Source organism: Manis pentadactyla, chromosome 8, assembly GCF_030020395.1.
Source record: "Manis pentadactyla isolate mManPen7 chromosome 8, mManPen7.hap1, whole genome shotgun sequence".
NCBI classification, from domain to species: Eukaryota; Metazoa; Chordata; class Mammalia; order Pholidota; family Manidae; genus Manis; species Manis pentadactyla.
This window is the reverse complement of record NC_080026.1, coordinates 134448698-134520786: the sequence shown is the minus strand read 5'-3', so window position 1 is coordinate 134520786 and position 72089 is coordinate 134448698. Positions and strand designations below refer to the sequence as shown.

The following is a 72089-nucleotide window of genomic DNA, read 5'->3' as shown; positions in this document are numbered from 1 at the left end:
CTCTTCCTCTGCCTCGTCTCCACCTCCATCTATCCAGTCACCAAAGCCACAGCCTGGGAGTCCACCTGGATTGCTCCCTCCCATTCCCTGCATCCTGCCTTCCCGCTGCAATGTCTCTTTAATAATCTTCTTCCCATTCCCACTGCCCCAGACGGCCCTCACTTCAGCTTCCTGCTACCTTTTGACACACCCTCCTGCTCTTCCTCAGATTCCGTGCTCAGAGTGATTCTCCTCAAACACACCCACCATGGTGCCCCTGCTGAAGAACCAGCGAAGGCTTCCGTCAGTGGGTCAAGTTCAACTCCCCACCATGGCCCTGACCCACTCAGAGCCAACTTCCATGTGCTGTCTCCAACCACCCACTTCCTGTGTCACCAGCCAGCGCACTGGGTACTTGTCATTCCCCACGCAGATGGCTCTGGTTCGTGCCGTTTTCTCTGCTTAGAATGGTCTCCTGCGCACCCCAGCAGAAGAGGTTTGGAAAAATCCCATCCATCTGCTGTTTAAGGCCCAGGTCCAATGCCACGTTCACACGCCCCACCCCTGCCCCTGGGTCATCTCCTTTCTGACGTCAGTGCAGCCAGTTGGCAACCGGGAGTGAGATCTCTGTCCTACATCCTTTGGCCAAGAGAGCTTCTGGCTACACAGCAGTCCCCTGAAATAGCTTGTGGATGGTGATCACAATACCAGTGTTTGGTTTTCTTGAATGCTAGGCTATTTTTAAAAAAACAAAAATACTCATAGTTTTAGAAATTAAATCTGAATTAAGACTTGAGATGCACTCAAATAATTATAGGCAGCAGTAAATTTTCAGATTAAATGAGGTTGCCCTCATTGAAAACACATTCTGACCACACCTTTCCTGCCTAAAAAATTCTTTTCAGGGTATCTGATTGTTGCGTCAGTGTCTGTTTCTAGGGTTACTAGTTGAAATTGAGGTGTTTTTTTTTTTAATGTTTATTATTCATATTTTTCCCAGAGGTCCTTGATGGAATCGTCTTAAAATGCAGGTGGGGGTGGGGCAGGGAAGCGGGTCTGGGAGGGAGACTTCCCAGAGGAGGAGTGGAGAGGGGACCCCCCACTCCCAGCCTTCCCGGAGCCTGACCACCTCCCGCCCACCTGTGCAGAGTCCCTCCTCTGCCTTCCCCTTTTCTGCCAGAGCTAAATCCTGGAAGACTCTGCCTCTTCCCTGGCATGATTTACTCTCATCGGGACGGCTCCCCTGATTCTAGGGTTACTAGTTGCTATCCCCCAGCTATCCCGACCTGCCCATCATTTCATTCTCCTGGAGACACTCAAAGAGGAAGGATGAGGGAATTCCAATCCTAAACACTGGCCCCCTGCTGGAGGGAGAGTAAGTTAGGACTGGGAACAGACGGTCATGGCAGTCAGTCTCCCTCAAAAAAACCAGTACAGGTCCATTACTGAAACGTGTGCAGTCAGTCTTCCAGACGCCCCGAGGATCCAGGCCCCATGGGTTCATGTGGGTGTAGAGCGCCCTCCCGCACCGATCAGGGCTGGCCTCTGACCAGCAGGATATGGCGGAGGTGGTCACATGCATCTTCTGAGGCTGGATCATAAAAGCAGATAGAGCGTCCTCTGCCTGGCATACTCTCTCTCAGGGCACCCACCCTAGGGACACCGCCACCATGCTCTGAAGAAGCCCAAACTTGGTCCTCATGAAGAGCCATGTGCAGAAGAAACAGGGGCCCCAGCTTACAGCCGGCCTCCACCCCCAGCTCGGAATGAACAAGCCTCCAGGTGTTTCCAGCGCCCAGGCTTTAAGTCTTCCTCATGAGCCCCCGTCTGAATTCCTGACTCCCAGAAACGTTGTTTTGCACCATTACATTTTGGCCTAATTTCTTAGGCAGCTCTTAGTAGCTGGAGCAAGATAAATAGTGAAATGCCAGTAATAGGATTTTGCCCCAATATTGCTATCACCAAATGTGAGCACTCCTTGAGGGCTTTAATGCCTAGGAAAGGAGGTGTCTAATAAAAGCTTGTTGAAAACAGTCAGAACTTATTCAGCGTCAGGGCTGTGTGGTTAGGTGTACAGACAGCCACTTGGGATATTGGTTGGCAAACTCCAAATCTAAGTCTTAAAAATGCATGGTAGGCGACCATGCAGATGAATGCCACAAGAGGGCAGGTGTACACACTGAAATAGGGCTTTGCGGTCTCAACCTTTCCTCTTGCTTAATTGACTTTTTTTCCCTTCATTTCACTGATGATTTTGTTTGATTTTGATCACTACCCACAGATCGGCTTCATTTGAAGAAGTGAATCTACATTTCAAAACCCAGCCATCTAGGAAAGACTTCAGTTGGAGAGGGTCCCTAACAGTTAATTTAACAATGCCATATTTGTATTTGTTGCAAAATATATTTTTGTAATGAAAACACCTACAATTTCATTACTAAGAAAAATGGAGCTGCTATTTTTAAATGTCAGTGGGATAAACATTTCCTGACTTTATATCACTGCATGAATGCAGATGTGCTACTTACTCAATCTCATTTATTTCATAATGGGATTAAATAATGCTTCATTATTTCATAATGAACAAAGTAATATTGTGATTTCGAAAAAAGAAGCAATTACACTTATTTTTCTTTCACCTCAGAACCCTCCCCCACTCAGTGCATTCTGACATTAAAATGAACTAATTTGTGGGGTAATTTAAAGTCGTCTCAATTTCGCCAAGAAAGATGAGGGAACAGGCTTTTCAGACCCTGGGGTTTTTCTGATTACAGACTATTTTCTCAAAATGTTTCTTATGAAGTCCAGGCAGCAACCTGCGTACACACCTCACACTCCGCCCTCCCGGTGTCTGGGCAGGGCTATCTCCTCGGTGCTGAGACATCCAAGACCCATCCATCCATCGCTCACCGGCAGTTCGCCCAGCAGCTATCCCGACCTGCCCATCAGCGGTTGCGAATGTCCATGTGCTGATCGTGTGACCGCAGTTCAGTAGCCGGTCTGAACCTCAGCTTTCTCATCTGTAAGATGGAGCCCCACTGCTGTTTTTTCTCAAGAGGATGTTGTGAGGGTTGAATGAGATAATGAGTGTAAAGCAGTTAATGCTGCACCTGGCACACATTGAGCCTTCAGCAACTGTTCCATTCCCACCATCACAAACAGCTACGACTCACCTGCGATCATTCACCCAGGGAATGTCTACTGGAATGCCTAGGCCCCAGCAGACATTTGGCAGACAGTTAGCTATAATGACCTCTTACCATTCTGCTTTTTGTTCTATAACGATCTCTAAAACCAGTTTTTCAAACAAAAGTGCTGCTAGGAAAGTGTGGCCAATTACCAGCTGTGCACAAGTGCATGCCCTCTCCAGATTAGTGAAAATATCTCACTGTATTTTTTTTTATTATTAACTTGTTCTCTCAAGGTTCTTCCCTTACAGGAGATACAAGATTCAACAAATCCTGTTGACTCTGGAAAGTAGCAAAGAAGGATTTAAGTTAATCCAGGGCTTGAAGAGGGACCCTGGGGCAGCTTGCCCGGAGATTCTTCTTTTGTTTGGAGGCCTCCCACCCACCGCCCAGCGCCCACTGCCCACCGCCCACGCCTGGAACTCCACCTCTCCCTGCCGTCGCCTCCCCGCTCTCCTCCCAGTTCTACTGCCTTGGCCGCAGCCAGCAGGGCCCAGGGTGCAGAGGAGACCCCTGGGAGGTTGCCCCAGGTTCTCCAACTCCCTGCTGTCCTGGGCGAAGCCCCCTGGAGCCTCAGGGTGGCCGAGCCTGTGTGTAGGGTCCATGGCTGGTGGGGCCTGTCTGTGACTCTGTCTTGGATTCGGCGCCCTGACCCGCCCCGCTCTGTGCCGCTCGTCCCAGCTCAGTGGGCAGCTCGGCGTGGCGGCCTCACCTCTCTGGTCACCCTGCGTCTCTCCACTTTGTGGCTTGGCCTGTTGTGGACTTTAGCACCTGGCGAATTCTCTGTTTTGACATCAGTCTTTTGCATTAGACTTGAGCTCTTGGAGGAAGGGAAAGTCCTTGTTCTTCATTATATCTTCACTCCTGGCGTGAGCGGGCGCTTCACTGATTACCTGGCTGCATGAGTGAATGAATGAGCAGAAACCTAATGAGATAGTGAGCACGGACAAGCTTTGTAAACAGCAAAGAATGTTAATGACTATTATCTTTATATTCTCCTGCGCCAGGGGCCTAGCCCAGGACAGAGTAGGCACCCAGCACTGCCTTCGGAATGAAGGCCGAAGGGCTGAAGGGAGCCCACAGTTGCTGACTGGGTCCCCAGGAAGCCAAGAGCCAGCTGGAGCTCATCGACCAGGATGGTCATGGGGAAGCCCGAGGGCTGCACCTGTGGAGGGCAAGGGGCGGAAGGGGACTGGGCCGGAGGAGAAGGGCTGTGGTGCTGGCGGCCTGACGACAGCCTCGGCTGTTCCCACAGGACGCCCGGAGCTAGGATGGCCCTCAGAGTCGTCCTGCCTTGGGCCACGATGGATTGGCCTTTATCCCTTGCACTGATCAGACATGGGATGTGGGTCACCTCAGGGAGGGGTGTGGCCTTGGGTGAAGGTGTGTGCCAGGGACTTCGGCGCTGCATACCACCACCGTGTCTGCCACAGAACCCATGACCCCAGAGAGCAAGCCAGGGCCGAGGAAGCTGGGCGTGGCACATCCTTTGTCCATAGTGGAGGCAGCCTTCAGGTGGGAAACAGCCTGGCGTGCACGGGGGGATCTTTGCTGTCCAAGGAGCTCTGTACTAGGCCAGGTGCCAGGACCCCTGCAAGTCCAGGGCAGAGCCTCTGGGATGCTGGGAACCTTCTGTCTCTCGTTCTGGGTGTGGGTTTACATTGAGCTGTGCTTTTATGACATAGTGACTTCTCTGTATACATATAAATTACATCTCAATAACACTATTCAAATTATTTTAAAACTTCATAGCAAATGTGTCTTGTTTAACCTTCCAGTCAGCCTCCTATTTCCCTTTTTAGAACAGAAAACATAACTGGGGTTTTACTACATGCAATTCTGCCAAGCCCAGATGGAAACAAATATTTAAAAATGAAACTATGCACTGGGCCAGAACATCAAAGTTATCTCTGGGTCAAACCTGAATTTCACTTTAAATCTGGACACCTCTCCATTCTCTACCTAAACCCATTAATAGCCTCTCATCTCATTTGAAAGAAAATTTAAAAACTTTTCTTTGGATGGGGGTGGAGGGAGATCTAAACTGTTTTCAGTTCCTTTCACCAAACTTTCCTTGAGCGTTGGCTCCATGCCAGGCCCTACATCTGGCTCTGGGCTTAGACACAGGGATGAGGGAGGCATGGTCCCTGGGCATGGCGGGCACACGGGCTGGTAGAGACCCTGTGCCCACGTGGTGGCTGTGCCAGGTGGCCGGGGGAGAGACACGGAATCAGCACAGGATTCTGGAAGAGGGCTCCCCTGCAGACGTGGAGAGACGGCCATCTGGATGGTCCGCCATGTCTCCTGGAAGCCTTGTCTTGCTTGTTTCCTCTCCTCCAAACGCTGGTCGCCTCGGCCTTCTCGCAGCTATGGCCCCTTTGTTTGCCCTCCTTATCTTTCTGTGCACAAGGTGGCTTGCTCTTAGATCTCTGTGCCCGCTGCTGGGGCAGTGGCTTTCCCTGGCATCCTCTCTGCCTGAGCCCCTCTCCTAAAACCCCACTGCCCCAAGTTCCCTGTACTCTGCTCCATTAACATCATTCAGTGTCAAATACAATTTTCTTGCCTTTTTTTTTTTTAACTGTGGAATTGCATATCGCGTGAGTACTTGGTCATCTGTGGGGAGTTATGCCTTTCACTCCTCCAAAACTTCCAGTTAGGATTAGCCCACAATACCAAGGTGGCAGGGAGCCAGGGGCCCTCAGGGCCTGAACGGTACAGTCTGGCTACCAACAAGCCTGACCAGTACTGACGCATCCCATCTCTTCCCCTTCCTCAGGACAACCAAATTCTTTGGTTCACATCAGACCCCAAACCACCTCAGGACTGCAAGATACGGGGCCACCTGCTTTCAGGGTCTCCCCTTGCTGTCTGGGCCCTGCCCACTCCTGACACTTGCCCAGCACTGCCCCCAGCTCCAGGGGAAGGACAATGCAGCCAGTATTCACGTGAGCACCCGGCACTATCCCAAAAGCCTTCACTGTCTTAGGGAAGTTTGGGAAGTTCTTAGGGTCGACTGGGCAGGAGGGAGGTCTTTCTGGGAGATGAGGAGATTCAACAGCCAGCTTCCATGAACACTGGAATAATTTGCCTTTCTTAGGCCTGCAAGAATTTGCATCTGGGAGAAGGGATCCAGAAACAAAGTTTCTCCAGGTTAGAATAAACAAATTACTGCAGATAGTTCTGAAAGCTGAGACTCAAGAATTGGTGATAACAAGGGGAAAAAAATCAACGCTCTAGAAAACCCTCCAGCCTGTCCGCTCACACGTGTTCGCCCAGCCCATCTTGCACAGGTGTCCACTTTGAGGCAGGCTAAGATGATCCCCATTAATCGGGCACCAGGCCCTGTCTCCAGAGCCAAAGCAAAGAGGCAACTGATTATTTGTAAATTCAAACAGCATAGACAGTCATTCAAAATAATTGACCTCCAATCTTTTCTTTAATGTGTTATTAAATCCCTGGGTACATATTTGCTGATAAATCATTCACCGTGAGGCTGTGAAGAGCTGGGATGAACTTAAAATACTTCTCTCACATTCAGAGTCAGTGCAGACCCACCTATCAGGGCCCCTCAAGCCTGGTGTTCCAGGAGCTGCTGACGATTTGGTTGATTATGGACCGACACCAGCTTTTTCTCTCACTCAGAAATTGGCCAATTATAGGGGTGATTTTGAGTTAGCTTCATATTACAGATATTATTAGAAAAATGAGCTATTGCAGAAAGATGCTGTGAGCCACACCATGCAATGTCAAAAGCTGTCCAATGTGAAGATACACACATGGCCCACAAGCACATGAAAAGATAGTCTCCATCACTAATCATCAGGGAAATGCAAATCAAAACCACAATGAGACATCACCTCATGCCCATCAGGAAGGCTACTATCAAAAAACCAGAAAATAACAAGTGTCAGCGAGGATGTGGAGAAATTGCAACCCTTCTTTGCTGTTAATGGGAATCCAAATGGTGCAGCTGCTATGCAAACAGTGTGGTGAGTCCTCAAAAGACTAAAAACAGAACTACCATGTGATCCAGCAACCCCATTTCTGAGCATATATCCTGAAGAAATTAAAATAATTCAGTCATAAAAAAGAAAGAAATCCTACCATTTGCGACAGCATGGATGGACCTAGAGGGTATTATGCTAATAATACAGGCAGAGAAAGACAGATACCATATGATTTCACTCACTTGTGGAATCTAAAAACAAAACAAAACAAAAATAAACGAAATAGACACTGAGAACTGATTGGTAGTTGCCATGGGAGAGGGGTTGGGGTGGGTAGGTGAAGAGCTGAGGGGGATAAAGGGGCACAAAAGTTCTCAGTCATAATATAAGTTGGTCGTGGGGATGGTGGTACAGGATGGAGAATATAGCCAGTGATTCTGTAGCACCTTCTATGTAGACAGATAGTAACTGCGCTAGTGGGGGTGAGGATTTATCAATGTGGGTAGCTGGTGAGCCACTATTTTGCATACTTCTTGAAACCAATATAAGATTGTGTATCAACAAGACTTCAGTTAAAAAAAAGAATTGAAAATAGAGTCTCAAATATTTGCACACTTGTTCATAACAGCATTCGTCACAATAGTCAAAAAGGCGGAAGCAACGCAAGTATTCATCAGTGGATGATGGATGAAGAAAATGTGGCCTAGCCATACAGTGGAATATTCAGCCTTAAAAAGGAAGGACATTCCTGCCATATGCTAGTATGGATGAACCTGGAGGACGTTACACTAAGAGAAATAAACCAGTCACAGAAGGATACATATGGTTCCACTTACTTGAAGTCCCTAGAGTAGTCAAATTCTTACAGCGAGAAAGTAGAATGATGGGTGCCAGGGGTGATGGTGCGGGGTGTGGTTGGGTTGTTGAAGAGCTGTTGTTTAATGGGTATAGAGTTTCAGTTTTGCAAGATGGAAAGGTCTGGAGATTGGTTGCACAACAATGTGAATACACTTAACATTACTGAGTTGTACATCTAAACATGGTTAAGATAAGAAATGTGTATTTTACCACCACTAAAATTTTGTCACGTGGTCACCTTCCACAGCAATTGCCATCAGCTGTCTGATAGTTCTCTGCTGGAGTGAGTCACCCCACGTATGTCATATGTCACCCTTGCCTGTATCTTCCTGACCCATGTCCACCATGGTCCCCGGACAGGGTCTGGCAAGTGGCTGCTCAGCACAGTCCTGCTCCGTGTCCGAGGAAGACAGGGAGAGAGGCAGGGAGGAAGGGGAGAAGGAATGAATAGAAAATCCACAAAAGATAAATTACAAATGGACAGTAACCAAATGAGAAAATTTTCAGCTTCACTAGTAATCAAAGAAAAGCCCATTAAAGCAACAATGAGTTTCCATTTCTCACTATGAAATGAGCAAAGATTTTTATTATTATAATTTAAATACCTAATGCTGGCAAGGATTTGTTGCGATGGATAACTTCAGACAGAACTGGTACATTTCTGTAAGGAAATATAGTAGTACGTACGAACAGCCCCATAAAAATTTGTATATTTTGACCCAATAATCCCCCATCTAAGAACGTATTCTAAGAATCAAGAAGATTCTTAGACAAAGATTTGGGGGCAAAGATGCTTATTACAGAGCTGTTTATAACAGCTCAAACATTGGAGCTAAATATTTGGCAAATAGAGAATGCTTATGCACAAGATGCAAGATTACATAGCCACTAAAAATTATATTCTAGAAAAATATTTGATGAAGTAAGAAATGTTTACAATATATGCATATAGGTCATGCATAGAGTTAGATGGGTTTTGTATCAAAAAAATAAAAAAACAGGAGATCTGTGATTTCTGGATGAGGTAACAATAATTGATCTGCCTCTACCTTTCTTAACATTTCATATTTTTGTAATCCAAAAAAAAGAAAAGTGATTTGAAAAAAGTAAAAATTAAGTCACCATTTGAGCATCTAAAAAGTGCTCTCGGGGAAGGCAAAAATAACCAGGCGCCTGCTGGTGGGGGCCTCCATCTTTCCTTCTCTCCTTCCTCCCTGCCTCTCTCCCTGTCTTCCTCGGACACGGAGCAGGACTGTGCTGAGCAGCTACTTGCCAGACCCTGTCCGGGGACCATGGTGGACGTGGGTCAGGAAGATACAGGCAAGGATGGATCTTGATGCTGGAGGAGGGGTGGGGCTGGGGGCGGGGAGAGGAGACAGGGACCGGGTGGCCGAAAGCTCCCTGAGGGGTGGTACTCGCCCATCAGTGAAGGATCTGAGCCCTTGTTTCTGCCTCCACTGGGCCTGTTAGTCCTGTTGCTGCTGACTTCGTCCCCCAGAATCCCTCGTCTAGAGCACTGGGCTCCTGTGATGGGCTGACAGTGCTTTAGGCTTTATTCTCTCCATGATCAAGTAGGCTCAACTCAGCCAATATAAGATATTCTCCCAGGTTTATCTCCTTAATATCCTTGCTGCAGCGGGATTTCAAGTCAATGTTTATTTAAATCCTCACTTGGTTTGCATCTGCTCTGGCAAGGATTGCCTTCCTCAGGGATCAAGGTCTGTGCGGGTGGTGGGGGTAGAGGGGGTGGAGCGGGTGGCGGGACCCACGTGGGCTGAAGGGCTGTTCCAGCGGAAGCCTGGAATCTCAGGCTGCAGCGCTGGGAGGCAGGTACCTTTATTGGGAAGAAGGAACAGTGGCTTGTGCAGGACAGGGTGCCAACCCAGGGCCAAAGCTGGCCCTGGGTCCTAGCTTTCCTGACACCCAGGTGGTGTGCCTGTACCCGGCACCCTCCTGCGGGAGGGGGCGTGGCCCTCACTTGCTGCAGCGCTGGACTCACTGCCGCCTTGAATGGGGACCAGCGAGCTGCTGCGGGGGCAGGGGGGGGGTGCGGCTGCTGGCTGCTTTTAGCGCTGATATGAGAATGATGAAAATTATCTTTGTGTGCACATCAGGAGACCATCTGGATATCTTTTGGAATTTATAATTGAAAAAAAAATTACAACCTAAATACAATGTAGCCATTTTCTTCTATTTTGGTTTTACATAGGGTTTTTTCTTTCCTGTTTAGAAAAGGACTATATAGTCTGGAAGTTTTAGCCAATGCACTAAACAAATCAAAGATGGGACTTTAGGACTTGTAGAAATAAGATAAACGAAATTATTTTGGGGTATTAAGTTTGCCTGCTTACAAAGCCCAGGGGGATTATCAGGGAAGAAGAGAATGACACGGTCCAATGAGCCAAGGCAGCCCCTCCTCTGGCTGTAGACTCAGAAAAAGGCTGGACAGGATGCAGCTGTGTAACTATAGGACTGTATGCATGTGTGTGTGTGTGTGTGTGTGAAAGAGAGAGAGAGAGAGTTTATATATGTGCATATATATGTGCCTATTAGCTGAACTACATACATATAGGTAAGGGCTGATAGAAACAGAAATCCTCAGGAGCCCTAAATAAAGCCAGAGGGGTAGCACATGTGTGACACAGGATGCAGACGCGTGGCTGTGGATAAAATGAGAGTTCCTGTGGCCAGGATTCTCACCTGGCCCTGTTTGACTGGCTCACTGCACACCTGCGGGCAATGCATGGCCGTTGACTCTATAAAAAGAGCTCCGCCCAGTGCTCAGGGCACGACACGGTGGCAGGGCTGCAAGGCTGCAGGAGAGCAGAGCAGAGGCTGGAGTGGTGGCAGCGCCGAGGATCGAGTCCCAGAGGACGGCTGTGTGGGATGGCTCTGCGGAGAGGCCTGGAGGACAGCTGTGCGGACAGAGGGGCCCAGAGGCAGAGACCGGCTTGCTGCGTGCAGACTCGCTCTGAGTGAATGGGATTCTAGTGACTGACCTGCCACCTGGAAATAAAGTTGGGTATAACCCTTTCACCCTGAGAACGTTTTGCTGTCATTTTCTTTGGTCACATTGAATACATAGTGAGCTTGCCCGGGGCTGAAACCCACTGGCAAGACACTGGCATTTTGACAGGTGCCATGGACACAAAGGTGAAAAAAACCAGAGCTCCTACCTTCATGGGGCTTGCTGCTATAATGACATTACCATCATGGAAAGTACTACAAGGGAAGGAAGGTACCTGGTGAACAGTGAGCACGTAATAGGAGGGCGTTACCTGGCTGGAGAGGTCAGGAAAGACGCAGTTGCCACCTGAGGGCTGAGTAACTAACAAGGGAATTTCACAGTAAAATGTGAAAAACAAAATATTGAAGAACAAAAAACACAGAGGAAAAATTGGGGGCTATGACTTATTTTTTTTCCTTTAGTATAATATTAAAAGAAAAACATGGCTAGATTTGACCATGTCATATTGAAAAAAATACCACAAGCAAAAGTAAAAAGTAAAATGCAAATTGCAAAAATATTTGCAAAACCCAAAGAAGAGTTGTTAGTTTTCATATATAAAGAGCCGTCTCCTTCAATAAAAGGATGCACTCCCACACATACATGGGCTTAGAACAATAGTCTCTCACATAACATTAAACGAAGAAAATACAAAAGGCCAATAAGCATATAAAAAATGTTGGTCTTTGTATGAAATCTTCCCACTTATATGAAATATCTAGAACTTGCAAATTCATGGAGACTGAAGTAGAGAGGTAGATTAGAGGCTGCCAGAGATGGAGGTGGGGTGGGTGGAGAATTGGGGGTCATTGCTTAATGGTCAACAGTTTTTGTTTGGGGTGATGAACATGTTTCAGAAATAGTGGTGAGGTTTACCAACACTGCGGACATCCTTAATGCCAATAAACTGTGTACTGAAAAATGAAAAAAAAGTGTTGGTTTTCAGTTGTCATCAAAGGCACATGAATGACAGCAATAGTATATCTATTTATTTTGCCTATGATACTGGCAGTTTTTAAATGCTGAGGTTTAAAATGTTGAGGAAGGTGGAAAGAAACAGGTCTGAATATAAATTGGCACAATTTTTCTGGAGGGCGATTTGGCAAAATCTATCAAATGCTTTCAAAATATGTCTACTTGGTTATTTCATTCCTTAAGAATTTATCTTAAATCAGCATCAGATGTGCAAAGACTGTGTGGTGGGTATTCACCCCAGTGTTATTTACAACAGAGTGAAATGGAAAATAGCATAAGTATCTAGCAGAATGAGGGACGGCAGAACACCAGGCAGCCATTAAGATGCACATTATGAAAGAACCTCATGATGCAGATGAAATGTTCGAATATATATGGTTCGGTGTAAAAAAAAAAAAAGGCAGATGACACCACAGCAATATTTGAATAGGGAGACCAGAGACAGGAGCCACAGGAGATGGAAACCTATGACCAGGGCGGTGTTACGAGTCTGCCGGGAATGGCTGGATTAATTCAAGGCATGGCGCTGGGATAATTGTTACCCACATGAAAACATAAAATGGGAGCATTATGGAATGCCACAGACAAACAGAAAGTCCAGGGAGAAGAACAATCTGTGAAAAGAACAACTAAAGCTTATAGAAGAAAGTATAGCATGCTATCTCTACGGCCTCAGGGAGAGGAGAATTTTTTTGAAAGACAAAGGACAAACCAACCATAAAATAAAACTTTGGTAAATATCACAACATAACAACTTTTTAAAAATCCGTGCACGAGAAGATAGAGCCCAAAGATGGAAAGATAGCTGCAGACTGGAAGAAAATGAACCCGATGCACATCAGAGATGAAGGATTATTGCAGAATGTGTGAAGCAGAGTTTCTCAGACTTTGATATGCCCAGAATCGCTGGGAGAGCTCTTGAAAATTCAGATTCTGAGTGAGCAGGTCTGGGTGGGGCCCGAGATTCTGCAGGTGAAACTTCTGCTGCTGGTCCACAGACTGACTACACTTTGAAAAGCAAGGATATAAAGGACTCCTACAGGTAAACAGAAAAGAATAAATAACCCCATACTAAGCTTGGCAAGGGTTTGAGCAGATGATCCTCAGAACAGAGAAACCAAATGAGCAATAAGCATATTAGGATGGCCTTGCTGCTGTGCATACAGACCCCCCAGTAGAACTTTATTTCTTGCTCATATAAACAGGACAAACGTTCTAGGCTGGTAAGGGGAGGTGTAAGGTTCTGGTCCTCACAGCCTTGCAGGGTCCTAGGCTGCTGGAGGCTTTGCCATCTTCAGAAGGGGTCTTTCAAAGTTTCCCTAGGAACTGGGCAGCTGGAAGAAGAAGAGAGGTTTTTATCACCGACTTGGAAATGGTGGAGATGCTGCAGCTGACACTCTATTGGTTGGAGGCTACAGCTAAATGCCTGGGAGGCTGGGAAATGCAGTGAGGCTGTACCCCCAAAAAAGAGGCTGCATGCAGACTGGAGACTAGCTAGCAGTCTGCCACACATGTGAGGAGATGCTCAGCCCCCCAGGAACCAGGCAAATGTAACTGAAACTGCAACAAAACACCATCTACGCCATAACGTTGGCAAAGACAAAATACCAGGAGCATTAACTGCACAACTCAGCAGGCGCTATTCACACAGAATAGCCCCTCCTGCCCTGCCCCGCCCCCCTTACCTTGCTTAAAGTTTTTATTCCTCTAACGTACCCTGTTACCTCTAACAGACTATTAAGTTGCTTATTTATAATATTGTCTTTCTTGCATCTCTGGACTGTCAGCTCCAATGGGCAAGGATACTTGTCTATTATGATAACTGCTGTATACCACGTGTCCACAGCAGAGCCTGGCATACAGTAAGCACTCAATGAGAGTCACGGAGAGGCAGGGATGGAGGTGGTCCGAGAGGTGTTGTAGTCTTCCAGTCTCCAGCCCAGAGCCCAGGACATAGTCTCCCAGAGATCTGGGCCTCTAGCGTTTAGGCACATCCAGTCTGTGGGTCCTTGTAGCCAAGGCCCCTGGCTTTGTGGAGGAGGGACAAGCTTTGTCCAGCCCGGATTCTCATCCCACAATATTGGTGAGGAAAATCCGTGGTTGCTGTTTTCAGCCTCTGAAATTTAGTTTTTGCTATTTTTTGGGGTTTTTTTTAGTTTTTAAAGTCAACTTCTTAAGAAGAACTTAGAATAAGTAAAATCACTTTTTTTTTGGTGTATAGTTTGCTGAGTTTTGACAGATGTATGGTCATGAGCCACCATTACAACCGAGATGCAGAATCTTCCCATCATCCCACAAAGTCCCCTACTAAGGCACCAAGCTTTGGAGTAGTTTGTCGCACAGAAATACTAACCAGGACCACATTCTGTGCTCTCCTGTGGGCTCATTCAGTGTCTGTTCCCCTGGCTCTGCGAAGGTCCTCTCTTGGGAGCTCTTGCTAAGCATTTATTTTCCCTTAGACTAGAAGCTCTGTGAGGGCTGGATCTGTGAGACTTGCTCATGGTTGCTGCTCCTGTGCTCGGCATGTTCCTGGCACATAGCAGGTGCTCATTAAATCTCTGTTCAATGAATGGAGGAATGTGATAGAGGCCTGGTGGGTCTGGAGACTCTGACTTTAAGCACACCTGATTTTTTTTTAAGTCACATAATTTCTCAGCTTCAGAGGGGTGCAATATGAGATACTCTAGCATCCCATCTGAAGGCTAAAGGCGTGGAGTTGGTCCAGATAATTCCCTATTCACACCTCAATGTTCAATAACTTTACGGAGCATCTACTGTGTGCTAGGCACTATTCTAGGCACTGACAATGTGAAGGTGAACACCAGCAGACACAGTCCGTGGACTTCACCATCTAGTGTGGGAGTCACATGAAAACGCAGTGAGTGCACAAAATCATGTGCTCTGGTAAACCATTGGACATGCCGTAGAAGCCCCTCCAACTCCCCACCCCGCACACCAGTCCTGAGCTCAGTGGTTCTATAATGTTCTCTGGCACATGAATGGCCCCGTTCCCTTGGAATCATTGCTCAGGAGGGAGAGTCTCCTATCACAGTCATTTGCTGTCAACATTAGAGATGGTCTGAGAATCACCTCGTTTATAGAATAGTGGACCCTCCTGAAATAAACATGCGGAAGGCAGACAGGCGCAAAACCACCAGGGGGTCTGTTCCCTCCAATAATCTCTGATTTTAAAATGACAAAATAGACCTTTCAGATAAACCAACTAGCCTCATGAATGCTGTCCAGAGAACTCAACCCAGGGACACTTGCTTGAGAACACTGGCAATTTCAAATCTGATCCTTCGGTGACTTTATGGCTGGGAAAGCAGCACACTGCCTTATAAATATTTCCTATTATGGACCTTTTTGGTAAGCTCCTGAAGTAATTTTAGATCTCAGCTAGGTTTGTTCTCCCTGCTGCCCAATACAATATCTTCCAGGGCTGCTGTGCTGACGTGATCTTGAGAAAAGAGAAATTAAGACAATTTCCCAGCATTCTGTAAGCATTTGCATGTGAATGCAGGCTGTCCTGCTGTTTGATCGATCCGATATGTAAGAAAGCCATGAGAATCAAAGTTCACATCCAATTGGGCGCTTTACATGTACGTTGAGAAGGTTGTTACAAAAATGTGATAATATCCTTCCAAGTATACGACTAATGAGAATACGCATAGCACATCTGAGATAGCTCAAATGTGTAATTATTGTGAGGATTTCACAGACACATAAATATAATGATCTTCAGCTAAGTAAATTGCTAGCTACCAATGAAATAAATAGGGTCCCTTCAGAATTTGAAATAATTTGGAATGGTAGGTGGTGGGAAATGATTCACCTTGGCTGTTATCTCTGGAACAGTAATGTAGAAATATATCTGCCAACTCTGGAGCATTTACATTGTTCTTCATATCCTGTGGAGTTTGTCAGAAGAGCTCTGGGCCCGGCTGCCTCCGAGCCCCTCATTCTGATAGGCCTACGCACAGCATGGCTCAACACTGGGTTGGAGCAGCTAATATTGTTTACCTCAGTAGGCATCCCAGCCATAATATTTTTCCAAGAAACACTGATGTGCTTAAAGGTCAGGTTGATACTGATTTGACGGAATGACATAAATTCATCTTTCTAGGAGTAAAATGGTGTGCATGACTTGGTTTAAAGGTTAAACTGTTTTTTGTGCACTGGATAGGTCAAAGATATAAGACTTTAATACACAAAGTATAATTACCTGTTTGGACAGACAGGGAGATGTAGCCCAGGGTTTGATTTTTCAAAGAGATATTTGAAAACTTAGGAATCTATTGACATCTTGTCATTCTTGAATACATTTCACTAGAGGGGGGAAAGAAATCCTACAAGGGTATTCAGTCAGAAGGGCTGTCTCTTTTCCACCCCTGGTTATGTCTGTTGGGATTCTAGAAATTGAGTTTCGAGCTCTGATAGAGTTTAAGAATGTTGTCAGATAGGAAGTTCCCTCAGGGCTCCCAAGTACAAAAACGATATAGCAGGCGCTAGATAAAAGCTTGGTAGTTGAATGAATTGAATGCATCTTATCTTGAAAACCCACTAAGTTGGCTTTGATAAATATGGAGAAAGGTGGAAAGATTCTCTGTAACTCAATCTAAACCTAGACCAATCTCGGGCCCCCAGTTGCCTTCATTCATTCCTTCATTCACTTGTTCTTTTTTCTCTTTCAAGAAAACATGCATTAAGCACTTACACATCACTGCACTATACTGGATACTGGGATGAACTCGGAAGACATGGTCTTGACCTCAGTATTCACCGTATTCAAAAGGGGAGTATTCAAAAGGGGAGCAGGGGAGGCGGGGTGGCAGCCCCGGGAGCAGGCTGCCGGGCCTGGGCGAGGCCCCGGCTGCTCCCAGCGGCTCCTCACCCTCTCGGGAGACCCCTTGGGCCCCAGGGGACACGTGTCTGCAGGCCCTCCTCCCACCAACTCTGACCCTGCTCCCTGGCCCTCCTTCACCAGCACAGGCCTTCTGTGCACAGGGCCTGGGCCGAGCAAGAAGGGGGCAGGGGCGCAGCCTCCCTGGGGCCACCAGCCAGCGTGGAGTCCGCCCCGCCGGCCTCTGCCCCCCAGCCGAGCCCCGCGCTGCACACACCGGGAGGTCGGTGCCCCGAGGGTCCCTGTCCCGGGTGGGGCCGGACCGCGGGCCTGGGGGGTGGCGGGGACTCTCCCCTCGCTGGAGGGAGGAAACCAAGGCCGTCCCGACGGCCTCCGCGGCGGCTGCCTTCAAGCCACCAACAGGCAGGTCCCCAAATCCTGCCACGAGCCCCGTGCCAACATTTTAGAGGTAAGAACGATGGCACGCTGTCCAGACTAAGTGTTCGTAAAGCTGGGGCCGTGTTAAAGGAGAAGAGGACCGGACGGCTGGCAGGGGCGGTGGGGGGGGAGCAGGCGGAGGGCCTGCGGGGCGGCGTGCGGAGCGCGGGAGAGCGCGCGTGGAGTGGGGCGCACGGGGCCGGCGGAGGGTGGGGCACCCGGTGGCGGGGGGCGGCGGGATGGAGGGGGTCATGGGGGGACGGACGGGGGAAGGGGGCGGGGAGCCCCAGAGCTTTCCTGTGAATCACCCTCCCAGGTTTCTGGCCTGGGGGATGGGAGCATCAGGTTCCTGAATGTTGGAGAAATTACAGTGGAAACTGCCTGGCAGGGGGAAACTCTCTCTGTACTTTTATGTGAAGCATTTTGCTGGGAGGAGCAGGACTGAGAACAGGGAGGCGCTAGGCCTTTCTCGTTCAGGGTGCCTGCCCTGGAGAAGTTGGCCCTAGCCATTCTGCCCCTTTTCTGTGCCTTGGGCCACGGGACATTCACCTGTTTGCTGTGTGTGCAGCACCAGATGGGCCTGTGGGCAGGAAATGGGGACCCTCGATCCGCGGGACATCCAGGTGGCCTTTAATTGCCACCCTTCACAACAGTACCTCATTTGAACCACATATGTGTGGTACATTTTTAATAGGTATTCCCCATGGAAAGGATACAAATGTGAATTTTAAAAAAAGGAATGAGATTCTATATAACATGGAAAAATAAACAAGAGTAAAATAACGGGTGGGGAGTTTGGGATACAGGTGGCTTGTTCATCACCTCCAGGCTTGTGCCTTCTGCACCAGCCTGGGCACTGCCTGTCCCCTCCATTTCTAACTGGTGATCTGTTGAGCATCTCTCTCCAGTGGAGAGCCGGCACTCAGAGCGTGTCTGATGAATGAATGAATGACTCAAATACAAGTCAGAGTGACAGTGCCCTGCTGGGATGCACACAAGAAGCGGGGCTTCCAGAGGTGGGGGCTTCAGGCTGACTCCTAAAGGGCAGATAGGAGGGGGCAGCATGAGAAGGCAGGAAGGCCAAGGGCCTGATGTGGGGAGGAAGGAACTCCTCCCAGGCTGGGACACAGACCCGGATGGGGGACAGGTGGACTGGGAGCTGAAGTTATTTTGAATAGATGAAAAGCCCTTCACAGATTTGAAAGCACAGGAATGACAGTTTTCATTGCAAATTTCATGATAAAGCCTTTGCGTCTTCCTACATGGGGTGGCAACTTGGTGGGAGACTGCCAGGGGACAGGCACTGGGCTGGCCTTCATCCCGCAGGTAACCAGATCTGGGTCTCTGCCTCTCTCAGTCACAGTCAAACCCTCTCCTCCTCAGACCACCATTACCCCTTCTTTTTGGCATAAGGAGGCTGAAGCACAGAGGGGGCAGTGACTTGCCCAGCAGCGAGGGGCTGCTCCTGGGCAGGCCTTTCCTCTCTGCTCACAGCAGCCCCGGGATCTCCCGAGGAATCTGTCAGCTCCCCTTGAGGGTAGCGAGGGTGGCCCCAGGTCTCCCACACAGCAGCAAGAGCAGGGACAAGGGAAGCTCCCTGAGGTCAGTTGCGGCCCTGGAGCCCCAGGCCAGGGTGAAGGTGAGGGGACCCTGACACATTTCATCAAGGCTTGCTGAGCATCTGCCCTCCGAAGATCTGCAATTCAGTGTTCCCAGAAGGTATCTGAAGAGTTCATGGCCTGAAACATATCAACATCTCTAAAAATATCCCAGGGCCACGGTTCACTCTACAAACATAGGACTAAGGTCAGGGACTGCCTGCTAACAACTCTAGGTGACGTGGGAACGGTGGATTCCTGGTTGAGCCACGGACAGTGGGGAGCAACTGAAAGCAGTGAGGACCATCGTTTCCCAGCATTTCCTAAACCAAGCTGGCAAGCCAGCGAGCACCATTGTGCATAGGTAATAATTCAGCCAGAAACAAGTGTCATGATTCACGTGTCACAGCTAATGTCTAGCTAATATCCCCCAGCAGGGATGAGCAATTACAGATTCCTGAATTATCTTCCCTGTCTGTACCTCCAACAAACAACCAGTCATCTGTTTCCTTAGCTAACCCTTCCAGGGGGCTGTGGCCAGAACGTTGAGAGAGAGCAGGCCTCTGAGTTGGAACCTGGCATGGCCACCTCCTGGCTGTGCGTGTTGGGCAATCTCCTGGGAGGGCACCATATCATAATTACTGCTGTTTCTATAAGAATATACTTGTATCCTAGGGTTACTGTGAAAATGAAATGTGATTATGAATTTAAAGTTCCTTGCACGTAGTAAGCATACAATAAATGTGAACTATTATTACTAACTGAAAATTAAACCCAAAATATTAGTTAGGATGTGGGCATTAATAGAGTATGCTTAGATTTCACCAATATGTTTAATTTTCCCAATTTTTCTGTTTCAGTCAGAAAGCCAAACTGATCCAGCACTTACACCTGCCAGTTCCTCTAGCCAAACGGGAAAGCTAAACTGAAACTGGACTCGGCAAACACACCGTGTTCTTCAACAATTCCTCTTGCTGGCTCAGCACAGTTTCAGGTAAGCCCAAGACAGAAATGGGCCGTGGTATTCAGTCTGTCACAGTTACAAAATCAACCCTTCTTACTTTTTCATAGACCGGCTCTATGTACCCTTCAAATGCTAACGAGATGCCAAGAGATGTCAGGTCTCTCCCTGAGGTTTTATTTAGAAACAGAATGATTTGTGTTTAGCTTAAAAAGGGGAGCCGATGTGTTGCTTCTCCAGCTCCCTAACTCAAAGTCCATTGCCATCGGGGACTGCAAGGAACCCTGGCATATCACCGGGTGGCCTGGGCAGGTTCTTTGCTAACAACTCTGGGAGGCATGGGAACCGTGGATTCCTGGTTGAGGACCTGGTGGTCCTCGGTTTCCACAGATGAGGAATATGAGTTAGACCTGAGCGCTTCTTTGTCTCTGATTTTAAATAATTCAATAGGAATAGAAACTCAACCTCGGTAGCTTAAGTAAAGGGAGGCCCACTCCAAGTGCTGCCAGATGGCTCGGGAATCCAGGTTTCCAGGTAGACTGGTTCTCACGGGCGTGGGGCCAATGCAGGCCCGCCATGCGGTCCTTCCTGGACACCTCTCCGTTTCTCCTTGCATCTGCCCGCATCTCCTTCTTCTATCCCCAAGTTCCTGGTCATCAGCCACACCAGGCCCATCACAAGCTCCCAGGCCGCTCTCCACAAACTCTCGTTGAGTCCCCGCTGAGTTTTTGCTTGCTGACTTCTAGAGAAAGGAATTGGACTGGCCTGGCTCGACTTATTCATCTTATCAAGCAGACCACACAGGTCCTAAGTTACCGGGCAGCCTGTGCACGGGCTCCCCCTTGATCATGTACCTGCAGGTGAGCCAGTCTGCTGTAGCCTAGCTCAGAGAGGGGATGGGGGACTGGCCCTTGCGTGTCAAGTGGTGTGAAACCCACCCAGAAAATAACCAGCAAGCAGTCCTGTGTTTGGACTCCTTCTGGCCCCCTTCTGCCTCCTTCCCACATGCTGAAAGGATTTGGACGCTTGGAAAAGCCTCTGCCACCTTCTCGTACTTGGACCAGCTGCATCAGGGCCTTCTCTACGCAGGCTTTCCTGTTTTCTTTCTTTTGTAGTTTTCCCTCGTCCGATTGAGCAGCAGCATCTGAAGACTGGAGCCCCTCGCTGCCCCTTCCCTTCCCAGCCAAGAGCCCTGTCCTCTTTGAGTCTCAGTCTTCCCGTTGATTGATGGGTCTATTGAAGTCGGGTGCTTCCCAGGATGCTGGGCAGGACTGGGTGGGATCCAGGCTTTGAAAGCATTGAGGAGCTTTGCTGGTCTGAGGTCATAACGGCAGCTCAGGTGAGTGACCCGGAGGCTCTGAGCTGCGGAGGTGGTGGGAGCTTCCTGAGGACCCACGTGGTGCTTCTCCCTTTCGATGGAGACCCCGCGGACCTGGCATCCTGCCCGAGGGTCCCACTGTTTCCTTGGGGAAGGGGGAGCTGTCGTTAGGACCAGAACGTCGTATCTGCCAGTTTGAAGGTGGCTACAGCTGCTTCTGTAGGAAAGACCCTCTGCCTGAGAACAAACGATCTCCACATGTCCTCCGAGTTCTTTCTTTGGGAAAGCTGGCCTGAGCCCGGCCTCTGCTGCCTTCTCACTGAGTGAGGGAGGGGATACTCTCCAGAAGCTTCTGCATCAGAGACCAGCCCCCTCTCCCACCCCCCAAAGTGGGTCACTTCTCACGGACCCCTGTGGCTCTTGGCCACTCACTCTGTTAAGCTGGCGACAACTCGGGCCTGGCAGGGCAACGAGAGACTCGTTGATTCAGGACAGCCTGGCGAGTGGAGGCCAGGAGCAGGCGTTATGGATTCCGTGTCCGGGGCCACGGTCAGTGCGTGCCCGAGCCGACTCCCACGGAGACCAGAAGGGGTGCGGGAGACAGAAGACACGCCTGGACACACACTCTGAAGCAGCCCTTGCATTCGGGGACAGCAGTTATGGTCCCTTCCTGCCGGCGAGCTCCACCACCATCCTCAACCATGTGGGCAGCCGTGGGTCTCCTTGGGCGCCCGGCTCCACGTGAGAACGCAAGGGGCCCACTGGTGGCTGGGCGACTCCTGCTGATACTTCTGAGCCAGGATGACTGGTTTCCAGAGCCTGCGTCCCGCGTGGGCGCTGTGCCCAACCTTACAGCGCACAGGGGAGAGATGGGGAAGTACCAGAATGGGGGCGGCTGTGCCCAGAAGGACTCGGAGGGGCAGAAAGACAGAGTGTGCCGTGAGCAGCACTGTGGCTGCCCGCTTCCCTCCCCGCCTTCTTCCTTCCTCTAGTTTCCATCCCGTCCCTCCTTTCCTTCCACCCGCAGACGTTCACCAAGAATGAATTACATGCCATTAGCTGATGAAGATGTTCTGGTCCTTCTAATCTTCTCAAGGCTTTCAAACCACTCATTTCAAACAAGAAGACGTACAGTGACAATACGGCAGTGATTCTCAGACATTAGCCAGCATCGGACCCGCCGGAGGGGCAGGTGAAACACTGCTTGCTGGGCCCCAACCAGGGTTTCTGACTCAGGGAAGTGTACAAGGCCTGAGAATTTACATTTCTAATGCCTTCCCAGGACTGCTGCTGGCCCAGGGACCACGGGGCACAGTAAGCCCAGTGCGGGAGCGACTGTCACACTGGCTAGGACTTGGGGAGGGAGTCAGAGCAGGCTGGAGACCCCAGGCTGAGTCCCAGGGGCTGGGAGAGAGAGAGGTGAAGGGGGCAGGCAGGGCAGCGTGTGTAAAAGCCCTGTGGTGAGAGATTCAGATGGAGGACGTGGAAGCCAGCCGGTGTGGCTGGCACAGAGGATGGGGTGGGTGGATGGCAAGGGAAGAGGAGAGGCTGCCTGACTCCACAGAGACCTCTAGGGAAAACCAAACGGGGGGATGGGACACCAGGTCAGGTTTATGTTTGAGGACAGGTGCTCTGGCTGCTGGGTAGAGAACAAGGGAGGCGAGAAAAAATCATTAGGAAGCCATGGCAATGATCCAGGCAAGACATGCTGCGGCCAGAGCAGGGCAGTGGCCATGGGAGGCGGAGAAGATGGAGCTGACATAGACCTGGGAGGTGGGGCAGACAGGACGTGAGTGCAGGTGTAGGGTGAGGGGAGAGGGGGTCTGTGTGGAATGGGGACATCGTGGTGTATGGGGCCAGAAGCATCAAACACAACCTCATGCACCCTAGTGGGTCAGCCCAGATTCTGAGGACAGGGGTTCACCTAGGACATGCTGGCTGGGCCCCTCACCTGAGGAGGGGAATTAATGATAAGCGTACTAGAGCATCATAGGTCATGTGAAGCCAGGAATCTGGCCCGTGGTCAGGAAATGTCGAGAGAAGAAGGTACTGCCTCTTACTGCCTTCTGCTTCCTTCCCTCCATTTGCAGATCAGACCCCTCCTTTCTTTCTCTACCTGGGGGATCCAGCTGCCCCACTGTCACCTGAAGATATTATGCTGAACTGTAGGTTCAAGGCCCTGCAGGAGAGAATTTGGTCTACTTTGGGTGGGGTGACCAAATTAAGCAAATAAAAATAAGGATGCCTAAATATCACATGGCAGCATACTAAGGCTAAAAAATGATCCATTGTTCATCTGCCCTGGAGGCTGTGGGAATGCAGGAGGCCTAGCCTGAGTGCTGGCGTCTCAGGAGGAGGACGCAGCCCACACCGGTGAGGCTGGGAGCAGGGAGTTCTTAGAAATCCTGGCCGCAGGCCCCCAGACCCAGGCTCAGGGCAGAACTCAAAAATCCCCGAGGAGGAAGGGTGCAGAGGAGGGCGTGAGTGCAGGTGGTGGGTGGTGACCAGGCAGGTCACAGGTGCAGGCCAGGTCCAGGTTCAGGTCCAGGGACCCAGACAGGTCTGCTTGCTGAGCTGGGCACAGGCGGGGGCAGGCATGAGGACGTGCTGTGCTGTCTGTCTGCCTCCCCACAGCTGCTCAGTGTAGGAAGAGCGCTGCTCCTGTGCGTCCTGGAGCAGCGCCCAGCTCCGAGCAGGGCCCATTTGTGTTTGCTGCCTAAATAAATTGGACTCAAGCCCAGTTTCCTGCACTGGGCTGGGATGTCAGGGCTGGATCTCATGGCAAAGCCCAGAACGAGGGGCTGAAGCTTCAGACATCCCTCCTGTCTTAGGACAGCACAAGTCCAGGTCCTGGAGTCCAGGTCAGGGTGGAGCTGGGAGTGGGGGTGTCCCCGTCACAGCTCCTTTAGAGGAGGGCTGTGGTGGCCAGGGAGCCAGGGAAACCTGCATCCCCCTCTCCTCCCCACCCTCCACCAAGAGGGCCTTGGAGACTTCTCACATTTACAGATGTGAGGGCAAGCCACTTGCGAAAGATCATAACTAGACCCCTTAGACTTTCGGAGCCTCTGACCAGTGGCTTTCCTGAAATACTGGGCTACAAAATGGTATTTCACAAACTCAGGAGATTTCATCTCAGAATTCATTAGCAAGTTGTTTGAGGTGGTGAAACGCTTCTGTCCAGTGAGGTGCATGGCCTGGGTGTGGGTGAACCTCGGCGTGTGCTTGGGCCCGCTGTCCCAAGCACACTGGCAGTTTCCATTTGCTATTTATCGATTTTCTGTTGCATGTGTGGGATCTGAGAGCACAGATCATGAAAGACTCATCTCTTAAAGGGCCTTGCCAGGAAGGAAATGCAGAAAATCAAGACTTGGAATCAGAAATAAATATGAATGGCACCAGCAGAAAGAAGGCAGGGGAGAACATACACGCATACACGCCCACACGGACATGCACACGCAATAGAAAGCTGCCCTGCTAGGGAAGGCGTGGTGGCCTGCCCCCCGTGTATCAGAGGCCCTCAGCCAGTCCCAAAGCCACGGAAGTGATTCCCCACCGCTCCACACTGAGAAGACTTTCCGTCTTAACATCTACAAGGCCCACGGTGTGGACATCTGCGATGAACCGTCAGCTGTTTCATTTTGTCAGGATTATGAGGTTTGGTGTGTTTTTTTTTCCATTTTCCAAATTTTCTTACACATGGCTACATTTATAATGGGAGAAATTTCCCCCTATTTTTTAAGAGGAAAAATCCAAGATGAGGACACATTTCAACCATTTCGTAAGTGGTTCTTTAGGTAGCAAACAAAGGGAGAGTGCATGGGAAGGGGACATGGTGACGGCTTCCGAGATAAGACCCCACAGGGATTTCCCACTGGAGGAAACGAGGTTGATCTGGTCAACCTCACATTCTGCTTCACAGTTACTGTTCATGGGTTGGTCATTAGCATTAAAGACATAATTTTGAATTAGGGGTTCCAACAATGGTATGGAAATTGCAAGGCTTCTCAATATTAGTCATTCTTCTACTAAAAAGGTATATTTTATTTTATTTTTAAAAATCTTTTATTAAGGTATTATTGATATACACTCTTATGAAGGTTTCACATGAAAAAACAATGTGGTTACTACATTCTCCCATATTATCAAGTCCCCGCCCAGACCCCAGTGCAGTCACTGTCCATCAGTGCAGCAAGGTGCCGCAGATCCACTATGTGCCTTCTCTGTGCTACACTGTCTTCCCCGTGACCCCCCACACCATGGGTACCAAACATAATACCCCTCAATCCCCTTCTCCCTCCCTCCCCACCTGCCCTCTCCCACCCCTCCCCTTTGGTAACCACTAGTCCCTTCTTGGAGTCTGAGTCTGCTGCTGTTTTGTTCCTTCAGTTTTGCTTCATTGTTATACTCCTCAAATGAGGGCGAAAAGGTATATTTTAATGCAGGTAAAGTAGGTTATTGTTGAAACAATTCTGAGCCTGGCCCGTGATAAAACAGGGCTCACTAACTCTCTCTGAGTGGCTTTGATTTCCCATAATCAATCTGCTGGGTTTCTAAAAACTTCCAAGTAAAAAAGATCAATAAAATCTACTCATCAGTGAAATGCAGAGTTAAAGGAGAAGTTGAGAATGGCAGGAATGTACTTTCTGGGTTCATTTTTCTCAAGACAAAACCTGCGGCAGTTCAGTGATGGATGCTTAGCGTCTGGGCTCTGCTGGTTGGGAGAGATGGTCTTGCCATGGGCCGGAAGCATGGACTTCCCCAAGGACCCACTGCCTGTAGGCCTGGGTGAACTGGCTGCTGAGCGGCAAACCCAGACCTGGGCAGGGGTGAAGGTGGAAAGAGCACTGGCCTGGGTGTCACCCAAGTGACCGGCTAATTTAGCCCGTGTGATCTGGTTGCCTCCACTGTTGCTACACGACAGGGTGGCTGTGAGCTTACAATAAGTGATGGCCAGGGCCCGCCCTGGACCGTGACCTCAAACAGCGCTCATTGTTATTGTCAGTGTTGGATAATTGGCCTTAGGATCTCAAAGGCAGGCTGGACAGCATGGCAAACAACTGCACACGGGAGGGGTCGGAAATCCACGTGTTCTGCTGACGCTGCGCAGGAGGCTGGAATCCAGCTTGCAGGTGGCCCAAAGCCTGGGGAGGTGATCGGGCTCCAGAGGGAGCTCACGGAGCAGCACGATGGACCGATTCACAAGGCTGGAGGGAAGCAGGGTCAGCTCGTGCCTGGGCGCCAGACACCCACCCAAACTGGGTGGCACAGGAAGCTGGGAGGTTCAGCGCTTTGCAGTTCTGGGTGACAGAGAAGTCACCAGAGTGATGGGGTCACTCCCCTACCCTGCAGGGCTCTACCCCCGGGCAGGGAGCTCACAGCCACTGAGTGTGCGCAGGGCCAGCAGCGTTTCCTGGGCCACCTCATGCAGTCCCATGAGGACTATTCTTTACATGGGAGAAAATAGGAGAAATTGTGTCACTTGTGCAAATTTACTCAGCTGTGTCATGAGCCAAGGTTCCAGCCCAGATGCATGGGAGTCCGCGGACCCAGGTCAGCGTTTACACTCAGCTGCACGTGGAGCGGTGCCCCAAAACAAGGGCCCCCTGGCCTTGCTGGGAGTGCTGAGGGCCACTCTGCTCACATTGCGAGGCGGCTCACGTCCTGTGCAGGCGGCTGAGCCCTCTCTCCGCATCCACCAAGTTGATTTGGTCTCTTTAACCTGATCATTAAGTTACTGTTTCCTATTGCTGCTCTAACAAATCACCACAAACTTAGTGGCTTTAGACAACACATACCTGTTATCTCACCATTCTGGAGGTCAGAAGTCTTGAAAATCATGGTGTGGGCAGGGCTGCATTCCTCCTAGAGGCTGTGGGGGAGAATCTGTTGCCTCTTCTTTTCCAGCTTCTATCAGCTGCCCAAGTTCCTTAGAAATCTGCTCCCTCCGTCTTCAAAGCCAGCCAACGGTAGTGCAGCTTCTAATCTCTGTCTCTCGTCCCCTCTGTGCCGCTTTCTCTCTCTCATCTCTGTCTCTCCTCACGGCTCCTTCTCTGACCCTCTGTCTTCTCTTACAAGCATCCTTGTGATCCCATTGGGTCTACCTGGAGAGCCCAGGACAACAGTCCAATCTCAACCCCTTTAACCTAATCATACCTGCCAAGCCTCTTTTGCCATATAGGGTAACACGCTCACAGGTTCCTCGGGAGGAGGGGGCATTATGCAGCCCCGAGCAGTTACACCAGCACATTTTCTCACGTTAAACCATTCTTGCATTCCTGAGATAAACACTACCTAGTCTTGATGCCGTTATTATTATTTCAAATAATTGCTCAATTCAGTTTGCTGATATTTTCATCAGTATCTTGACGTCCCACTTTACAAGTGAGATGTTTTTTCTTTGTCCAACGTATATTTTAATGATGTGTCAGGCACTGTTCCAGGAGCTTGGGATTCATCAGGGAACAAGATGGACAAAGCCCTTGCTTTGTGGAGTTTACATTCCCGAAGGGGAGACAATGATAAAGAAAGGAGAAGTGTTTACTGCACTAGGTGTCTTAGTCAGCTCCGGCTGCCATAATAAAATACCACAGATGGGGAGGCTTAAGCAATAGACATTGTTTTTCTCACAGTTCTGGAAGCTGGGAAGTCCCAAGATCAAGGCAGATTTGGTTGCTGGTGAGAATTCTTTTCCTGGCTTCCAGACAGCTGCCTTCTTGCTGTGTGCTCACATGGTGGGGAGAGGTTAAGGGGGGAGTGGGGGTGTTGAGAGAGAGAGAGAGAGAGAGATTAACCTCCAACCGTAACACTGGAGGTTAGAGCTTCAATACGAATTGTGCAGGGGGAGAGACCACTCAGTCCACAGTACTAGACATTGTATACACAATGCAGAGAAGTCATCAGGGTTAGAGAAGCCACTGGCAGAGGATATATGAGCAGAGGTGAGTGAAGGTGGGGGAGGAGAACTGTGAATATGGGGAGAAGACTGTTACCCGTAGAGGGAACAGCCAGTGCAAAGGCCCTGTGGTAGGAGTGTTCTCTGTGTGCTGAGGACAGCATGGGGGCGAGGTGGAGGAAGGCAGAGTGGTGACTGGGGCCAGAGTCCCTAGTGGTGGTATAATCCAACTTATGCTGGGGCGGGGGGTGGGGTCGGGGTGTGTGGTTAGCCAGGAGGGTTCTTCAGAAGATTGGCCAATTCTTTTTCTTTTTCTCAATGTTCTTGTCTGGTTTTGATATTAATGTGATGCTGGCTTCATAAAACGAGTGGGGAACTTTTCCTCTATTTACTAATTTACATATTTTGGAGGGGGAATGGCTTCTATCAGTGAGAGATAATCTGCTTATTATTTGAAGATTTGGTAAAATTCATCTGTCAACATGCTGGATCAGAGGCCTTCTATGCAAGATTTTTGACTCTGATTCCACTTATTTAATAGATCCATTCTGATTTTCTATTTTCTCTAAATACACTGTTTGTAACTCATATTTCAAGGAAATTACTTATTTTCACTCAAGTTTTCAAATGTGGTGGCGTGATGAATACTGTTTCACATCAAATTGTTCTTCTCATTTTAAAAATCTTAATTGTCATTATAATTGCATCCTCCTTTGCCTGCCTAGGTGTGCATTGTGCTGTCTTCTTTTCTTTCACTCAATCTTGCCAGACGTTTATCTGTTTACATTAGTCTCTTGAAAACTGGACATTGATTTTGTAGGGCTTGTCTCTGATTTTACTTTGTTTATTTCTTGCAAGCTTTATAATCTGCTTCTGCTCCCTCTGACTAGCGTGCTGTTCTTGTTCTAATTGGTTGAGTCAAGCCAGTTTATCAATTTTTAATCTTTCTCTTTTCTAATATCTACATGTAAAGTGCTGACTTCCCTCAAAGTAATGATTTATCAAAACACATAGATGTGGATATTTTGGGTTAAATTGTGTTTTTAAGTCTCTAAAAATATGGGTTTGGGGAAATTCTTTTGGGGTACTTGATCAGTTTCTGAGAGAGGCGTGCCTGCTCTAATGTCAGTTTATCAGTCCCTCTGATCTTCTCAAGCACCTTAACAGATTTCAAAGCTCTGTCGACAAGTGTGTAAGAGCCCAGGTTTAAACTTTTCATCAATATAAAGCATCCCTCCTGCCTCCTTTAATGATTTTCGCCTTGAATTCAATTTCGTTTGGTAATAATTTTACCACACCTGCTTCCTTTTTGTCATCACTTAGTGGGAACATCTTTTTTTTAACCTTTACTTTCAACCTTTCCTGGTTGAAATGTGTACCCCGTAAATAGCCTATTGCTCTACTTATTTGAAAAGACTGTTGGCTGGTATAGGTGTGGAAACCAGAGGTTTAACATGTAGTTCCTGTGGGCTGAAGAGAGGTGAGTCCCCTTCCCCAGCATAACCCAGGTGGCAGCCAGGCTCCCCTGCCCCGCGGAAGTCAGATTACTGGGACTCGGCCAGGGGAGACGTGCTGCCTCCTCCAAACCCCCCTCTCAACACTTGCCTGTATCTGCCCCACTTCAAAGACCACACCTTTTTTTTTTTCCAATTTGGGAGAAATTTATGTTAACATAAAATTAACGATTTTAAAGCTAACAATTCAGCGGTATTTAACACAGTCACAGTGGTGTGCAACTACCACCTCTAACTCCAAAATATTTTCATCACCCCAAAATAAAGCCCTGTGACCACGAGCCAGCCACTCACCCTTTCCCCTCCTCTTTCCCCTGGCAAGCATGGCTCTGCAACATTTCCCTCGTTTTCCTTGTTCCGGGTATTTCATGTAAATGGAATCACGCAATATGAGGCCTCTGTGTCCAGCTTCTTGGGCTTAGGGTTGTGTTTTTGAGGTTCTCCCATGTTGTAGCATATAAAGAACCACATCTTTACTGATTTCCAGAACACGCACATACACATGGGCATTTTATGCCTCTGGGAACCTCACTGAGCATTTGGCATGAGCGTTTGGGGCGTTCTCACCTCTGAGCAGGTGCTCTCTGCTCTCTGCTGGCTCCAGCCCACATGCCCCTCGGCCCCTCCATTTCCCTGGAGAACTAATACCTTCCCCCTCATCCACGGGACACATTCTCACTCACCTGGAAGCCCTTCCTGACCGGCTCCCTCTCCCGAGTATTCCTCAAGGATCTGCACCTGAATAGCTCATTTTCCCCCTGGACGCTGTTTTCTTTCCTCCATGGGGAGAGGACGGAGTGAGCGTGAGGGAAAGGAGCTGCCAGGATTTTCTACCTGTTAGAGGAGCCTCAGGAGAGCTACTGTGAGATTCCATGGCCTGGTTTTCCCCAGACTCTCCCAACTTGTGGCTGCGGTCCCCCTTTCTGCAAGGCACCCTGTTTGGGAGGATAAATTACATGGTCATCAGCAACAAGGGAGTCTGTATATTTCTGATTCGACTACAACCAATCTAAGGGGAGAAGCCTCCGCTTTGCAGGGGCTACAGTCAGCCCTGGACAGGAGATGAAGGGTGAGTGAGCAGACATCGGCGGTGTCTGGTCAGGTGCATCTGAGGAAGGACAGGTCAGCCCAACCAGGCACAAGGCGAAATAAACGTCCTGATGATGACTTGGCATCACGTTTAGTTTGACCTCTGAAAGAGAATGTGCCAAATGTGGACACAACTATTTCTGCTCACAGGTAAGTTAAATTCTTTGTTGTAACTAATCCTGTGTCCCCTAAGCAATCTGCGCATTTTTTTTTGTATTGTGGGAAAATATATATAACATAACGTTTACCATTTCAACCATTTTTAAGTGTATGATTTGGTGCATGGAGTACATTTGCAGTGTTGTGTGACATCACCACCATCCATGTCCAGAACTTTCTCACTGTCCTCAACAGAAATTCTGTCCCTGTTGCACACTGACTCCCCCACCCCCTCCAGAGAGCCTCTGTTCTCTTTCTGTCTCTATGAATCTGTCTGCTCTAGGGACCTCCTCTAAGTGGAATCATACAGCATTTGTCTTTTTGTATATCTGTTCATTTTCTATTTTTTTTCTGTTCATCATCAAGGCATTTAGTAGTTGCTAACCTCACAAGATACTGTGATGGATGCACCTTCTAAGAACTTTCTGATGCATTAGCTTGATTTAGCCTCAATAACAATTCCGTAAGGCAAACGCAGGTCCGTTACCCTAATGAGACTCCAGTCCAGTGAAGGGACCTGTGTTGTCTAGATTCACACAACAAATGGCCAAATCAGTATGAGAAGCCTGGTTTATAGACTTTATTGTCTTTTTCTGGAGTATACCAACTTCTAAGAAGTTGGGTATAATTTCTTTCCTCTGGAATCTAAACTTAAAACTCAAGTAACTCAATTTTGTCCAAGCAAAGAGAAAATCATGTTGACTTTGTGAGCAGGTACTTAGGGGAGAGTCATTGTGTGGTGGTCAGACTCACTGGGGCCCAGAGTGGGCAGGGGCGCCTCTGCATGTCTGTCTGCATGGGAAGGGTCTCTACCTGCCACCCTGAGCTTCCCACTCCTCAGGTCACTGTCTTTACCAGGGTTTTCTCCTCCCCCAGGAGGGTTTTGGATGCACAAGATAGACTCCTCCAAAAAAGTTGGGCATTTCTCCAGGAGCCAGAGAAATCAACCAGGCTGGAACACAATTCCTCAGACAGGCTGGAAAACAATTTTGTTTTTCCAAGCTCTGAAATAATCAAGATCTCACTGTGTACATGTTTGCAAACAAGAAGGAACAATAGCGCATTCAACACGTAGAGTTCTATTTGCAGTTCTATCGTGCAGGCCAGTCATTTGTTAGGACTTGATTAGAGCTGTCACTTTGCGACAAAACTGGTGAGCCTGGGCCCTGGTCAGAAATGCAAGCTGGCTGTCTTGTGAATGCAGAGGCCCACCTTTCCCTGTTGGGCGCTAGATTCTCACGGAGAGACAGAGGAGGTCGGTTTAAACAGTGGAAAGTTTCAACAGCAGAGTAAACAAGACCACCATGAATTGATCCTCTGAGTTTGAGGGATTTTTCCCTTTAATGTGGCAGCTCTGAGCACATGCCTAGGTATTCTACCTACACTTAACAATGTTAAGATTAAGATTTACTTTGATGCAAGGACACTAATTTTCTTTTGACTTAAGGAAATCAGTGTAGGGACACTCGTGGCCAACACAGGTTTTATCAGTGAGATTCCCCAGCCATCACTTGTCCCTTGCAGGAGTCATCTTCCCAGTAAAACCATGTGGTCTGAGGCCCTCGCCTCCAGGCCCTGCTGCCTCCCAGTTACAACAGGCAGAACTAACTGGAAAGGTCTGGGGGAATTTTGGGACTGGGATCTCTGACGAAAAACCAACCACATACAATTTCTCAAACTTCCACCCCGCGCCACCTGAATCTTTCCTGCCATTGATGATCCTGTTACTGGAGTACAGTAATGAAAATAGTATGAATGCCATCAAACACTCCCCGAGTGGATCCCCTAGGCCAGGCACGATCCTAAACATTTCACCTTTAGGAACTAAACTTTTAGTCCTCACAGTTCCAAATGGGACGGTTTCTGTCTTTATCGTTCATGTTTTACAAGTAAGGACACAAGACACAGAGAAGGTGCTCACTCATCTGCCTGGAGCCTCACAGGCAGGTGTTGGAGGGGAGCCCCAAATCCATGCGTCTGACAGCTGGGCTGTACCATCTCTCAGGGTAGCAGGCCAGGCCAATTCTGATGTTGAGGCTACTTACCTCTGGGCTGTATGTGGGGAAAAAATGTATTCCATTAAAATTACCATAGTGAACTAAAAACTACTGAGACACATTGAAACTGTGCGATAGAATAACTTTTTGAGTGCTTTTGTACCTCCTGATTGCTGAATATTTATATATCTTGAATCTGGGTTGTGTCATCATGTCTTTCTGTGATTTACATAATTCAAAAGATCATAATGTGAATCATATTTCTTCATCAGATCATATCATTCTGATAGTAGGACTTCCATCCGGAGGGACTGGTTATCAAAGAGGCGTTTAGCCTAATAATAATAATAGTAGCTGCTTCATTTTGAGCATTTGCTCTGTGACACCGTGCTAAAGGCTTTAATAAACATTATTTCATCTAATACTCACAAAACATTTCCACCAGGAGATAGTACCATTATTAACCTTCCCCCCCCTTTTTTTAAATAAAAAAGAGAATGAGGCATAGAGCTACTCAGAAACTTGCCTGAGGTCATCAAACACTAACAAGTGGATTCTCTGCTGACACTCAGCAGACATGTGACGGTAGCTGTGAGGAAAAAGAACTGGGACTTAATTATGCAGATTTAAAAAAGCAAAATGATGCTCAAAGATGATGATTGATCAAGAACAATCTAGTAGATTATGATTCCCAGACTTCACAATGATGTTACCAAAAAGAAAATCATACAATAGCTTCTCATATGAATATATGTGAGATGCAGAAATCCAAAATAAAATACCAGGCAATTGAGTCTTTCCCTATATTAAAAGCATAACACACCATTCCAGGAGTGCAAGGATAGTTTAGGATTAAAAATCTCTTAATATTATTTATCATGAGACAAAAATATGATTCTTTGAATATATTTGAAAAATATATTTAATTAAGTTTAATATCCAATATTGATTACATTAAAAATACTATGATAGTTTCTTAGCCAATGAGGAATAGAAGGACACTCCTTTAAAATGACAGTGTGTCTGCTGGAACTGTCAACGACTTCACACCACTTACTAGTGGAATGCTAGAAACCTTCCCATTGAAGTCAGGTGGAAGACAAGGATGGCCACTATCACCCCATTATTTAACGCTGCTGTTCTAGAACTAAGTCAATGTGAAAATACACATGCAGAAAAAGATAGGAATATTAGATGGGACTTTCGGAAAGAAGAAGACAAATGGTAATTATTTGCAGGTATTGTAACTGTTAGCATTTGATGACCTTGGGCAAGTCCCCAAATAGCTCTGTGCCTCACTCTCCTCTTTATTTAAAAAAGGGGAGAAAGGTTAATAATGGTGCTATCTCCTGGTGGCAGTATTTCATGAGGATTAGATGAAATAATGTTTATAAAAGCCTTCAGCACAAAGTCACAGAGCAAGTGCTCAAAATGAAACAGATACCACTATTATTAGTATTAGGCAAAAGGCCTCTTTGATAACCTTGTTGATAACCTGGGAAATCTAAGAGGGCCAACTGACAGACTATTAAACCTAAAATGAGAAGTAGGTAAGCTTGCTGCCCCTGAACACACAAACACAGTCTAATGGAAAGAGGTAAAGGACCCTGAATGGGCAATTCTCAGAAAAGGAGATAAATGGCTTTTAAACATTCGGGAGGATGCTGAGGTTCACTCAGAAGAGAAATGAAATGAAAACAATACTGAGATACTATTTTTCATGTGTTCGACTGGCAAAAGTCAAAAAGATCAATGCCACCCTGAGATGAAGGTGAGGGTGTCCTGTTGTTCCTGTTGGAACAGAATTTGGTTCGGCCCCTACAGAGAACAATCTGGTCCAACCTGCCACCATTGTAGATGTCCATATCCTTTGACTCAACCACCAAGCCATACCTGGCAACTTACCTGACAGGTATGTTCATGTGTGTGAAATGGTATCTTTACAAAGTGATTTACTACTGTGGTTTTCTGAAATAGCAAAAGATTAGAAACATTTTAAATGCCAATCAACAGGAATGGTTAAATACATGATGGTATCCGTACTAGGATGGAGAAGCTAATAAAAGAGCAGGAGGACCCTTTTCTTTAGTTACTAATATGGGATCATCTCCAAGTTACACTGTAAAATGAATAAAAGCCAGGCTCAGAAGAATTATTACAACACATCCAGGAGAATGCATGTGTGTATGTGTGTGAGTGTTGGCATCAGTATGAAATTTCTCTAAATGTCTAGGTAAGAAACTGACAACATGTTTCCAGGGCTGGGAATCTTGGTAGGAGACTTTTAGCTCTATAACTTTTTTAAAAACTTTAAAAGTTTGAATCATAAATGCAATAACATTTCAAAATTAAATTAAAACAGATAAATCTTCTTGATAAACCATCATATAAACCAACTCATATACACTAACTAGTTCGGGGAAGTGCACTGGAATGACAGATCTTTTTTGCAATAGTCACAAATTCAAAATAAAATACTGAAGTATGTATTTAACAAGAAGTGTACAGGACCTGAAAAACCACATAATACATAATAGTATCTATCTGGGCAGCAATATTTATCAAAATCCTCAAAATCATGTATAACTTTTGACCCAATGATTTCTCTTCTAGGAATTCATGCCAAGGAAGTAGTCATAGATGAGGACAAGGATTAACTTATCACAACCCTGCTTATAAAAGTAATGAATTGGAGCAAACTAAATGAATAATGATACGAGTGAACCAATTCATTAAATAAATTTTGCACTGTACACATGTATTGGACCCAAACTTGTGTCCCATCTCAGATTCCCCAGATGGCCTGCTGCTCTCCTTCGGGCTTGGTGTCCGCCTGCACACAGTCCCTCCATCACTGAACTTAGATGAGGACTGCAAGTCAGGGCTTCCTGAGCAGATGCCAGCATGCCGGATGGCACCGTCGCAAACAGCGGGAGGGTAGCTCCCACTGGGGTGACCCCTGACCTATTGGAAACTGGGCAGGTGCACCCCCTCCTCTTTCTCCCCTCGGGGAGTCACTCCATGGTGTGGTTCCTCTTGCAGCCCTTCTGGGGAAGCTCCGGCACCCAGGGAGTGTGTCTGCGGCACAGCTGTTCTATCTATGGGCAGCTTGTCCTGAGTTCGCAGCCCCATGCTTCTGCATCATCACAGCCAGTTGCTTTGTGCTTTTCCTTATGCTTTTCTTCCCTTTCTTTCTTTTCTTTTTTTTAGTATCTTTATTATTATTATTATTGTTATTATTATGGTATCATTAATATACAATCACATGGGCAACACTGTGGTTACTAGATTCCCCCCATTATTAAGTCCCCCCCACATACCCCATTACAGTCACTGTCCATCAGCATAGTAAGATGCTATAGAGTCATTACTTGTCTTCTCTGTGCTACACAGCCCTCCGCGTGCACCCCCTGTATTATGTGCACTAATCATAATGCCCCTTAATCCTTTTATCCCTCTATTCCCACCCACCCTCCCCAGTCCTTTTCCCTTTGGTAACTGTTAGTCCATTCTGGGGTTCTGTGAATCTGCTGCTGTTTTGTTCCTTCAGTTTTTGCTTTGTTGTTATACTCCACAGATGAGTGAAATCATTTGATACTTGTCTTTCTCCGCCTGGCTTATTTCACTGAGCATAATACCCTCTAGCTCCATCCATGTTGTTGCAAATGGTAGGATTTGTTTTCTTCTTATGGCTGAATAATATTCCATTGTGTATATGTACCATATCTTCTTTATCCATTCATCTACTGATGGACACTTAGGTTGCTTCCTTTTCTTGGCAATTGTAAATAGTGCTGCGGTAAACATAGGGGTGCATGTGTCTTTTTAAATCTGGGATCCTGTATTCTTAGGGTAAATTCGTAGGAGTGGAATTCCTGGGTCAAATGGTATTTCTATTTTGAGTTTTTTGAGGAACCTCCATACTGCTTTCCACAATGGTTGAACTAGCTTACATTCCCACCAGCAGTGTAGGCAGGTCCCCCTTTCTCCACATCCTCTCCAGCATTTGCTGTTGCTTGTCTTGTGGATGATGGCAGTCCTTACTGGTGTGAGGTGATATCTCATTGTGGTTTTAATTTGCATTTCCCCGATGATTAATGATGTGGAGCATCTTTCATGTGCCTGTTGGCCATCTGAATTTCTTCTTTGGAGAAGTGTCTGTTCAGATCCTCTGCCCATTTTTAAATTGGACCATTTGCATTTTGGTTGTTGAGGCACGTGTGCTCTTTATATATTTTGGATGTCTACCCTTTATCAGATATGTCATTTATGAATATATTCTCCCATACTGTAGGATGCCTTTTTGTTCTACTGATGGTGTCCTTTGCTGTACAGAAGCTTTTTAGTTTGATATAGTCCCACTTGTTCATTTTTGCTTTTGTTTCCCTTGCCCGGGGAGATATGTTCATGAAAAAGTTGCTCATGTTTATATTCAAGAGAGTTTTGCCTATGTTTTCTTCTAAGAGTTTAATGGTCTCATGACTTACATTCAGGTCTTTGATCCATTTCAAGTTTACTTTTGTGTATGGAGTTAATCCAGTTTCATTCTCTTACATGTAGCTGTTCGGTTTTCTTTCCTTTTCTTCTCACCATCTAGCCCTTCGGCCTGCACATCCCAAAGAAAGTATCCATGCTCTAATCCTCATCCAAGGCTGTATTTTCCAGAGGTTCTATGTTAAGACATTATACAAAGTCATTACTTCAAGTGACATAGAAGCCTGTATTGTTCGCACATATATTTCACTTTCTCTATATTATGTTGTGACATCTCAGTGACCTTTCTGACTGGGGAGAGACCACCCCTCCTGGGCTAGCCAGTTCTCAGAGCTGCAGAGGGCTCAGCTGGGGGACACCTTTGACACACACACCCAGCAGTCCACAGCCCTTGCCTCTGGCTGGCTGGCAGACCCCAGGAGGCATATCCTTTGCCCTAATCACCCTACGGCCAAGGACCAGCAACTATAGCCCAGACCCTGCCAGAATTACTCAAACCAGTCCCAAGCTGTGTGCCCTCTGGGCCTTCCCTCTCCAAGGAAACTGATAAATGGTGGCCTAGGTTGTCCCTTGCTCCTGCCCCTTCTGCGTCCTGCCCGCCCCAGTGCTGGACCCGCATGGATCTGGGCGTATACAGTAAACTCTGTTTCCAGAGCTTCCCCTGTGTGTCCTCCTGTGCCTACCTGACTGACCATCACATAAAAGAACACTGAACAAGGACTATTTATGACACAAAAAAGTATTCACTTTGGGAGCTTAAGAAAGCACATGTATAAAACAATATGAATACCTTTCCATTCTTGTACAAAAGAACAGAAAAGAAAAAGTTTGGAAGGCAAACATCAACATATTAATGGTAGTTAACATCGGAGGGAAGATGGTGGGGGACAGTTTCTTTTCTGTACTTTTATTTCTGAATTCTCTACATGGATTAAAAAACCCCACTTGCCCACTTGTACCAGTTATCTATTGCTGTATTAAAAAAGATCCCAAAGCTTAGTGGATTCAGACAACAGCCATTTTATTTGTTGATGATCATGTGGGTCAGAAATTGGAGAGGGGCTCCGCCGGCAGCTCTGCCGGTTTCCCTGCAGTCCTTGCGGCTTCCCTGTTTGGTCCGAGGTGGCCTCACATGTCTGGCAGTCAGGGCTGACCTGCAGGCCTCTTGCTCCAAGTACCAGTGCGGGCTTCAGTACCTGGCAGCAGCCTTCCCTGCTCCGCTGGGGGTGGGGAGGGTCTCCGTGTGAAGAGCCTAGTGTACAAGGATGGGAAGAATGGTCAGATTCTCCTGGTGGACATTTACAGACTATCTACCATACCATTTTAAAGAACTTTTTAGTTTCTTCTGGTCTGCATACCTAGAGTGAGACAATAATAATGGCTAATACTTATATACTGATTATTTTGTGCAGGAATCAAGATTCTAATTGGACTTGAAAGAAAAATTTTTAAATATTAAGTGAGTCCTCCAGTGGATATTTTTACCAAAATAGATGAGCTCTTCCTCTCCATCAGTTTGAATTAGTGAGATTTACAGCGTATGTATCAGGGAAAGAAAACTTCTTTAATGTAGCTCCTGGCTGCTGGACAGATTGTCAGGTGTGTGCTAGTGATTTAAAAAATGAATTTCTCACAATTCTACAGTTAAAACCCTACCCACTTCCCATCCTGATGATGCGATAGGATAGGAACCATCCCCTGGTAGCTTAGTATTATTAGGTTAGCAAGAAGATGTCTAACATGACTCAGTGTTATTCTTGAGAAATAATTAGCTACCTAAATGGAATAGAGCTCCATGGAATGCAAGTATATATATCTTTTATAACATTTGAATTTGGATTCTTAATTATCCAGTGAAAAATAGTCACCTTAGCTCTTAGTCCATTTGGCTATGTATCGACATTATTAAAATGCTTTCCTGGTCTTTATGCAAATTGGTTTTTTTAAAAAACAATTTATCTCCTAGCAACCCAAAGCGAAATAAGCACTGAAAAATGGCATCTCAAAGAAGATTTGGGGCTCGTAATCCAAGTAAATTCCTTGGGTTTCTTTGTTGATTGTCTAAATGAATAAATGGTGGGTTTGTGCCTATAGGTGTATATGCAGCTGAGTCACTCTATAAACTGAACTTTTAAGCAGCTAATTAAATCGTCAAGTTCACACAAACAGTAAAATCTAGTGCACTTGTTCACCAATTCCAATCCTCAAGCTGAATGGGCGAACCCAACGGGGAGTTACTGATGTGCCCTTGAAGGACTAGGCCGTGCTCTGGAGGATGGGCAGTGTCTTTCTCTTTCTAGAGATGCCCCCCTGGCTGGGGGAGCTGGCAGCCCCCTCACCACCCAGTCTTGCTTCCTCTGTGTGAAGCGTGCACACTGTCTGTGCTCTAGAGTCTAGGTTGAGAATTAAACCTAGATAATGGGGGTAAAAGTGCTTTCCACCTAGGCATCGCAGAGGTGAGAGCCGTGGCTGTTCTCATGGAGGAGGCAGCAGTTAGGTAGAGTGACCCAGAGGGTGCCCCCCTGCCCCTGCTCACCCTACCTTCTGAGCCTGAGGGGCCGGGTCCCTTTGCTCCCTTCCCTCATCAGACATTGGCCATGACCAGCCGTCAACCAGCAGGCTTAGCTCATTTTGGAACCTGGGCAAGGAGGGTTTGGGGTCTTGAAGGCTCCCAGCCTCTAAATTTAAATCTGCCCCTGCCTCCCTCCCTAGCAAACCTCAAGCTCTATGTATCAGTGATTTCTCTCCTCCCACCTCCACTTGTACTTCCAACTCACCAGGCACTGGGGGTTAGGAAGGCACTTAAAACTCATAAGCTCCATCTAACTGGATGTGTTTTAGGATATCCTAGGGAAACTCTCTCCTTCCATTCATCAGGCACGCATATAATTTGGAGCAAAGGTTTTGACAAAAGATCCTATCACAAAAGAGTAAATGAGAATTTCAAAATATTTTTCACACCTTAGGGCAATTGACATTTTAGATTCATGGTTTTGCTTTCCCTTGCTAGAAATAAGACTTTCACTTGCCTGACCTTAATGAAGGCTAAGGAAATCCTTTCATAGCTCAGACAAGTGTAATATGTAGGAAGCTAGCCGTAAAGACCAAGGGGACACTGCCGGGTGTGAAACTGATCCTCCAAAATATTATTCTCCATGTCTAATAGAAAACACCTCTTTAGAATTGGATGTTCATTCACTCTTTCATTCAGCTAGTATGTATTAAGTGCCCAGACAGAAGGTACTTAATAAATAGTGTTGGCCAAGGTCAACTATATTCCTGCTTTCAAGGAGTTTACTTTAAAATGGGGAGACAGAAGGTAAGCATTCATGAATGGAAAAACAAGATTCCTTTCAAGAGAGAATATGGTAGAAATGCAATAAGACAAGAAGTTGTCAGGGAGGCCTCGCTGAGGAAGACCTTGGCTTTGAGCCAGGAGTTGAACAATCACGAGTCCTTGGTGTGACGAGCAGGGCAGAGCAGCAAAGGCAGAGGCATGAGCAAGTGCCAAGGCCCTGGGGCAGAAATGGTTTGGGGTGCTCAGGACCTTGAAAGGAGGCCTGAGCGGCTGGGTGCAGTGTGCGGGGAAAGGGAAGGAGGCAGTGGGGTCAGAAAGGGGTTCATCGGCAGGGCCATGGGCTCCGGTAAAGCATGGGCATTTTGATCTCAGGGCAGCAGGACGCTGTGGGCACATCTGGGTTTGGTTTTGGGAAAGTCACCCTTGCTCTTGTGAGGTGAGCCTGTGGGGGTGCAGGGGAGGGATGAACGGCACCTAGCTACAGGTGGTAGCCGAGGAGAGTCTAGACCTACAGCTGACAGCACCTGCTGACAGACAGGACAGACAGGATGAGGGACGGGAGGCGTGGAGGTCGAGGCACCCCACCTTCCCGTGGTCCTGTTCAAGGAAAGCCGAGCCCATTGGGTGCTGAGTAAGCCCACAGCCAAACCTGGCTGTGTATATAGACTGTGCTTTCTGAGCCACTGATAACACCTGGGGCCTGTCCTTGTTATCTTGGGGAAAAGAAAATCCAAGTCAGAGAAGGACGGAGAATTTAGTACTGTTAAATGAAGACAATTTAATTCCAGTCGAAATTTCATTTCTGTAAAAGCAAACAAGTTCTACTCCATCACTATCCTTGTGTGATGCAGGGACTTATTTTCATGGTCCAAAGTAATCAAGTTGAGCTAAACCAGAATCCAGTTCTGATGTGAATTTCACTTAAGCGGCTTCAAAGCCTGTGGGTTTGGATGCTGGTATTATCAGCAGCTCTCGGAATAGCATCCTCTCCTCACCTGAAGCTGGAGGAGCTTTGGGAAAATCCTGTTACCGTGGATTCTCTGGGAAAGCGCTCCTTTCCCTGCGGGACCCCGCGGCAGGAGAGCACAGCCTCCCTCCAGAACTCAGGACTCTTGTGGACTCAATTATTTAAAAGCTGGGGAAAATGCACTTGATGATGAATGACTATAACGCTAGTAAATATAGCCATTTCATACGTAACGTGTCATTCGTTCATCTCAGCAGCTCTGTGGGTCACAGAGGCTTGTCCTTTCAATCCCTCTTTCTCCTCCCTTTGCCCAAATTCCCCTGAATCCAAAAGCCGGTACTCCTTGCAGTCCTGTGTGCAGTCTCTAATTCCGTCTGCGAAAGAGCCGAGAGGGATAGGAAGCGGATCGTGCACGCACAGAGTCAAAGGAAGTGACGTGAGAAAAATCCTTCTGTTACAATTTCAAGTAAAAAGAGCAGGATTCAACATTGCCTGTACGATATGGCAGGACTATAGTCAACATGTGCATGTGCCTAGAAAAAAAGGACTTGGATGAAATATTGCACAGTATTCACTACAGTTGTTTGGGGATGACAGGATTTGAGATGATGTTTATACTCTGAATTAAAAAAATTTCCCCCCATGATTTAAATCATGAGTATTTGTGGCCGACTTTATTGCTTTGTCCAATCAGAAGGGCATCTGAGACCTTTTTAGAAAGCTTCTTGCCCGGCTTCGGGCCTGGGCTGCTGCTGTGGGCGGCCCATCACTGCATCCCACGTGCTTGTTGGAGGGAGGGACACACACGTGACCCAGACTGAGCCACTAATGCCACCCCATCCCTTGACCCCAGTTCAGGGATGGGCGTGGGGCTCGCGTCAGGCCTCACCTCGCCCTTGCCCTGGTCCTAGGAGGGAGAAGAGGAGGGCAGGCAAGAGCCAGAGCGACGTAGTGTGAGAGAGACTCAGCGCGCCGCTGCTGGCTTGGAAGGTGGCGGGGAGCAGGAGCCCGCCATGCCGGCAGCTTACGGAAGTCGAAAAGGCAAGAAAGTGGATTCATCCTGGAGCCTCCGACACCTTGACTTGAGCTCAGGAAGACCCATTTCAGACTTCTGACTTCCAGAACCCTACGATAATAAATTTGTGTTTATTAAATAAACTTAGGTTTGTGGTCATCTGTTACCAACAGCAGTAGGAAACATGCAAAAGGGAGATCCCAACTCCTAGAGCTTGTCCAGGACGCCAAAGCACAGCTGCAAGTGGGCTTGCAGGCCCCATTTGGGGGAAATTCAGGGGAACTCCTCCTTCCCCATTGCAGCCATGATACTCAGGGGGAGTTGCCAGTCATGGTGCTCCAAGCACACAGCTCAGTTCCAGCGGGACCCACAGGGTCCTGCGATTATTACACTGAAGCTGGGGGAGACTCAGTCTCTCTGGGGTGGCACCCACGGGTCATCTTCCAGCCATGTCCCGTGGGAACAGTGCACCTGGGGAAGAGGGTCCTGCTGTATGGGAGCCATCAGTGGGCAGAAGGTCAGCTGCAAGGTCCAGAGCAGGTGCTGAGCCCCGGGGCCTTGCTGGAAGGGCCAGTGCTGGGAGCACCCCTGGCCCCATCTCCACCTCGCGGACAGATGAGTTGGAGCCAGTCAGGGTAAGGAGAGAGGAAAGGATTGCAGTTCCAGGAGTGTCCCTGAAAGAGATGGAGTCACATGTCACTGTCATCTGAAGGTTCACTCCTGGGACAAGAGAATAAGTGGGGCCCTTGTACCACAGTGGCGATAACTAAAAATATCACCAATCTCACAAGCTCTTAACAAATTATGTCTCATCCTCCTCATTTGAGACCTATACCCTTGTAAGAACAATTTAAAAATATGTTCAAATGCATTAGAAAGTAGACGTATATTAAATATTAATACACTAAAACAAAAACGTTATAACATTAAAAATATTTGATTATAGTTTTACATGATGGAAAGTTGGCAAATATGAAAAATGAGCAAATTTAATTATTGTGTATATCTACATGGTCTACGTGGTCAGTGATAGATGGGTGAGTAATAAAATCAAGAGACGCATAATTCATAAATTACATACTTAGTCCATAAAATTCATATTGCAGTAAAATCACTGATTTCATTGTTATAGTGAATATTTTCACATCATTTACATGTTATGTGGAATAATGCCAAATTAGACTTTTTTTGAGTTACCATGGTTTTTAGTCTTCATAAATTTCAAATTGGAGGATGCTTGCTCTGTGAAGTAGCAACTATTGAAGTCATCAGTAAAATTCTGCATACAACACTTAGATTCCAAAACGGACCATGAATTACACATATCATGTTCACATATTGTGATAGGAACACATGATAAATTATTGCAGAAAATATAATTCAATCACATAAATCTCTAACCATTATTTAGCGATTTTACCATCTCTTAAAGCAATAACTAGATTGATTTAATATTAATTTTTTCTTTCAAACTTTTCAATCCTGAAATATTACAAACAAAACTGAAAATAATCAGTAAGTTGTTCAATTTTTTCATGTCTCTACTCACCTGAACTATCCCTTGGTCCACAAAGCCCAGGAAGTATTCTCTATATAAATGAATTTGGACAGTATTTTTATTTAGATCTTCATAGTTATCTAATTATTTTCGTTTCCTTGTTCAAATTTATTTACATTTTTATGGAATGCATATTTTGCATAAATTTTATAAGACAACCCGTTTTCTGTAAAATTTCCAAAAGATATTTTCTAATAATTAAAAAATGAAGTACCTACACTTAAACTGTTTTTTTTCTTTTGAAATCTTCTGATAATATTAATAAGAGCAAGCAGCAATATACACCAAACAGCAGCGGATAATGCAAATTAGAAATCTATTACATCTTCCACATGTTTGCTTTTTTGGTGACTCTTTGCTGTTTTGCTTAAGTCTCTTCATGTTTAAATTAAAACCAGTCACTTGACAGAAGTTAGTTAGCTTTCTCCTTGTATGTCTGAGAAAAGCTATAAGGTCAGATTTGATATTTGATCAGGTTGTTTCCTTCTGGGCAGATCCAGAAAATACCCTTTCAGACCTGTGTAATTAGTCTGAAGGACACATCACTAGGGGCCGACTTGAGACCAACTGTTTCAGTAACAAATCAAACTAGGAGCCTCTGCATTTCTGGCCAAGATTCTGGCCCATACACCTTTTTCTTCACCAACTATGTGCCATTTTCATACTTACTCTCAGTGATCTTTCAAATCAGTACCTAAAATTGAAAGCTATTTTTCCAGTTCTTTACTTAAATCAAAACTGTATTTCTAAGGTGTGAAAACAATGCAATATGTTCTTGTTTCTTCTTCAACAATTGATAAAATAAATGTTTGTTTTTCAACATGACTTTCATCAGTGGTACCATCTAGTTGCATTGAGTAATGTTTACTTAGGTTTTTATGTTATGTATGACTGATTTGCTCACTTTATTACCTCTTAAATTAATAATCTCATTTTGAATTATTCATTCTAGATAGTGATTGTTCATTTTATTACTTTTATCCATCTTACTTTTTTGGCCATCCTAGCATAAAAGTTGGAATTATTTCTATTAAACCTAAAAAATTTTTATTGCTTTCTGTAAATAGCAGGCTTTTAGTAAAAAGCACCATAACTCTTGGCTAAATATTAGACCCAAAATAGATTTCTCAGAACATCACAACAATGTTCTAAACTGGCATTTACTTGTCACGGGTGAACACTGCTGGTTTTGTTACTTACTCATCCTGTTTTTTAATTTCTTGTGCTTGTGTGTGTACTTTTTCATATGTATGTGAATGACATTTTGTGTTGTTTTAATAAAAATCCAAGTGTTTCTAGTCTCAAATAACTCCTTTGGCTATAGTTGATCTTGAAATTTGGTTGTGAATTATATGACACATGTAACAAAGTTCTTGGTCTTTTGCCTTGGAGTACGTAAGCCTGCTTTTAGAGGGTCTTTCTCCACTTGACAGATGTTAGTGTAAAATTAAAGATGTTGGTATAAAATTCAGTTTTCCGCTATGCTCATCCAGTGAAAATTATACTTGCTAATTTGAATCCGTTGAGTTTTGCGTGAAACAGTCTCATGCTGTCAAAGAGGTTTCCATGCTGTTTTTAGCCTCACCCTACAATGAATGAGGGAAGCTCTAGACATGTCGTCTTTCTCATGTGATTTGATGATTTCATGAATGGATTTTTCTCCATCTTCTAACGGACAGGCCAGCATTCTGCGTGCTGCTTCCGGGTTGTGAATTTGTTATAAACAATCCTCCTTTTCATTCTTACTGCTTTGATTGGTAATGAAATCCTCACGTAGTGAGGAAGATAAGGAAGGTTCCAGGGATTTTGTCTGACCCCTTGAAGTTGTGTATATTCTGAATAGAATAATTTTCTTTGTTTGGATCAGAATTAAAACTTTATTAAATATAGAGTTTGTAATGTCTTACTAGCCAATTTATGTGGGTCATGCCTGACATAGACTTTTCACTTTCACTGTTTCTGGCTATAAAATGTTAGGCAGATTATTTATTTGAAGGTGTTCTATTTTTCTTTTCGGAGCTCTTTCTCATTTTTATTGCTGTCATGATCTTGCCTTATATTTATCTTCAGCAATTTAAGGATTAAAAATAGAATGTAGTTGTAACCAAAGAAAATACAAGTTGAATATATTTATATAAAAACCAAAAGAAAGCAAATGTGACAAATAACAAAAACACCATTATTTTTCATAGGTTTTTAAAAACGACTTTCTTTTAACATGTTAATGTGGCTTCAAATTAAAAGGGATGTAGAAAATATCATTAACAAGTACAAAGAGTGAAACTTTTCTTAAGAGATGCATTTTTATTTAATTTTGAAAATTTTGCTAATCTCACTAGTTTACCAGAATAACATTACTTTCAGTTCAAGTATCCAATGCCCATGTAGTTGCAGCCACAGAAGGTGGTACCATGCTGGAGGCGGGTTACATCTGGATCCATAAATATACATGTTTAAGAGTAATATGAATTATTTTCCTACTGCTAAATGTTTTTCAGTACCTCTGGGCCACAAGTTGGAAGACAAAGAGAAACAGACAATGGACTCTCAGCTCCCCAAAGAATGCTTCATTATGCAAGAATCTCTTGTGTTCATCCTACCTAGGGGGATGGATTCGCCAAGGTAATGAGTTCGTTGTTTATCTTCCCCACATACTTCTGCTGCTCAAATCCTCCCCTGGTCTGAAGCTGTGCCTATTCCTGACATCCACAGGCACGACCCCAAACCTTCACGGCATCGGGACTCAGGTACTTTATTGTTCCCGGGACACAGGGCAGGAGATGTGGAGAAGTGTGTTCCTCAGTCCTGCTGTTCACCTGAGCGCGTGTTCAGGGTTGCAGGTGGCCCTATACCAGTATCACCTGTCACATTGCCCAGTGACAGATACCCCCATATTCTTTAAAACATTCTTTGTGTGTGTATCTGGGTGTGCAGGGCCTCAGGTTCAGAACCGAGAACAGAGGCCCCTCTTGCTTGGAAGTTAGAGTTCCATACATTTATTCAAACACAGCTGCGTTTTGAGTAGCTCCTAGGTAAGAGGTGCTGGAGTCAGAGTGGGGCACTGAGAACGTTTTTGGGGAGGAAACAGGGAAGGCTGCATGGATGGGGAAGTGTTGGAACTGTTTCTAAAGAGTGAGAGACCCCCAGGGAGAACTGAGGTAGCAGGACAGCCTATGCGGAGCGAGCGTTTTGTGCAAATGCTTGAAATCCCAGAAAGGCTTTGACATCTCCATGGTGACCCTGGCTGGAGAGCGGGGTTCCAGGAGGCCAGGGATACACACCACCTCCGGAGAGGTCGGGGCGGAGTGTGGCGGCCTTGCTGTCAGGTGCAGGGGTCTGTGCTGCATCCTGTGCCATCTGCACGCTGTGATCAGGAAGAACTTTTTCTCTGCTTCCTTCGATCAGTGCTTGGGGGCCTGCAAATTAAACTGACAAAAGACAGATGAGCAAGAGAAAAAAACAGTTTAAATTACATACATATACGTGTGAGTTCACAAAGAAATGCGGCTCAAGGAAGCAGTCAGAATTTGGGGCTCATGCACCATATCAAAGCGGGTGGGAGGGGCAGAGGGCACCCTGGGAGGACAGATGACATCTTAGGAGAGGGGGAGAAAGGGCACTTGGGGAAAAGCAAAGGGTTTTGGGGAAACACAGCCTTGTGACAAGGTCTGTTGGTGTCATGTCAGAGGTGAAGAGCACCACCGCTCTGAAGATGTGTGAGCACTGAGGTTTTCTGGGACGCTCTGCTTTTAGGCAGTAAGAGATTTCAGGAACCCAATGTCTTTAGCCCCAAATAATTTTACAGTGGTTTACTCTGAACTCCTTCAATGGTGTGGAGATGGCTTTGAAACAGGAGAGACTAGAGAAGACTCCCTCTCCCCAGGGGACTGGGTGAGTGCGGCCAAGGGACACTGAGGCTTAGATGGATGCTTCTTCTTTAGTGGGCACATGGCACATCCAGGGATTTTGTTGAAATGCTGGTTCTGACTCAGAAGGTCTGGGTTAGGCCAGAGAGTCTGCATTTCTGTCGAGCCCCCAGTATTGCTGATGCGAGTGGGCCGCGCCTTAAGCAGAAGAGCTCTGACCGCAGCAGCAGGTGGGGGCGGGAGGGTCATGACTTTGGCGGCCCCGCAGCAACACCTGGCCTGTATCCTGAGCAATCACATCCCCGCCTTCCGGGGGTGGACTCAGTATAAAGCTCCCCCGGTGACTGACACTTCAGGCAGGCTTGGGCGTCAGCGTCTCAGATCCAGGACAGGCTGAATTTACCCTTCCACAAGCCACTCCTCTCCCACCACTGTGAACCGTAAGCTCTGGCTCAGGGGAGGGCCTAGGACGGCTCTGGGGAACTGATGGGCAAGCTGAAGACAATGCCTGGTAGGATAGAAAGGATGACCATTTTCGTCTCCCGTCTTCTCCGCCGTTTTTGATTTTGCTCTCTTACTTGGAAACAGTCTTTGCATATCTCATCTCAGAGTCAGAAAGCAAAAGCAAAAATCTGCTGTTGTTTACCACAGTTGGGTAAACATCCTTGAACCCTGAGCAGCTGCTGTTATCCACAGAAGACTGAGCTAGGCAAAACCCAAGAATGAAAAGACATTGTTTCCTTTGTTTTAAAGAATGTCAGTTGCTTTTTCTAATTACAAAAATTATACAGGCTGATTGTAAAAACATCCAAACATGACGGACAGGTAAAACCCAGAAAGGGGTGGTCCCCAGGATCAACTTGTGTTACCTTAATTTCCATTAAAAAAAAAAAAGAGATACAACCAAAAAGCCAGGCCCCGAAGCTCAAACACAATTAGAACTGAAAACAGGATTCTCATCAAGCTCCCACCGCATTGTCGACTTTCAAACTTTCACAAATGTGAGGCTGTTTTCATCTTCTCACCTGGAGCGATCACTGCTTAATGGTAGTGATTAACTCTCCAGCTCAGAAGGCAACTGGTTATTAAGCAACAGCCTCCTGCCATGTTATCCTTCTCCAAAACAATGCGCTCACAACCGCAGGGTTCTCATTCCAGCCATGCCTTGGCGCCGGGGCAGGTGGCACAAACAGATCCGTCCCCGACCAACCCGTTCTTCTCGCTTGAGGTTTAAGAATAATGTTGCAACAGACAATTTCCAGTGATCAAACTCACTTTCTCTGGTTAAAAACCCACAAGTTTGTGCTACTGATGAAACGTTAAGCCGTAAATCTGTTAGTGGAATTAAGGAAATAAAAAATATTTTTAAAACATTGAATTGGCACGACCAAGGGACATCTGGGGAAGATATTAAAATTTTGCGGATTCTTGAGCATGCCAGAGGGAGAAGGGAAGGAGAGGAGTACAGGACAGCAGAATGAGGCAGCGGTTTGCACGGATCAGAGATGGGAACCGAAACTTGGGCACAGAGTCTGCACTGGGCCAGGACATGTGCACCGCATGAAACCTGTCCTTTTCGTTAGCACTGAAGACGGGATGGATCATTTTGGACGTATCTATCTCAAAGGGACTGGAGGCTGAGATGCAATGCATGAAGGAAGAGCACTGGGCTGAGGTGGCAGGTGGTCTGGCTCGGACGCTAATTTCACAAGGAGAGGATAATTCAGTGGGGTGGTGGCGAATACTACCAGAGAGGCCTGTAGAGGGAATATTTTGGCCAAAATGAAATCCTCCCGTTTTCTCACCTTGCTTCATTTCCTCATGTAAGGTTAGGAGAAAAGTTTCATCGGGTGACGTCTGTTTCATCCCTTTAACACTCAGGAGCCCTCTCTGTACCCTGTTGTTGCCTCTGATGCAGTCATTCCATCCTCCTTCACGGTGTGTTCTGAGCTCGGGCTGATAATCAAAGTCTCTGCTTGGGAACAGCTCACCTGTGGTGACAGGGGAATTTTCAACCTGAGTCCAGTTCCCCGTAATACGAGTTACTTTCATACCTTCCCTTCTGATGAAGGATTGCATTTCACCTGGAGAAGCGGAGCTGATTTAGGATCTGATCTGACTCAAGATCTGCCATGAACTTGCAGCTCAGTGAATGGTTTTTGCCTTTTGACTGCTCTTTATTTACTCTTCACAGTGTTTTGTTGGTGTTCTGGGTACAGAATGGTTCCCATTTAGCCATTTCTCATCTTTCTGAGCTACTGCCTCACATTCAATGCATCAGTGAATTAATTCAAGCCACAGACCAGCTATGCTGATTTTGAAAGTAAGTCAGGATCAAAGTACAGAGGAGTATGCCCCTCCTGGGAGATAGGAAAGGGCCATGTATTCTCATATCCACTCTAGTCAACCATAAGTGCCTGGATAATTCAGGTAGGAGTGGGGTCTCCTTCCACCTAAATGACCCGGGTAATTCAGGCTGGGAACTTTGGTGCAGAGTCATCTGGGAGACACTGATGACAAAGGACTCACACACAAGTCATCAAGTCATAACTGAATGCTTTGCAAAAATTGCTGTCATCAGAAGTCTTGATTTCTTACTATATGTGGTGATCAAAAGCTCATCGTGAAAGCTCTCCAATACATTGTTAAGTGAAAGATGCGATGTGCAGAACAAAGTATATAACACACCACCATTTATCATAAAATTGGGGGGAGAGGAAGCTAAGCTTGTTGGCCTGTTAATGCTTTAAGAGCTCTGCAAGGAAAAGGAAACAAAAACACAAATGTAATAACCCTGGCTCCCTGTTGGAGAGAATGGGGGATTGACGTCCTTTGGGAACTTTCTAATGTTTGAATCACATGAATGAATCATTTGGTAAAAAAAATATTTAATTAAAAGATCTTCATACCAAATGATTGGTGAATAGTGACTAAATGAAGGAGAGGCATATTATTTATTTTTATTTTGGTATCATTAATGTACAATTACATGAGCAACATTGTGGTTACTAGATTCCCCCCATTATCAAGTCCCCACCACATACCCCATTACAGTCTGTCCATCAGCATAGTAAGATGCTATAGAGTCACTACTGGTCTTCTCTGTGCTGTACTGCCTTCCCCGTGCCCCTCCCAACATTATGTGTACTAATTGTAATGCCCCCTTTTCCCCTTCTCCCTCCCTTCCCACCCACCCTCCCCAGTCCCTTTCCCTTTGCTAACTGTTAGTCCATTCTTGGGTTCTGTGATTCTGCTGCTGTTTTGTTCCTTCAGTTTTTCTTTTGTTCTTATACTCCACAGATGAGTGAAATAATTTGGTACTTGTCTTTCTCTGCCTCGCTTATTTCACTGAGCATAATACCCTCTAGCTCCATCCATGTTGTTGCAAATGGTAGGATTTGTTTTCTTCTTATGGCTGAGTAGTATTCCATTGTGTATATGTACCACACCTTCTTTATCCATTCATCGACTGATGGACACTTAGGTTGCTTCCATTTTTAGGTTGATTCCATTTCTTGGCTATTGTAAATAGTGCTGTGATAAACATAGGGGTGCATCTGTCTTTTTCAAACTGGGCTGCTGCATTCTTAGGGTAAATTCCTAGGAGTGGAATTCCTGGGTCAAATGGTATTTCTATTTTGAGCTTTTTGAGGAACCTCCATATTGCTTTCCACAGTGGTTGAACTAATTTACATTCCCACCAGCAGTGTAGGAGGGTTCCCCTTTCTTCACATCCTCTCCAACATTTGTTGTTGTTTGTATTTTGGATGTTGGTCATCCTAACTGGTGTGAGGTGATATCTCATTGTGGTTTTAATTTGCATTTCCCTGATGATTAGCGATGTGGAGCATCTTTTCATGTGCCTGTTGGCCATCTGGATTTCTTCTTTGGAGAACTGTCTGTTCAGCTCCTCTGCCCATTTTTTAATTGGATTATTCGCTTTTTGTTTGTTGAGGTGCGTGAGCTCTTTATGTATTTTGGATGTCAACCAGGAGGGGCATATTTAGTACCCACCTGGTTTCTCTCTAGTGTTTGTCTTTGAACTGAAGGCAACAATGAAGGTAGAAATAGAACTAGTGATTTGTTGTCTGTCACAGGTTACTCCCTGTCCAGCCTGTGGGGGCAGAAGGTTGCTGGTGGCCAGCCTATGGAGTACATTCCTCACCATCTTGTTCCCAAAATGCACTTAAAAATGGTTAAAATAAACATTTTTGTTATATATTTTTTGTTATCTCAAAAATTAATATATAGAAACCCATTGAATTACATATTTTAAATGAGTAAATTATAGGGTATGTGAAGTCTATCTCAATAAAACTGTTTTTAAAAAGTCAGACAAAAAATCCTGCCTTTCTCCTGAATTGCTGTAAGGTCTTTGAAAGCAGAGGCTTTGCACACTCGTGGCTCAGTGGCTTTAGGAGGGCTGGTTTAGAAGAGTGCCAGTACGTGTCTGATGACTGAATAATGATTCCTATTAGCCATATGGACAGTTCAAATTAACCTCATTCTCTCTGGCTTGTACTGGAAAGCACTTCTGTATAATTATCTGGATCTCCATTTCAGTGATCTAGTCATTTTTTTCTTTTTACAATTTTTGTGGTTAAAAACAAAACAGGAAACCTTCTTTATGTCTCTAAGAAGAAATCACAACTCAACAAAAAATCAAGCAACCTGATTAAAAAATGGGCAAATGACTTGACTAGACACTTCTCCAAAGATGACATACAAATGGCCAGCAAGCACATGAGAAGATGCTCACATCACTAACCATTAGGGAAGTACAAGTCGAGATCACAGTGAGATATCATCTCACATCCCTCAGGATGGCTACTATCAAAAAAAAAAAAAAGAAAAAGAAAAGAAGTATTGGTGAAGATATAGGGATTTGGGAACTCTTGGGCACTGTTGGTGTGATCATAAAAAAGATACAACAGCTATGAAGTGTTCTCAAAAAGTGAAAAATAGCATTCCTGTGTGATCCAGCAGTCTCACTTCTGGGCATATCTCCAAAGAATTGAAAGTAGGGTCTTGCAGAGCTATTTGAGCACCCATGTTCAAAAGACCACTGTTCACAACAGCCAAGAGGTACAAGCAATCCAAATGTCCCCTGTTGGATGGATGGATAGACAAGGTGTGGTCCATCCATATTATGGAATATCATTCCGTCTTAAAGAGAAGGAAATCTAGTCACATGCCACCACATGGGATAAAGCTTAAGGACATTATGCCAAGTGAAATAAGCCAGGCACAGAAAGACAAATACTGTGTGCTTCCACTTATATGAGGGATTGAAAGCAGTACAATTCATAGAAACAGAAAATACAATGGTTTCCAGAGACTGGGGCAGGGAGCAAAGGGAAGTTGCTCAATGGAGATAGCATTTCAGATTTACAAGATGAAAAAGCTCTGGAGATCTATTTTACAACAATATGTACTCAACTGTATACTTAAAAGTGGCTAAGATAGCAAATTTTATGTTCTGTATTTTTTTGCCACAATAAAAAAAATCAGCTGTGAGATCGGTAAAAGGCTCCTAATTGAAGCTGAGTGCTGGGTACTTCCAGATTCACTATGTGGCTTGATTTTAGAAAGTGCTTAGAATTTTCTGTAATAAAAAGTAACTAAGAAAAAAACACAGCTCTTTAAGCAAAAGCCACGCCGAGGAAGACCCCTCCAGGATCTCTGAAACATCCAAAGGGATTTAGGGTGTATGAGCTCGAGCCCACGCACAGGCTGGCACCCAGGTCCCTGCTGGCATTGCAAAGCGAGGGGAGAGCTGAGCGCGGCCCCGTGGACTCTGGACCGTGTCTGCTAAGAACTTGATTAGCACTAGAAGCAACTTCTCAGGTTCCTCTAACACGCTGCAATAATCCTGTGTGTGATTCTTTACCGGAGAGACGCAAATATCCTGATCATAGGACATGTATTTCTGATCTATCATAGTTATGTTCTCTATGATACCAGATACCTGATTGAACTTCTCTGCTACCTTCCTGGAATCAGAAATATCAACAATCTTAATGTTTCATTAAGCTTTTCAAACACGCCATTGATCCCCTACACAGAATACGCTGCCTTGTTTCCATGGCTTTAAGTCCCAGTGCAGCTTACTGGGGATATTTGCCAAAATATTCTTGGATTCATTTGTAATCCATTTACTAACTTACATTTCAAGGATAATTGTTTGTGTATAAAATATTAACAGCATCACCATGCCTGTTTATGGCTACCTAGATGAGCTGGTAAATTATATAAAAATAACAATATAATGATAACCAAGTGCAGAAAGTCGAAAGAATAGGCCAGCTTTCATCCAAGATCTCTCTACATTACGCCGAAGTTCCAGATGAAAGCTGAAGCAGTCACACATCCGGATGCTTTGTTTACCTGCTGCCAAGTGTCTACCTGGACAGATCAGGGAAACAGATTGTTTTCGGTGCTGCGGATACAGATGAAACCGTAGGGAATTCAAAGGAGACCAGGCTTCAAAGGTAATAAAGATGATATTGAAGAGAGAATCACAGGGAGAAAGACCAGGGGGTAAAATGCCAGAAAATGATAACGATGGAACATCTGACATGTTCATACACAGTGGTGTAGTGCTGAACTTAGAAAAAGTAGTGTCTTGGACCCAGGAGGGTTTGATTGAGATACCATGTAATTTACAGAGGTCTTGGGTCTCTTTCATCGTTGGGGAGGGGCCAGCATCTGAGGGCAGCGTTCCTCACTGCGCAGCCAGCTCACTGACCTCTCTTGACCCTGGCTCATGACGTGCCAAACTTTGAGTTATGGCTCTGAAATACAAATTGCCCCCCAAATTAGTAATAAAAACAAAGGGTGTGCCATTTCTTGAGGTATTTCGTTTCTGAGCCTTTGATCTCTGCAGATCTTGAGAAATCAAGTTACCGGGTGGTTTTTTCCCCACTTCAGCCATTTGTCAGCATATGCCGTAACAGTCTGAATTGTCCCTCTTGGTCTTTATAAGAGATGGAAGTTTCCTTTGATCTACTCCTCTGCGTGTGACTTTCGTGCATGGTTTCCCCATTTAATTGTCTGACTTTGGGTTGCTGTTTTAGTTGAAAAGCTAACTGTAGTTTTAGTTTTTTAAACTTCTGATATCTTCAAGCCAGTCCTCTACAGGAAGTATTTGATTTTCCAATGATACCTAGTCAATTACGTTAGCAATGTCTGCCTCGGTTCAGTTTTGCACATACATGAATTTTCTGAAATTACAAGGAGAAACATCTGGTAGAGAGGTTCACGTAGTTGTCACTAGTCTTATTTGCCAGGATCTGTGTAGGAGACATCCAGGCTAGATTGCAAAGTGCAAACCTCCGTCCCCCATAGCCGGCCCAGTCTTTCCTGGTCAGCCCACGTTCCTCAGTTTCCCCCAGGGACCCCCTTCCGCATGAACCAACAAGTGGAGAATGAAGCAGAGAAAGGCAGTGGTCTGTGTGCGTGCTCTCCTGCCTTCTCCTTCCCCTGGTTGGCTGGCGAGATCTCTGCACTCCCTGCCAGTGGGGTCTCCAGAGCCCACCCCCATGAACAGAGGCCTTTTTGTAGACATTCCCACGTTTATTATGTTGGAGGATTCTCAGTTGGGACTTCTGAATCACACATACCAGGGAAAGGGGATTGGCATTTATTGGGGCAAATGATGCATGCAATGCTTTGGAAATCTCTCTCGTGCGATCACTACTGCATTTTACACAAGGGGAAGCTGAGGCTAGAGGTGTTAATAAATGATTTCCTTCTCTCTCTTCACTGCATTTGTGCTTTTAAAGACTCTCCCCTTTTCTCCGCTCAGTGGCAGTGCAGGCACCTTTGGGCTCTCATGCCCAGCACTCATATGTGTTTTCAGATGCACGGGGAGCTTTGCTGTGTGAATGCAAACGGCTGATGAGCAGGTGCTGGGGGCAGCGGTCCAGCATGCGGAGGCCGAGAATATGGGCTCAGGCTTCACTTGACAACATGCTGGAGGCCGTACAAACACTTAGATGCTCCCTCCCACGGCACAGGGCCATTGGTGTGGTGGTTTCCCCCATCCCAGGGCCGGGCATCTGGCTCAGCATTCTGAAGACACCCCCAAAGAGTGGAAAGCCATGTCTACCCCCGAGGATGGGTCCACCTCCCATCCTCAGGGCCGGGAGGTTCTCATGAGCAGAATGGGTTTATCAAGGAGGGGCAGCTTGGCATGGGGGTCCTCGCAGGTTAGGAGCACCCAGGACATGTGCTGGCTGATGATAGACTCTTCCTTTGTGACACAGTCATCACGAATAAGCTAGGGAGACATTTACGTGCTGTCTGTTTGCCCTGTTGGCTCCATGTGTCTTGTGAGCTGGGTCCGTGAGGGTCTCATCAGCCATGGAACCGCAGTGCCTGTACAGAGCCTGGGCGAAGAAGGTGCTGGGTGAGAAGCTGTCAGGCACACGAGCAGGGGTCTTTACTCAGAGCAGCACCTCTGTCAGGGGGCTAAGGAGTCCTCGGTGGGTCTGCGAAGGGAAGCAAAGGCCCCGGGGTGGGGAGACGAATCCTCACCAGGGAAGCAAGCGGGTCGGAAGCAGTGGCTCCGTCAGGGCAGGAGGAAGGACACTGGCTGGGCCAGGGCGTCGGGCGGGCAGCGGGGGGAAGGCCTGGGGCGGGGTGTGCATAGAGGCGGCAGGCAGGTCTAGAGGAAGGAGCCGGGCAGGGCAGGGTCCTAGCTTAACTCCCTGGAGTGAAGATGTCCAGACAGGGAAGGACTAAAGAAGGGACAAAGACAAAGAAAGAGGAGGAGGAGGGCCCAGGGGAGGGGAAGGCAGGAAGAGGAAGAGAGGCCTGGAAGGAGGATGGGGGAAGGGGGGAGGGAGGGAGAAGGTGGAGAGGAAAAGCCCAGGAAGGAAGACTTCCTCATCTCCCACTAGGTAGAAAAGAGCACAAAGGCCAGGAGGACATGATTGTTTTATAAAACATCACAGAACATGAGGGAAACCAAATAGTGGAGAAACGGGACTGGCTGATCTGTGCTCTGGCCTGGGAGCACAGCCGCCAGGTATCCCTAAGGAGAGAGAGAGATTGGCAGGAGGAAGACAGGCCGGGCACAGGAGTATAAATAGTGGCCCGGGCTTATTTGTAACTTTCATCTTTAGGTAAGGATGATTGGCACATGGATGGCTTGGTTGAAGGGGGCCTACTGATCTTTAACTTGCAGGTCACATGGAGAAAACTTTGAGAAAATGCTCTGACATGGAGATGTCAACTTGAGTGACAGCCCTGGTGAGGCGCCTCGCCCTGGCTGCCTCCTTTACATGCATCACTTCACAGAAATGATGACTGCCATTTGAACAGAAGGCTATCCTTCCCGACCAGGGTCAGGAAACTGACAGGGCCCGCCCATTAATAAAAATAACTGTCATTTAAAATAAAATGCTTGGTGGAAAACTTCAGAAATCTATTCGATAACATGGGCCCGTGATCAGGGCACCCGTGAATCACTGGCGCTCAGATATGTTGCAGTGCCTGGGAGACAATGACATGGGAGCCGTCTACGCGGCGGCCATGTGACCTCATGGTGAACGTGCCAGCCCCTTCTCCCAATTTACTGCCCACCTATATCTTAATTAGGAGCTGTCCCTGTGGGACGTGTAAGATGGGATCTGAATGAAAAGACGAACGACAACACAGTTTCTGATTTGATAGCTTCTTGTGTAAAAAGCCCTTTAGGTGGTATAGGTTCTTTGGTGAAGGCTCTTTCCTGATAAAATAATAAAGCCAGTCGTGTTCATTGTGGAGAGAGTCTCAAAGCTCAGGGCCTTCTCTGAACTTCCATGGTGTCTCATTTTTTGATGCAAATAAAATGTTGCATTGAGATATTTGGCTACGTGAAAAGATAATATATCTAGGCAATTTTTCTTGAACAGTCAATAAATTTCTTAACGCAGTACACAAAAATGACAGGGCTTGATGACGCGCCTGTGGGAAATGGCTCTTTGTGGACTGTTCTTGGGTGGGTGATGGGTGTGGTTTGCGCTCAGGTTGGCGGTAAATAAGGAACATAGGGGTCATGCCCTCCTTCCAGGGTCTTGTTTGATGTGATCTTAGAACAGTGACATGAGGAGTGTTAACGGGGCCTGTTGTAGAAGGAGACAGCTGAGTACAGTGTGGCTAAGGACTCTCCCAAGAGAAGCCACCTACCTCAGACTCCTGTAAATGGGACACAACTGAAAGATAGGCATCATATCCATCACTTTATAGATGAAGAAACTGAGGCCAGGGTTGTGCAGCTGATAAGAATAAGAGGAATTCGTCCATAGTTTAGTGTGCACCCAAAACCTATTGCAAAGAGCTCTCAGAGAAGACTGTGTCAGTCTTCTAGTGCTGTGTAACAAATGTACACAAGCGTAGTGACCTAGAACAGACCCATTTGCTCACAGCTCCATAGGTAGAAGTCATCTATCTGGTCTCGGCTTAGGCTCTCACAAGTCTGTGGCCAAGGTGTAAGCTGGCTGAGCTCTTGTCTGGAGGCTCCGGGGAAGAATTTGCTCCTTCAGGGTGTTGGCAGAATACATTTCCTTATAGTTGTAAGACAGGGACCATAGGCTTAGACAGAGCAGGGTGAGGGCCTCTGGAAAAAACAAAGCAAGATAATCCATTGTGGGATTTGCTTTGGCCTGCTGGGGGGCCCAGTTTATTTTCCTGACTTTACCCAGGTGTTGCTTTTCCTCCTCCAGCCCTAGTCAAGTGATTCGCCACCTGGGCAGTTTAACAAGCAAACCCAAAACAAACAGGAAGGATTCCATCTTGAAAATAAGATTGCATTTTAAAACCCAAGTTGTTAAAAAGTAAACTTCCCCTCATTTTTAGCCATCAGGTTTTTAGAAAAATAAATATCAGGGTGAGTTCAGCCTCAGAGCACCCAGTTAACAAACATAAAATGAGACACAGGGTGCCACGAAGGAGTGTCCCACGTCAAATTCCCTGGAAATAGGCCCTGAGAGGGGGAGCAGGGGGTGCCTCAGGGTGCTGTGGGGAGGTGTGCCTGGACGGAAGTCAGGGTCGGGTTGAGCAAAGGAGGTAGTCTTGCGTGATATGCTCCCAGACCAGGAAGTTGCTATCCTGGGAAGAAATCAGAGCAGTACATTTCTTGTAAATAACCAGAAAGACTAATAAGAAACTTAATGTCTCTTCAAAGATAAACATTTTGGGACCCCTTAGCAGGTGCACATCCGTAGCCTTTTGTCTCTCAACCACCAATAAAACCCCTAGACAATGCACCACCCCACCCTGGGGCTCTCTTGTTCCTTAAGCCAGGAGCTCTGTCCTTTCACTTTATCTCTAAGTAAAAGCCTCTGCCTTGTTCTCCTACCTTGAGTGTTTGCGAAGTTCATTATTCAACTCTGCGAACAAGAACCCCAGCATCAGGTGTAGGACTGACGTCCCTGTGCCCTGGCTCACTGTTGGCCAGGGTTACTCCCAGCTCGTATGGGCCACTATCCGGGCCTTGCACCTGACCCTCTCTGCCTGCTAAGTCAACAGCCGTGCGTTGCCCCTTTTCTGTGCTTTGAACCTCTCTGATTTCTCTTTCTGCCTCCAGCCAGAGAAAAGTGTCTCATTAAATGTAATCAGATATAGCCTATTGTCCACGCTGCTGGAGCTCGGCTTCTGCATCCCAAGTGTGGACACGGGTATTTCCCTTTTACCTCCTTAGTCATGGGGGCTTGGGGATAACATCAGGGGCTGGAGTTGGACGAGGACAATTTTTTTTTTTTTTAGATAATTATTTTTTTATTGAAGGGTAGTTGACACACAGTATTACATTACATTAGTTTCAGGTGTACAACATAGTGATTCAACATTTATATACATGATTCTAGGTTCCAGCTATCACCATACCAAGCTGTTACAATATCTTGACTATATTCATTACATCCCGGTTACTTATTATTTTACCATTGGAAGTGTATACTTTTTTTTTTCTTTTTTTGTGAGGGCATCTCTCATATTTATTGATCAAATGGTTGTTAACAACAATAAAATTCTGTATAGGGGAGTCAATGCTCAATGCACAATCATTAATCCACCCCAAGCCTAATTTTCGTCAGTCTCCAATCTTCTGAGGCATAACAAACAAGTTCTTACATGGAGAACAAATTCTTACATAATGAATTAGTTACATAGTGAACAGTACAAGGGCAGTCATCACAGAAACCTTCGGTTTTCCTCATGCATTATGAACTCTAAACAGTCAGTACAAATATGAATACTCATTTGATTTTTATACTTGATTTATATGTGGATACCACATTTCTCCCTTTATTATTATTTTTAATAAAATGCTGAAGTGGTAGGTAGATACAAGATAAAGGTAGAAAACATAGTTTAGTGTTGTAAGAGAGCAAATGTAGATGATCAGGTGTGTGCCTGTAGACTATGTGTTAATCCAAGCTAGACAAGGGCAATAAAACATCCATGTATGCAGAAGATTTCTCAGATGAGGACAATTTTTAAAATAGGTTCCAGAATGCATATCTCCTAGAGTCCACTACCACGCCCTTCACAGTGTCCCCTTCTGGCTGCCCTCTTCCTAGGTGTCCGTCCCAGATGGCCACCCACACCAGCGCCAGCCGGCTCCACCCAAGAGCGAGGGGATGGCTTTCCTCTTACCCCTCTGGCCAGCGCTGATTCAAGGCCGCACTTCCTCTCAGGCCAGAGAAGGAAGGAAACCCCCTCCCCCTGACCAGTTTCCCTGAGAAGTTGGAACTCCTTGCCTGGCAGGACAGCTTTGAGTATCATCAGCACGTGATAGTCAATCGTGTTGTGGGTTCACCCTCCCCATCCCACAGCAGGCTTGGGGCTCCCCTTTGCATAACCACAAGGACACTGACATGCCCTTCTCACCCCCAAATAGACAGACATGCAGTCTTTTCCCAGAGGTAAGGTTGGCCTTCACCTCTAGCTGAGGAGGAAATTGTGGGCAACTTTAAAAATAGGAGTTCTCATTTTTAGCCATCAGGTTTTTAGAAAAATAAAAATCAGGGTGAGTTCAGCCTCAGAGCACCCAGTTAACAAACAAAATGAGACACAAGGTGCCATGAAAGACTGTCCCACATCAAATTCCCTGGAAATAGGCCCTGAGAGGGGGAGCAGGGGGTGCCTGAGGGTGCTGTGGGGAGGTGCGCCTGGACGGAGGTAAGGGTTGGGCAGAAGGAGAAGCAGACCCATAAGGCGGGTGTGACAGGCTCCAGCTGATGCTACAGGAGCTCTGAAGCCCCCAGGTCTCCAAATCAAGGGCTGAGCTCAGTGTTTCTGCTTCACCCAGTCACTGGCTGCAGGTCCCCTCAGGGATGTAACCCTGGGTGACTTATTCCCTGAGACCAAAGGCAGTTGCCAGCGAGGCTCATCACTGTGAGCAGCTGGGGGAAAGAACGTTTCCATCTTATGGAGGGGAACTGGGCAGAATACCCCAGTATCCACTGCAAGAAGGCTCTAAGAAAGGGCTGGGAGCTACAGGGGGAGGAGAAATCCATTCCAGGAAGGCTTCCTGGAGGAGAAGTAGCATATGAGCAGCCTTTGCAGGACTGGTAGGATTTGGAGGAGGGACCACCTCTAAAACAAAGTGGGACTAGGGTGTGTGCCCACCCGGCGGCCCGTGGTGACTGGGAGGAGTGCCAACGATTCCTCCCGCCCCTGGAAAGCAGGCGGCTTGAGCTCCATGAATGCTGGGATGCCTGCAGCTCTAACAGGGTTTGACCCTGTGATCTTCTATCCGTCAGAAAGTGCATGGGGAAATAAAAATAATGGAGAGGTTAATTAATGGTGCCTGCAGACTTCTTTTTAACCTCGTCCACTTCACTATGTCAATAATAACTCAAGAGTAGACTTTCCCCAGGATATTCCAAAGCGTGACTAATTGCAGTAACACCGAACACATTTCTCCCACTCCCGTCCTCTCCAATTTGGAAAATGATTTTGCCCTTTTCCAGATATACGGTGGAGAATGGGTGAAAGCATTTGAATCTATTTACATAGAAAAAGCTCAGATGCTAAGACGAGGCACGATAGTGAATCCCGGGCACTTCTTTAGAGACCAGGCCCAGGAGAAGCCTGCCAAGTCGGTACACCGGTGTGGGCATGAGAACTGAGACCCGCAGGACCCCCCACTCCTGTTTATGAAAATACTTTCTGAGAATTAATCTAAAATCACATATGCAAGAATTTTTTTTCTGAAAGTAAATTTAGCCTCTAAGACATTCATGTCATTTTTTCCCAAGGTCATGTAAATACATTTATTTGTTCATTTTTAGTTAAATCCCAAGACATAAGGCTGTTGGGATGCGTGTGAGTAGAAAGTCCCGTGCAGACCAGGCAGCTTTCACGCCCATTGTGGGAAGTGATGTGCCATGTCTGGAACACATCAGGGGCATGGATGCCTCGTGGGCTGTGCTGCCTGCCCCAGGCTGCCGGCCCAAAGTACCAGGGAGGGAACCTGCCCACGTTTACTGTGGGCCCCGCGAAAGGTACCTGGGGTAGATTGCCAGAGTGACCGTCCTTTGTGTGACTTCCTCTATCTACCCCGTTGTTGATTCTGGGCCGGCCTTACATCAGGCTCTGGCTTCAGGACTTCAGCTAATAAGGCAGCGAAGGCGAAAGTGCCTGCGCCCTGGGGCTACCTCTCTTGCCATCCTGGGAACCAGCTACCCCCAAGTAAGCAAACCCAGGCTAGTCTGCTGGGTGAGGGGAGACACATGGCCCAGGGATCCCTGCCGCCCAGCCGATGGCTGGCCAACTGCCACACAGGTGGGCGAGGCCACCTCAGACCAGCCAGCCCGCAGCAGGCCTGCCGGACCACAGGTGCACAAGTGCTCTCAGCTCAGACCACCTGGTGAGGCCTGTCTAGCCCAGCCCAGGTTGCTGACAGGGCATTTGTGAGCTAAACAAAAGAAGATGTTCAGACACTAAATTTGGAATCGTTTCATTAGATAGCAAGAGCTAATTCATTCAGTCTTAGTCTTAGACTCTTCATCTATAAAATGGAGAGAAATTATGTACTTCAGAGGGTTTCCTGAAGCGGAAACAAGCCCTGGCCCATCAGAGGTACTCAGAATTTGTTTGCTCCATTCTTTTTTGTAAAAGATAACATGCTGAGAATCGGCCCCACTTTTTCCCACTGTATCTTTGCCATGGCCCTTTGGGGGAGTGTTGACTCTGAGCATGGCTGTGTGCCTTGCTTTGGGAAATGACATGGGGGCAGAAAAGTAACTGGTTTTGAGCCCAGACCATGAGATCCCTGAAGGGTTTCCAGTGGCCCTCTGGCATCCCCGCCATTGTTGTCAGAAGAGCGTCCTCTGGATAGGACCCCGGCTGCCGGAGGAGGAGGAGAGACATACCCTCTCAGAGCGACCTCTGAAATCCCCGCACCCGAGCAGTCCCAAGTAGAGCTCAGCCTAGGCTAGTCAACACCAGGTGACCTACAGGTCAGTGAAAGTGAATCATTATTGTCTTAAGCCTCTGGGATTGAAGGTCGTTTATTACACAGCATGATCGTGGCAATGACTGCCTGATACAGAGAATCCAGACCCACGGGCCACATTCGGACGTCTTTGTTCTGCACCGCTCTCGCTGGTATTTGGAAACAAAGCCAAGGGAAAGAGGGTATACGCAGGGGCTGCTCCCTTCTGCCACATCTCTGCTGCTGTGCAAATGCACACTAACCACTGCAGAGAGCCCTGCTGGGAGAACTGAGAATGATACGCCTTTCTACAACTGACAGACAATCGGCCACGTGTCAGGCTGAGTTAAACCTCTATCTGCCTCAGCGCCAGGAGGTAGGCAGTGTAGTCGCTCGCACCCACTCCCCAAGTCAGGAAACAGAAGCAGGGCAAGATTGAGAAACACAGCCAAGGGCATGAGAGTTTCAAGTTGAAATCCCGGATTCAGCCCCTCCGCGGTGTCTCCCACTCAGCCACAACTCAGCAGCCTCATTCCACTGGGTAAGCCCCAAATCTGCTGGGTTTCTGCTGTTGCCAGACTCAGGCAGTACTCTGTGCTTATTGTAGGGGCCAGCAGCAATGTTCCCTGGAAATATAATATTTCAGTTTATGAACTGAAGGATGCCCTTGTGCTGGAAAACATTTCCTTACGCCCAGATTTTGCATTCATGAGGGGTGATCCACAAATTACTTCTTTTCTTTCTTTTGAGAAACCTCTGTTGCAAATGTGCAGCAGAGTACTCATTTCTGAACACATTTAATCTTCACACCTGAGTTGGCTGCAACTTCAAAGAGAGCAGGTATTGTTAGGCAGAAAGGAAGTTCCAGGAATAGCCGGTGAGATACAGAAATTTACACAGCAGAATGATCAAGTGGGAACTCTGGTCGTCCCTTGCACGCTCCTCCGGCACAGACGATCCTACCAGGAGGGGGTCGTACAATTTATTTGCCAAACTGGGACATATGGAAAATGAAAAGGAGCTGAGAAAACAGGTGTAACCTGGGACTAGTTCTGGGCAAACCAGGACGTGTGATCACCCCATCCCGTCAGGGAACTTGACAAAAATAATGACAGCTAACCTTTGTAAAGGACTTTATCATTTACCGAACCTGTTCACTGACTCTGCAAAGCATTATCAGAGTCATCATCTTACCTATGAGAAACCTGAGACCCACTTGCAAATGCATGTGAAAAAGCCTGCCTGTGGCGAGGTGGTGGCTTGAATCTTGGCTTTCTACCTCCAGATTCGATTCTTTCTTCTGAAGGTTTTTGGTTCCTTAAAACCGTTTTTCATTGACCTGTACATAGAAGCCACTTGCTGCTTGCTGAGTCAATGAGTGAATATAAGAGACAAAAAATAACAAGTAACTGCAAGGTGCTGCAGCTTGTAATTTCGTGAAGGGCTCAGAGGCGTTCTGTAATGTGCAAGAAAGGCTCTGTTCAGCTGGAACTTCTCTGAAATCTCCTAATAACTTAATTGCTCCTTAATACGAAGGGATTCCCCCAATATCCTCTTCTTTCTGTTCTGGGGTTGCTAGAAATGAGTACTTTGTTCTTTCTGGCGTGGGAGGATTTGGTTGAGCTCTGTAATCAGCAAAGTGGGAATAATGTTTTTCCCTGTGTTCTCTGCCTCCCTTCACTCCCTCCAGCTACCATTCCCTCCTTCTGAGCTCTGAGATGCTTTCATTTGCAGTCCCCTCCTGCTACTGGGGGGGTGGGCAGCTACTGCCGTTTGTAAAGTTTTCAAAAGGCTCCCTCTTTCCCCCCACCCAACATTTCCACTGAGCTTGTGTTTGCTGTAAACACTTAAGAAATTCGTTAAGTGGTTAACTCCCCAAGCGCTGCTTTCTAACATAAGCCTTCCTTTTTTCTGGAGACAAATGCTTTCATTCCCAAGAACTGGAGACAGCAGAGAGAGAGATGATAACAGCGTGTCCCGCGAAAATATTTTAGCTATGGCATCCATAAATACGGCTCTTTAAAAATAATGTTTTCTAGAAATAAACTTGCGCCAAGGAAGGAAAGTGCGCTCTGCTCCCTCTGCGCTCAGCCCTCGGGGCTTCCGCGGCCGCCTTCTCAGTCCCAGTGTCCACCCGGGAGCCGGGTGTCTGAGGGACCTGCTTTGATCTTCAGGAAGGCCTTTCTCCGTCCTCTTGGACTGCCTGGGCCATGCCTGTCCACTCCGAAACAGTAGCATAAAGTGCTAGCAAAGAACCTGAGGGCAGAGGTGGAGTCCCTCTTGGAACTAGACAGCGGAGCTCATGTTGGGGTTCAGCCCAGGCCCACGGCACCCGCCTTGGCTGACCACCCAGGGAACACGGCTGCAGGCCAGGCCCCCGGCGGACGTGGCAGTTGGCGTCCGTCAGGTAAACATAGACTCAGAAGCGAAACTAGAAACACGGGGCCCCTCCCCACACCCCTCGCCCCCTTCCGCCGAGGCTCTTGAGCACTCTTGTCCCCACAAGGTGTAGATCCTCCTTGCAGACCCCCAGCGCCCTGGCCTTGTCCCTCCTGGCCCGTCCCTGCACCTGGCCTCCAGCAGAGGCTCGGCCGCAGGCTGCTAGCACCCGAAGGGCTCTCAAGGTCACGTTCCCCCGGGGTTAAGCTTTGAGGTGTTGGATTAGTCGGGGTTCTCCCGAGAAGCAGAACCGACAGGCTAAATTTAAAGCTGAGAGGGATGATGGAGACACGGAGAGATGTGTTACAGGAATTGGCTCACGTGATCAGGGAGGCTGAGAAGTCCCACCACTTGCTGTCTTCGAGCTGGAGCAGCAGAAAACCTGGGACTATAATTCAGTCTGAGTCCAAAGGCCTGAGAAGCAGGGGCGCCGGCGGTGTGAGTCCTGGACCGAGTCTGCGGGCGTCCGAGGGCAGGAGAAGGGGGCGTCTCGGCTCGCGCGGAGAATCAGCCCCTCCTCGGCCCTGTGTCTAGCTGGGCCTCCGCACTGGGAGGAAGAGCCCCTTAACTCAGCCCCTGGTTCCGGTGCTGACCTCTTCCAGAGACACCCTCACGGACACACCAGAAATGATGTTTTACCGACTTTCTGGGCACCCTGAGCCCAGTCGAGGGGACACATAAAATAAACCATCCCGGGTGTGACAGGCTCCAGAGCTCCCTGTGGGGCCAGGTGTGGGCTGGGATCCTGCCACTGTGGTCCCCAGGGGCACTTCCTTCTTCATAAATCACCCACACACAGACTCTAGTCCTGGGGGAACCTCACCGATGACTCCAGTGTGCGGGGAAAGTGCGCGTTAGCAGGAAGGGAGTGTTTAACGAGGGTCCTCTTCCAAAGGGAGACCCCTCCGGCCCCTTTGTTTTCCCTGCCAGAGTGTCTGCTCGGGGAACCCCAGTTTCTCCCTGACACATACACATGAAAAGACTCTCAGCAACCTCTTCACCTGAGAGTTCGCACCAAGGCAGCATCTATGCTGGGTGGCGTCCTGCAAACCTGCACGTACCTTCATGGCTGAGTTCCTTTGCTCACTTGGCTGTCCATGTGTTCACGGAGGGCGTAGGACCGGGTATGCTACAACCCGTGCTCAGTGCAGGGGTACATGGCGCTCAGGACCTCAGTGGTGCATGGTGGGCAAGACAGACAAGCAAGCAGGCCACACACATGACAACACAGGAACAGAGAACTCCAGAAGTACAGGCCTGGCCTGACCCTGACACCCGGCTCCTCGGCAGTGGGCTGGGAGCACCCTGAAGGCCAGGACCATGTCTTGCCTTCACATCCCCAGTGTGCGGCCCAGGGCCCAGCACCCAGCAGGCAGCCAGCAAGCACTTGCTGAATGAGAGTCAGTATGAAGGAGGGGCTCCCCACCCAGACCACAGGGGGCTGGGTGGAATGAGGCCATCGGGAGGTCTTCCTGGAGGAGCTAGTGCTGAGCTGAGTCAGCAGTGGCTGGGTGAGGACAGGTGAGGCAACAGTGTGTACACAGAGGAAACGGTTGGGACAGGAATGTTGTTTGGGGAAGGCCCAGTCTGCCTTAAGAGACTGGGGTGTGGGGTGCTTCTGCAGCCCACGGGGGTACGGGAGGGAGGAGCACAGACCTAGGCAAGCAAGCAGAGCCCCTGGGCCCAGTGTACACTGTTGAAGGCCTTGAGCGGGAGAGAGGCCAGCCAGAAAGGAGTGGGGAAGTGGGGAGATGGTCACCATTTGGCAGGAGAGGACTAGCGGAGGTGAGGGTGGTGAGGGGGTGTCTACCCTACCTACAGGCGTTTCTCTGCCATCAGGTCAGCTCTGCTCAGCGGGAGCCCTGGTGCAAAGTCCCCCTTCTCCTTTGGATGCAAAGGGGTGTGAGGGGAGCTGGGACAGCCGGGCAGTAGGAGACCCAGCCATAGGAGGCAGGCCCTTGGGGCTCCAGGTGGCAGGGAAAGCTGGCATCTCTGTGGGACCTATCTGGATCTGGGGGCGGGGACACATACACTGTTATAACCTGAGGTTTCTGATTAGCTCAGCCAGCCCGATTTTTAGAAAACATAAAGAAATGAGGTTGGGGGCAGGGAGAATAAAAATGCTCTTCAGGGCTAGCAATGTCCCCAAGTGCAGAAGTGGCTGGAGTTGGGGTGGGCGTTTGCAACTCCAGAGGTGTCATGATGAGCTCCTTTGAAAAAGCCCCTACTGTGTGTTTAGTCTATGAAGACATCCAAGGCAGTAGGAACCAGGAGACCAGGGGTCTGGCCCAGCCCCATCACACCCCTCAGGGGCACCTTGGGAAAGTCACATGACCTCAGACTTTAGATAATATGATGTTTAAAGTGGCATCTGTTTCTAACCCTCCAGGATCCGCTTCAAAACCTTCAGTTCTCAGGAGGAAACAGGCAGAGGGACAAATGATGTCTCGGGGCCACACCAGTAGCCTCGCCTGTAAGTGGCGCAGCCAGAGCTCACAGCAAATCCCTTCCAGCAGGAAAAGTCAGCAGCTTCCCTGAGATATTTGGGGGCACACCCACTCCGTGAGGTACAGTTCTCCTCCTCCAAAGCCTGACCATGTTCAACACCTTAACTTTCTGCAAAGAGACTATCAGCAGAAAGACGTCAGGGCTTTGGGGAAAACCAAACGAGATAACGCAGTCCAAATGCTTTAAAACAAAGTGCCCTAGCGTGGAAGGGAGTATTAGCGGTAACCGTGAGGGTAGTAATACGGCAATGCTGTAAGCTTAAAAGGCCCGATCCCCCCGCCTGTGCTTCTAGCCTACACACACACACACATAGGTGGCATATCTAGTATCGAAAAGCCTATATTCCCCAAACCAAAATCTCCATTCTAAAAATATCCAGTAGTACCCGTGATATTCTACTGCTTCTCAGAAAGGATTGCTTATATCTAGGCTCACTGACCATTAAGCTAAATGAAAGGGCTGGGAACTCGTAAGCCAACTAAGCCCAGTGAGAAGCGCGATAGTGCTAAGCGGTGAGACCAAGCCGGAGGCCACGGCGTGGGGACACAGTGGCGCTATCAAGCACATGGCATAAGACCAGGTAAAATGACAAGTCACCTGGCAGTGGAAAGACTTTGTTACAGCCTGGAATGTGATAAGCTTCGATTTAACTTTGTTATATTCAGGGAGGTATAAAAATGTCTTTGGTTGGGACAGAAACCAAGGATCTAAGTTCTTGGTGGAATTTATTCCACTTATTCCCAGTTACATATGTAGTTTTAAAATTACCTAGTACCTCTATTCAAAAAGAAGAGATTTAAAAGAACTTTTGATGTCTACATAGTCCTGGGGATCTCACCACAGCCCCCTTTATGCGCACAGGACCCTTGCATGCCATTTCCACCTGAGCCGCACTAGAAGAATATCAGGGGCACCAAGGCTATGTCTGCTCATCACCCTGGCTTTCCCCTGGCCGGCATGTGCTAGGGACATTTGCTGGTCCACAGGCGTGTGCAGTGGGAACCAGACACTCATATGTGATGTTCCCACCCTGTCCCCTGTCCCCCCCACCCAGGTCACCCAATCCCCCTGGCTTATCTTCTCTTTCTCTGTCCTCAAAAAAGTTCTGCCTTTGCTGGTACACTTTGCAAACATTTAAGACATAAAACTGGCGGACTGAATAGAGAGACACAGGGCTGGGGTGGTGGGAGGGAAGAGGGCCTCCACAGAAGGAACAGAACTAAAAGCCACATGGCCTGAGGTTCTAGGACACTTGGAAGCAGATTTTGAGAGTTAAGGGTTTAGAGTCTGAGAGCCCCTGCAGGAATTGTGTAAGAACTGGGGGGAAAGGAAGGAAGGGAAAGGGGTTTTCAGTATTTCTAGATGTAATTTGGATTCCCTCTGATAGTCTTCGAGAGGAAATTGTAATTATCTGTAATCATGTGTTGTCACCAGATAGTTTCTAACATGACATTGAGAGTGGACCACATGGGCCTCTGGATTATTTGGGTCATACACTGATGCCTCGGAAAGGTCTGAGGAGATTTAAGGGCTTCTGGTGCTATTTCGTTACCCAGCATGTGAAGAGCCGTGTACCAGTTAAGGAATACCTGAATGAAATGAGTTGAGTTCTGTGAACAAGGACCTCCCTCTTGCTTTGTGCCCATCCTCAGAGGCCAGCCTGGCTCCTTCGGAGGCTCTGTGGAACACACTCAGTTTTTACATTTCTATCCATTTGACCACTAAGTGTTGCCTTAGTGTATCTGCTGAACATAAATAGAAGCATGTCTGCTCAGGAAACCCCCAAGTTCAAATTGTGTCTGGTTCATATTTGAGATATTTCCAAGAACCCTAGGGAAGGAAGAAAAAATGGAAGGAAGGAAAGAAAGGAGAGATGACAAGGAAGGAAGAAAACATCGTCCACTCATCTGTGCCAGGCGCTAGGGCTGGTACTTTATGCATTGAACACTATTTAGTGCCCCAACAACCCCACACAGTGTGATTGAGTCTCCTGTGTTTTGGAGGAAATCGAGATTCAGAGATGTTGAGGCATTTATGCAACCAGTAGGTGGAGAGATTAAAAACCCATTTCTACCTGGGTTTCCTGCCATACTGCCCGTCTGAGCCCCCGGGAATGCTCCAGCCCTCTCACCCAGAGTCCTGTGGACGGGGAAGAGGAGGGATGAGCTGCTAAGAGCCTCTCAGATGGAAAACCTGCAGTCATACAGGCAGAGTCCCAACTTGCTGAGCCCTGGCTGGGACTGACCTACTGGAGCATAAAAACAGGTTCCTGGAAAAGTATCCAGGCCCCTGTATCCTTGCTCCATTTGGAAATGGTGTGGTCCAGCGGGGAGCACTGAGAATCAGGAGCCCGGCTCTGCTCTGTGACCTTGGTGAGTCAAACTCAATGCACCAGTGTTCTCCATAAAATGGAAAAATAGTATTTATTAAATCCTTTCAAAGCTTTTAAAGAGTAAGATATATACTAAATGTGAACATCTTTTTAAAAGAACATGCAAAAATAATGTATAATGTTTGTTTCAGATATGATTATATCCATACAGTAATAAGGTCATTGTTCTCTGTGGGTTTCCCATTCTTGTAAAGTGGGCAGGGCACACATTTGTGTTTCCATTTAGCAGATGTAGAAACTGAGGCTCAGAAAGTCTACCTACAATTAGTTTCTCCTTTCCTTCTGAGCCTTCATCACCTGCTTCCCTCTCCCTTGCATCCAGCACTCACCTTCCAGGCCCATCACCCACCTACAACCTGAGGTGCCAAGGGCCGGTGAGGCTGCAGTTTGATCTATTTGTGGTCCAAAATGTCACCCAACCCACTGCAGCCAGGCGCTGCTGGGCGCAAAGCAGGAAGAGAGCCTGTGGCCAGCCAGACACAGGACATTGTGACTATGGGGAGAAAAGCCACGTAAGGAGCTTGAGCTGCCGGTGGCAGGGTGTAGACTGTCAGCCTCAGACAAGAGGGGGAAGTGACAAACGTAAGCACCCCTCAGCCAGGGCTCAGCAAATGGATTTACTACCTCCAGTCTCAAAGTGTTGGTCTTGTTTCCATGGAACAGCATTTATTTCAGTTTGATGGATGAGGCATAAATCACCCTCTCTGTATTTGCTGGGTGTACTACACTGTTTCTTTTTTTATAAAGTTTGAGAGGTAATTCTTCCCAGAACTGGATTAATGATGGAACGTCTCCTATTACCAGGGTTTGTAAGACCAGGACTGACAGCTGTTTTAGTGCTCCCCGACTGGGAAGGGTTTGTTTAACAAACACGGCAGGGCACACGCATGTTCCCCTGGCTGCCTGCTCCCATTCCCATCTCGTAGGATGGCACAGTGCCCATGCACAAGCCGTCAGCTCCCTGCCCTTGGGCAGAGGTGCCAGGGAATTGGGGCTGTAAACTGGCATAGCAGAACACAGAGGATGCTTGGCTTCTCCTTTGCCTGAAGTCACTCAGTGCACCCAGCAACCCTGGGGCCCTGCATCCTCACCATATGCATCCCCCAGCTGGCCCCTGAGTATTACAGGACTGAACAAATAACGCCATTAGGAATAGTCACTAGCATGTGTTGACTGCGTATCATAGGCCAGGCATAGTATTAAACAAGCCCTTTAGATTTCTTTCTATCATTGAAGCTTCACAGCGACTCCTGAAGTTTCTCCAATAGATAATATTATTACCCCCTTTCTGCAGCTGAATATCAGAGAATTTAAATAACCTGTCCAATATCTCGAAGTTGTAAGTGGCAGAGCTAGGAAGGA

The 72089-nt window shown here is 47.1% G+C and overlaps 1 long non-coding RNA gene across 2 annotated transcripts; it reads left to right on the top strand.

The window, feature by feature from the left end:
- The first annotated feature begins 27760 nt into the window (after nucleotides 1-27760).
- Nucleotides 27761-57327, top strand: LOC118919006 (uncharacterized). Of its 2 annotated transcripts, none has more exons than XR_005027344.2 (3): nucleotides 27761-27787; nucleotides 46594-46717; nucleotides 57152-57327. It is a non-coding gene; the product is annotated as an uncharacterized LOC118919006 (long non-coding RNA). The 2 variants fall into 2 exon arrangements; XR_008998789.1 differs by lacking the exon at nucleotides 27761-27787 and adding an exon at nucleotides 27931-28050.
- Nucleotides 57328-72089: the final 14762 nt, after the last annotated feature.